This window comes from Tympanuchus pallidicinctus, unplaced genomic scaffold, assembly GCF_026119805.1.
Source record: "Tympanuchus pallidicinctus isolate F22 unplaced genomic scaffold, pur_lepc_1.0 scaffold3, whole genome shotgun sequence".
Lineage (NCBI taxonomy): Eukaryota > Metazoa > Chordata > Aves > Galliformes > Phasianidae > Tympanuchus > Tympanuchus pallidicinctus.
Genome location: NW_026294747.1, coordinates 45,457,854 through 45,529,942, shown reverse-complemented (window position 1 = coordinate 45,529,942; position 72,089 = coordinate 45,457,854). Strand labels below are relative to the sequence as shown.

General features: G+C 38.8%; 1 protein-coding gene and 1 long non-coding RNA gene across 3 annotated transcripts; one reads left to right on the top strand and one right to left on the bottom strand.

Annotated features, from left to right (window-relative positions):
- The first annotated feature begins 29,205 nt into the window (after positions 1-29,205).
- On the top strand, positions 29,206-32,419 carry LOC128086237 (uncharacterized). Its single transcript, XR_008209300.1, has 3 exons — positions 29,206-30,643; positions 30,868-30,969; positions 32,326-32,419. It is a non-coding gene; the product is annotated as an uncharacterized LOC128086237 (long non-coding RNA).
- Positions 32,420-34,470: 2,051 nt separating this feature from the next.
- On the bottom strand, positions 34,471-65,720 carry CUNH14orf132 (chromosome unknown C14orf132 homolog). Of its 2 annotated transcripts, none has more exons than XM_052694588.1 (3): positions 65,424-65,691; positions 43,970-44,069; positions 34,471-36,560 (listed from the first exon to the last, which is right to left on the bottom strand). In XM_052694588.1, the coding sequence occupies exons 2-3, from the start codon at positions 44,003-44,005 to the stop codon at positions 36,336-36,338; spliced, it is 261 nt and encodes an 86-aa protein (XP_052550548.1). In that variant the 5' UTR covers positions 44,006-44,069; positions 65,424-65,691; the 3' UTR covers positions 34,471-36,335. The 2 variants fall into 2 exon arrangements, with proteins under 2 accessions (XP_052550548.1, XP_052550547.1); XM_052694587.1 differs by having other exon boundaries at positions 36,453-36,560; positions 65,424-65,720.
- Between the last annotated feature and the right edge of the window lie 6,369 nt (positions 65,721-72,089).

The following is a 72,089-nucleotide window of genomic DNA, read 5'->3' as shown; positions in this document are numbered from 1 at the left end:
CTCTACAGTTTTACTTGATATCCAGTACCTTTCCAGGAGTGTATTCATACACTGCATCTTTCTGATATCTGATTAAAACAAGGGGTCATTATTTTGTTTTGGTTTCTGACAGATTTTAAGTCATTGCTGACCTTAGTAATCCTAGTAACTATCCACAGTCTAGCTTTCTGCTTCACCTCCTGGAGGCTGGTGGCTCACGTGGGCAAGTCCTGCTCTAGAAAGTAGGTGGGAGGATTTGATTCATTCTGTTTGTAAGTATCCACTGATGTGCTTTGAGGCTTGGAAAGACGACTTGCAACTCAGTCTGTCACTTTGTATCAGTTGTATGCTTGCATCAAAGCTATCAGGAATCACTTTTATCTGTTATGAAGCTCTACAGCAAAACTTCAACGTAGCCTTCAAGCACAAGATTTAGGAGAAAGTAAAGATTCAACTCATTGAGGTCAACTGGAATGGATCACTGATTGCCTTAAGCTCTGAACATGAAACTTGCTATGGACTGATAGGGCAAATGTATTTTACTTCCATTAACTTCCCTCTAAAAGCATGTATATTATGAACTCTTTTCAAGTGTATTCAAAATCTAAGCAAATGTTTATTTCTATTAGTGAAGCAACTTGTTTGCTGAAAGCAGAATGAAAATCCATTTGACACATAAATAAGAAGAAACATCACAAGCTTTTCACTTTGCCAGCATGAAAGAGAATGCATTGTCCCCGTGCTTTTTGCATATGGGTTTTGGCCAAAGGGGAAATACAGCAAAAAGGCAAACTGATTTGAAAATATTCTGAGAAAAGAAAACATGAGATTGTTAATGGGACTCACTCTTTCTTTCTTTCTTTTTTTTTTTTTTTTCTTCAAAGTTTTTTTTACTTATTTATACAAACCACTGTAATGGACACACTAATATCTCAAAAGAAAACACTGAGTTTGAAATGTATGACAGGAATAAAGGGAAAAAGATGCCTAGGGTATAACACAGAAGTTCCTGGGTTGTTTGGAACATTTTTGCTACAGGGAGAAGTGGCCGTTTCTATGATGCTGTTGGGACAAATTATTGTGCAGTTTGTTTTGCTGACAACAATGAAAACATGACTGAACATCATGTATAGAACAGCAAATAAATGAAATTTCTTGGTGGTGTGGGGGTGGTGAGATATAGTCTCTAATCTGTAGGGAGGAAGTGAGTAAGATAGCACTTTCCCTCCACAGCTGAACCCCACCCGTGGAATACAATGGTTATGGAAAACTTTGACCTTGTTGAAAGTCCTGTTTAGAAAAGTCTACAGTAAATAAATAAATAAATAAAACTACTGTGTAGCAATGGACACAACTTCATTTTTTTAAAAAAAGAAAAATAATAATGAATAAGAAATCTCTTTGAAAATATGCTGTGAAATTTCTTCAAGTTAAGGAGCTGTCTTCCCTCTTGAAGATATTGGCAACAGTGAGGAGAAAACAACTGTGCAAAGTCCCTGTGTTTGGAACAAGCTATGTGCCAGCTGTCTCTAGGATGAACAGCTAGGGTGTTATCTCAGTCAACTGATCAGTCCTCTGTGAAAAAATAAAAACTTTTTTTTTCTTTCCTTAGACCTGGATGTAAACACATTCCTGCAGTCAGCATAAGAAAGATTTGACAGTGATTCCACTGTGCATGCACTGCTTTTGAGTGCATGAGGATGTTTTCTGTTTGGGTTAAGTAGAAGTTCTGTTATGTTCACTCTTAGTGACCCCTTACTTGCTACTATCAAAATTTCATCTTATTTTAGAAAGAGCAGGTTAGCAGCCAGCCCTGCCTGAATTATGTAAATTTCTTGAAATTCCTTGCTTACATTTGAACAACCATGAGGTAGAGAAACAGTTGCTTCCATAGTGAGCAAGATAACTAAATGCTCTGAAAAATTAATGAGATTTCAGAATGAGTGATAAATTGATGCACTATTTCATCACCTATTTTAGTACTGTCAGAAGAAGACACATTAGTAAATAACAGATGACAATACTTGAACAAATCAAGTCTGTGATCTTCTGAGTTTCACATTATGCAACTTGGAAAGCTAATGGCAAGTAAAAATGATAATAAAGTCTAATTCCTCAGGAAGTATTTGGAGAGCCACCTATTCCTTGTTCCTGAGCTTCACACAGGCTGTTACATAGAATCCAGAGAATTGTTTGTCCAAATCATTGCCAGTCACTTCCCTACTTGCTGCTGTGCAAATCCGAGGTTGCCTGATATGATGGGTGGTTTTCTGTTCACATTAATGTATGTAGATATTAAAATATAAGTAATAAATATATTTTTTCCTAGTAGTCATATAATGACTTTTTGTCTCTACAGAAAAATAAGCCTTCTCTGACTCATTGGTTTCTATTCTTCCTTACTCCCATTTCTTTATTTTTACACATTGGCCTTGGCCGTCCCCAGATGATTCAAAGTGACATCTATGAGAGTCAATTAAATTTGTCTCTGGTACCAACCAGCTGCAGGATGATGGTTAGGTAAAGGTTGAAGCCTTCAAAGAGAAGAAAGGCTGATGTTAAACTAAATAGCAGAATTTGGCTTTATATCTTGTAATGAAGGCCTAAGAAAGTAAGGAGTATTATTGTAGTTATTTGTAAAGTTATTTATCATGTGTCTTTTGCCAAGATGGATCAACTACTAATCTTGCTCTGTAGTATCCAGAAGGGTAGCAGCCTGCTGAGGTTATTGTGGGTAAATCATTTTTTAGTGTTTCAGATATGGTTCCATAAATGGTTGCTTCTAGAAGGAGTTTATTTGTGTCTTGAAACCCTGTAATCAAAGCTGATGCTGTGACCTTTTCATAGTTATGTGCTGAGAAAGAGGAATAGCCTGGTGGTCTTCAGAGTTCTCTGGAGACTGATCAAAACAACCCAGTAAGGTTCTGCTTCAAGATACGTTTTCAAAACTTTTTCAGTGTTTCCTCTTTCTGTGTTCCCCTCTTAATGTTTTGAATGTGGTTGTTCTTAACTCCTTGGTAGGTTATAAACTTCTGATTTCTGGGCTGTTACTGATGGTCACTGTGTTATGCTAGCTTTCTTTCTGGGTGGCTGTGTCTGTCTAGCTGTTGTATGATGAGAAAAAGCATCATATGATGGATCTGCTTGCGACAGCAGAAGACTGAGCAAAAGGCCTCAGGAGGTACTTCAGTTTCTGTATTCATTTTGCTTTTCTTGTCCTTCCCTCTGTGTACTTATTCATGCAACAACTGTGCCTGTGTAGCACTCGAAGCACCATGGAAGGTCGGGAGCTGCTTTGCCATTCTGAAGGAAAATGTAATTTCTTTAGGCACAGGATTCCTCTAGAGAAACCTGCAAGTATATTTGATTGATTTAAGTTTTATTTTTCTGCTTTATAATTTTTTTTTTTTCTGTTGCCGATTTATTTTCTCTTGATTAAAATGAGTAATAGTAATCTGTCTGATTAACAAGAAGGTGATCTCAAGTCCATGGTCTAAATAAAAATATACCTGCCCTTCCGCATTAATTTCATCTGTGTTGTTAACTTCGGTGCTAATCTACTTGTTTTTTTTTCTGATTTACAATACATACCTATAGCTTCATTTTATTTATAGGTTTTTTTTTAGGATCCAAATCAGGCTTTTTTTTTTTTTTTTTTTTTTACTTATGTCTCTTATAGTATTTTTTTTTAATAGACTTTTACTGTGAAACATAATTTTGAGTGACCATACCAAACAACTGTGAGAGACAAGAAAGAAAGGATATGACCAAACAAGATCAGGGTGTATGCAGCACAGTCAGCAATTGAAGGGATTTGAGAATTGCCTTTATGCCAGTGCATACAAAGCTGCTTACCTGGGTGGGGGTATGGAGAACACAATGATAATAAGAAATTAAAAAACTAAGCTGGACAAGGGTCTGAAAAATACATTAGAATTGAATGTCTTTAGAGGTAACTTTAGATGTGATTTATTCTACAGTTCTACAATTTATGCCAGCCAGATGAACAGGATAAGTTTTATCAGAAACTGTTTGTTATCCAAAATGTTTACAGTAAATTCTGAGGTGGTAGAAATAGGTTCAAGGTTTTATTGGGTTTAAGCAAAGTGGGAGAGACTGGGTACAAACCTTTAACTGTCAAAAAGCAGATTTTGCTTGATGCAATGTAAATACACAAAATAAAGGGTTTTAAGGAAGAACCAGTGTGCTTAGAGCACTATTTTGGAAGGATTAAGAAAGATTCAGTGGGCCTAGGTGATAGCAGTCAGTGTCTTGCTCTAAAGAACATGAGCCTTTGGGAATTACCAACCATGAAAAACACTGAAAGTGTGGAGTTTCTGAATATCATAATGTTTCTTTAGAAACCCAAATGTAAATGTATCTTCCTGTCATTTCATGACTGACTTAGTTTACCATGTTTTATATATATATAAATATATATATGTGTGTGTGTGCGTATGCATGTGTATCACAAGTATTCTAAGTTATATTGCTAATGATTTAATGTGATACAATGTTGAACATGCCTTTGCTAAGTGTGGTTTTTTTATTTTATTTTTGTTGTTGTTCAGTCTGCATAAGAAAATGCACTGTAGAGATCTTATAACTTACAGTATTTGAAGGAGTTTTATTGGAAAGGTAGGGAGTGCACTGATAGGGCAGTGGGTACTAGCTTTAAAGTGAAAGAGAGTACGTTTAGATTAGATACAGGGAAGAAAACTCTATGAAGATGGTTAGGTACTGGAACAATTTGCCCAGGGAAGCTGTGGATGTCCCATCTCTGGAGGTGTTCAAGGTTGGATGGGGCCTTGGGCAACCAGATCTAATGGGTGGCAATCCTGCCCCATGACAGTGTTGGAACTGGATGGTCTTTAAAGTCCCTTTCAACCCAAGCCATTGTATGATTCTATTATTAAATCATCGGCAGATATATTTTACTGGTAAGATACCGAAGTGAGAAAGTAATGTCTAGCTGTGATAACAGTTTGCATGTCTCACCTTAAATCTGGGAAATGCTAACTATTCCACTGGTCTGCTTCAGCAGATTATTGATTGATAGGAGCTTGAAGTTTCCATTCTGACTTCTGATTCATAGTAAGTCATGCTTTATGAGGGGAAGCAAGCACTAGAACTGTGTGTTCCCTTGCATTCTGGGAATGCTTCAGTTTGTATCTGAATTCCTGTGTCCAGTTCTGATGTAAACAAATACCTTTACTAATTATAAAGGGAAGTCTGACAACCCTTGCTAATCATAATCTTATGCTGGTCATTTGGTTCCATCATTTTTGTCTTGGTGAAAGAACTGTAATATTTCTGAACAGTGGAAATCCCTTAATGTCTCAGTTGTATTACATAGGGTCAAAATTGATGAGTAAGGCTGCTCTTTAGGCAAAATCAGCTTTTGTTTCATCCATGAGGTATCTGCAAGTAGTTTAGTGTGCGCCTTCTTCCTAACCCCTGCCTTGACCTTGCTTATTCTGAAAATCCTGTAGCTGTTTCTGGAAGGCTTCAAGTCTTAATTAAAAACAAACAAAGAAAAAAGGAAAAACCCCACAAAGCCACAAACTTTGTACAGTTGGATTTCCAAAATGTCATATGACACCCTGGTGGTAGCTCAACTATGAGTTAAGTCTGTGAAAGCAGCAGGCCCTGTGCCATCACAGTCTGTTGCCTCTTAGTTCTGGCTCAGTGATGATGGTGTGGATGCTGTGTCTGGTGTCAAGAGCACAGACTCTCTTGAATCCCGTGCCTTCTTCCAGCTCAATAGCTGCTACTCCAATACATGTGCACACAAAAGCATACACCCCGACGGTCTGGCAGTCTATATGTGCACACTTAGCCTTGATTTCTAAGACCAGCTTGGTAGAGTTTATAAAGTGTTTACACAAGGCAGTTTTGTTCAAAACAATTTGAATTAGTAAATGTGCTGCTCCTATGCTGAACAACGTTGATGAGAATGGAATATCAGAGTACTTGAAAGATCAGGAATATGAAAACTATGAGAAATGGAAGGCAGTGCACAGAACGCAATTCATCCTCATTTGTGAAAGGTTATCTTAAATCATATGTCCGTTTGCTTTTATATGGAAGTGGCAGCTGTGCAGGCAGGATTTTTTTTTCAGGCAGGATGATGTTTAACTATGTGTTCCTTAGGGCTCAAACAGGAATACCTGAGAATTTAAACTACTAAGTTGCACCTGGTGGTGGAAAAGGCAGAATCTGTGTTCATCTCACAGACATCCTATACAACCTCATGGCAGGAGATATTTTTGCTGCTTTTGACTGTATTTAGGTTTAGATAGGTAAGCGCTCTGCTCCATGATGGCTTTCCAGCTGGTAGCTCTGATAATATCAGGTTATTCAATCTGAGATGCCTCTTTCTGACTGCAGGATTGGTATTTCAGGAGTGTAAACTAGGGTCTTCTTCCAATTTCTGTTCTTGGAAGCTGCCTGCCTTACTGTGATACGCCAGCTTAAAATCAACTACCTCTGTGCACTGGATTTGGATATGAGTAGAACTGGATAATTGGTCAGGCCTGGGTGTTCTGAACAGGGTGAGCTGTTGTGAGCTGCTCAGCAAGCACTTCAGTTACCAGTGGGAGTGTGCAGGACTAACTCCTATGATGGGTGTGTTCTACAGGCAGCTGCTGAATGCAAAGTGAATGACTCCAAGGACTTAGTTTCCAAAGAAATATGTGCCAAGCAATGGGATCAGGATGCTGCAAAACAAATCAGAGTCCCTCTGGTCTGCAGTATCTTTCTTATTGATTTCTTTTTTGTCCGTATGGAAGAATGAGAAGAGGTTCAGAAATTGACTGAGGAGCAGAGTATGGAAGTTTGTCTCTTTATTTACATGGTAAGATCTAGGCGCAGGCACTGACACCACTTGCTTGGCATGATAGTAAGAGGGGACTAAAGATTATTGCTCAGTGTTTAACTTAATGAATTTGTAGCCTGCTGCCTGTGCCCCATTTATGTCTGTCCTGATTAATGGTGTCTCAGCTGTAGAAAGCTCATCTGCTTTTTATTTATTTATTTATTTATTTTTTTAATGCTCACACTGTGCTTGTATTAAAACACGAGTGGTTTTTGTGGAAAAATAAAGGACTGCAGCAAGTAAGAAATAAGCAGCAGTCATGGATGAATGCTTTGTCTTGACTAAATGCAAATATCTAAGCAAATTCTCAGTAACAAGGAAGGGAAGAAGAGCTTCATAGCAACAAAAAGCAGAATCTAGAAACAACGAGTTAAGGTGAGGTGGCATTTCTTTTATTATCTTGGTGTGCTTCAAGGGAGAGTTTTTGAAAGGGGCATAGGGGAGAGATAATAGCAGTGGAAAAATAGTAACAAATAATTCATAACATCCAAATTTGTATGCAGTCTCTGACCTTCTGTTCCAGGGAGCTGTGTAAACACACTTTCATTTAACGTTCTCAATTATCCATGCAGCAGTTAAGTATTGTCTCTATCTCCCATGTGAAGAAATTATGGTATAGGGCCAAATTTGAAGAAAGCAGCTTCAGTAAACTTTCTGGGTTCTGTTTCTCTGCAAACTCAGGGCCCCTGGGTGCTGACTGCCCAGCTCAACAGTGTGATGCTCCAACACTGGGCAGGGGGTGCTGCTTCTCTGAATTGTGGAGGAACCAGAATGAAGGTGGTAAATGAGGCAAGTTGAAAGAGAGATGGATGAATTTACTGTTTCTGTTTGTTTCCTCTTCTTTAGGGAATATTATTAGTCTAAAGTAGACATCTCTAGTTACCGATGCTGAATTACCTCTCTGTTTACTGCGTTGTTTTTGTAGAGAATGAACCTATACTGCATCTTTGCAATTCTCAGGGATTTTCTTATGCTTCTTTAATAGTACTACTTTCTGCTCCAAAACAAATGCTGGTTTAGGTAGCAGGCGTAGCAGACCAGATCCTGCCATTGGATGCTTGGATGCAACTCTACCCAAGTTAGTAGACCAGAACTCAGAATTGGCTCAGTAGTGCATGTGAAGCTATGCTTCACTGTGCCAAGACTATGGTCAGGAGAGGGTGTGCACTGGCAGTTTAACAGGAGGAGATGTCTCCTCTGGAAGTATCCTTCTCTATATACTTCTGAAGCTTTCTTTTCAGCCTTTTCATAATTCAGCTGGAGGCAAATAAGCATCAGAGGCATGTCTGCTGCAGTGCCTTAAGCAGCAGCCTACTTTGCATGTCTGAAGTTGGCCTATCCAGTTGAAAAAGGAGGGATAGTTTCTATTTCCACTGCAATTGCTGTGAATATCTTTCACCTGAGCAATTCACAGGCTTGAAACTGTGTTAGCTGGAGCTGTGTTGTCTCTCCCTGGGAGGGGTGAACAAGCCTCCTGCTTGCTTTCAAATGTCACTTTTGTTATGTGGGTGCTGGGTTTGAGATTTTCACAGCAGATGTGAGGGTAAAGAGCAGATGGGGACTGGTCTTATGGTGATAAAGAGGGTGTGACTCTAGTCCTAAGATAAGGATCACAAACATGTGCAGCACCTGAGAAAAAAGTAAAGCAACTGGTGAACTCAATTTCTGCAATATGTTAGGTGCTACAGTCTCAGCAGCCTTTCCATGCCGGGTAGTAAAATAAACCAGGCAATGTACGTTGCACATGGGCCAAGTTTCAAACCCTAAGGTTTACTGAATTAAGGGCCAACCATATGTGCATAAATTTGGATGAAGGTTTTTCCACAGTATAGCTGGTAAGACACATCAATTCATCCCTTATAGGTGTTTTGTAATTATTCTGAAAGATTCTGTTTTTAAGCAAACTGCAAATCTGGGAGATAAAGGAGCAGACTGCATTGCAATACATTTGGCATCAATTCACTGTGTTCTGTACAGAATGTACTGTACTTGTTTCTCCTCTTTTACATGTTTCTACTATATGGAACTGATAAGGCATTAAATTCCCTTGTCTGATTTCCCACTTCTTCTTTTGTTTCTCTTTGCTTTAGTTTGTGGCTTTACATTAGGATGTTTTGCAACTATACTGCCCTATAAATCTCAGACCTGACTGTTCACTTGCCACTTTACATGGCTCTCTGCCTTCTTAGAAGTCACTGAAGCCCATTTATGCTTCAGAACTACAGTCCAGTGAGATCAAATGTGTGCCACATTTTACCATAATATCCAAACTACTCTGTGCTTCTCTAACTTTGAAAGTATATGAATGGAGTTGGAAAAAATATTATCCAACAATTTTACTGTAAGTTATCTTGTAGAACAGTGAGGCAGACTGGAAATGGGGATGAGAAATAGAAGGGAGTGTGCAAATGTGGAAGGGAACAGTTACAACATTTGCTCACTCAAACTTTGCCAGATTTTTCTTGGAAAGTCCCACTGCAGTGATGAATTTGTATAACAGTTTGTTGATCAATTCTGTCAAAGGAGAAGGGGCTGTGCAGGACATCACGTGGAAGATTCACTGATGATTCCACTGAGCTAGTGGTTTTTTTGGAAGCAGTTCATCACATTGTGTCATCTTGCTTGGAAAATGATTCATCACCAATAGAGACAGTTCAAACTTCTCAGATAACAGGAGGGAGAGATGGGTTTCATGTTTATGAAATGTAAAGCTTAAATACAAGTTATTATTTTAGGAACATGTGATCAGATAAAATAATAATTGAAAGAGCATCTAGAGTGCTCTGGAACAAAAGTGTCAGCTGGGATCTCTTCTGCATTTGCAAGCCGATTTAAAAACATTACAGTAAAAAAAATTATCTGTCTTAATGTAAAAATACACTCAGTAAATGAAATTAAAATTCTGAATTTTGCAATGAAGCTGTCCTCTGCTCTCTCACAAGAGATGGAAATCAATAATTTATGTAGCACATCTCAGTTATGACCTTGATTAAACCTCTGTTTCCATGCACTTCTGCACCTTCAATACAGCTGCAGAGATTGTCAATCTGAATTGCCTGTGTAAAAGACCAATTTGTAGAATTTGTTTTGTGCATGGCTTCTGGCTTGTCAATTTAAAAATTTCCTGCATTGATTTAATCCTTGCCCTTGGCTAATTCTGAGGAAGATGCAGTTAAATCTGTTGCAAATGGACAATTACTTCCCTGGTGGGCCTCCCTCAGAGTAGGAGGCAAGGTAGCAACAGCTCCGAAGTTAGACCCCCCTCTCTGTAGCAGGTTTATTCACTACTAGAGATCTGCTTGCACTGAGGAACATCAAACATTCCTTGCTTCAGAATGTGCAACTGTGTCAGTAGAAGGGAGACAAAAGGGGAAGGATAAGCTGCAGGTTTTCGATACTGTATCATAAGACTCACAAAACACATTGAAAGACATTTTTTTTAATAATAAGAAAGGTAGGAGACAAACAGTATTTTCTATACATCCATAGCAAAGCCACTATGAATAATTTTGATGCTATTATGGAAATATTTTGAGCTCTGAATGCGAGTGAGATCAAGGAGATAAAAAGAAGAACAAGAAATATTGTTAGTCTACTGTTGAGAGCATGACAGACAAGAATCATTTTCAAAGGAAAGTAACAAGTTGCTTTGAAACCCAATGTTACAGCTAATGTTAGACACTATACTGCTGTCCTTGTGGGACTGCATATTTGACCAGTGCTATCAGTACTATGCATTAGGTACTGTACTGGTGATATTGTTAATACAAATCTTTTACTGTGTGTTGTGACGCCTGGCTCCAAAGTGATGTTCCCCTCCTTGGGATAACATAGGTAAGACTATTGCATTAGTGGTAGTCTCAGCTGCTGATGAGGAACGAGTGTGGGAGAATATCCTTCAGACTAAACATTCGGTTCTTCTGATAGTGCTGAGGGCAGGACTGTGATACTAACTTATGTCATAATCAGATCTTGCTATGATATTGTTCAAGACAAATTTCTCTCTGCTGTTTCTACTCTGGTGGGTGGAAGCACGGGGTGCTAATGCAGCTAGAGGGAGACATAATTCTGTGTGGTCTTTGAAAGCCTTGTCATTTTTGTCACCTAGCAAAACATTCTTGTTTTTAGAACTACTTTACAAAGCATGTTATTGTAATGGTGCTTTTACATCTGTATCTATCTATCTATCTATCTATCAGACAGTTTTATTGGTAAATACAGCACCCCGAACTTAGAAATTTTGTTCTATCTGTCTACCACAATCTTGCTTTGTCATTTCATTCCTCCCTTCTCATCACTATCCAAAACTCTAGAGAAAAAAATATTCTGTATTCACTTGCAAAGGATAAACAAACCCAACCTGTTTTCTGTGTACTTCCGAAAGCTTGAAGCTCATCAAATGTTACAAATGTTAAGCAGCAGCAATGGCCATCAGCCACTGCAGCAAGGAAACCTCTATTAATGCAGTAGGATTTTTATTTTAATTTCTCACCAAGTAAGCATCAACTGTAACAGCTCAAAGGATTTTGACTGAATGTCAGCTGAGCAAAGGAAAGATGACACCTTGTGAACTTAAAGAGCTGGTGAGGTGACACTTAGAGGGATAAGAAAGCAATGAAGCAGAAGGCTGATGCAGTGATGAAGTTGGCCTTGGCAGGATTGTTTGTCAGCTTTTAACCACAAAACCCACTGGGGGAGGAAAGGAAAGAAAAAGGAAATAACAGCAGAGAGATTCTGTCAAAACAAGAACTTACTAACAAGATTACTTTTGTCTTCTCTTGTATCACGTGCTGTTCAGAGGAAAAACCCATGCATAAAGGTTTATGATACAAATATGGTACTTCCTTATTTTTTTTTCTGCCAGCCTCAATCTTTTCACCTGTGCTCCACCCTTTCTCTAATCTGTCCACATCCCATTTCTGTGCTTCCCTCTTCACACTATGTTCTGTAAGGCTTCTGCTTCTGTAACTCCATCCCTCCCTGCTCTCCCTTACTTTACCTTTTGTCTCTTCCATATCCAGCTCCTAAAGCACCGTTGCCTCCGTAGGCACCTGTCCTATTTTGGCAATTAAAATAGCTCAAATAGGGAACAGGGAGGGGACTGCTTTCAGTAAGGGCACAGAAAAAGGAAAATTAATGTTTAAAATCAAACATTTCAGACTGGTTCACGATTCTATGGGAGACCTCATTACTCTCTACAACTCTCCAAGAGTAGGTTGTAGCACGAGGTGAGGGTTGGCAGCTCTTCTCAGGTAACAGTGACAGGACAAGAGGTAATGGGTTCAATTGTGCCAGTAGAAGTTCAGCTTAGATATTGGGAAAAGTTTATTCTCAGAAAGAGTGGTGAGGTATTGGCACAAGCTGCCTAAGGAGGTGGTGGAGTCACTGGAGGTGTTCCAGAAGAGTGTAGATGTGGCACTGAGGGCATGATTAGTGGGCATGGCAGTGATGGACTGACGGAGCTACATGACCTTAGTGGTCTTTTCTAACAGTTATGATTCTATGATTCCCTTCACAAGGCCTCCCTGATTTCCTGTCTTCATCTGCCAGTATGCAGTTATGGGAGCTGGCTTTAAAAACTGTAGGAATAAAGATACTTGGGAGCAGTGAGAATTGCACAAAGGATGCCTCTGCCTTTCTGAACCTAGGCACCAATGCTTCCCATGGTCTCTTTTTGGACTGCTGGCTCTGTGGGCAGCCACAGTGGCTCTGTGCACCAGACCTTACCAGGCAGATTAGAAATTCACATTTTGAACATAGGGACATTGCTGCTTTGATGGCTAGCGAGACATCAAGACAGAATGTAACAGGTAAAACAATTTGTGTACATCCCCTTTACTATTGTACATGTTATACCAAGATGTTACAGCTGGAGAGAAATTAGTTCTCAGGGTACAGATTTTGGACTTTGTGTTTGTCAAGAGGAATGCACTGAAGAAGCTTTCAGAGCCACTGGTACATTTGGACCTCAGTGTATTCTCCTTTCAAATTTTGTGTATTTGCTTTTAAGTTTGTTTACTTCGGTGAGTAATGGAAAATATATAGCCATTCCCACTCTTTGAATAACGGTATAAAGAAAGTGTGACTTATGCTTGGAAACACAACTTTTAATAGGCAGACGTGTTTGGTGGTGAGTTTGTTAAACTTATTTGTTGAAGATATGCACAGATCTAAATATTTAAAGGCTGACTGCAGAACTTAGCACACATAGCACCGGTGAACTTACTCCAGAATTTTCTTTTGCATCACCATATATTTAATAATAAACATTCTCAAGGATTCTTATGACACTTGAGAATAATGGCTTCAAATTATAGTAACTTACCTCTTTATATGTCTTTTAAGAAGTATTTATTTAATATGAAAATGGTTTCTTGCTGTTATCTGAGGAGCTCCTATTCCAAGACAAGAGTTCCATTATTTGACTCTGTCTGTGCACACAATTTTTAGAGATAAGACAAAGTTACAAGAAATAAAACAAAATCTGAATATAATTTTTGAGAAATTTTTTGTTTTGAGTAAAAGATGTTTTTTTTCCAAAATGCTAAAACGTCTTGTTTCCAAATACTAATTTACTAATTAAAATTGTTTAGCATTTTTTAGGTAGCAATTTAAAAAAAAAAAAAAAAAAAAAAAGTATGTTATGTCAGTTTAGCTGGATTTTGAATTTTTTTTTTGTACTTGATAGCAAATTGCATGAACAGCTTTCATCTGTGCTCTGTGCACATTCCTTTTGTAACTTCCATATTGTTAAACATTATCTAATCTAACTCTTTAGAAATCTTTGTGATTGCCAAATGTTATATTGCATAGAACTGATAGTGCTCAGCAGTCCTGGTGCAGCTGGTAGGAATTGGTGTGATAGGAGTGCTTGCTATACAACAGGCAGATAGAAGTTCCCATCTCCCCTGAAGAGCCCATTTTTTTCACAGCATGTGCTCAACTCCACCTGAACAGTCCCATTTCAAAGCAGGGAAGGGTTTACATCTGCAGATAAGTTTGTGTTCAACTGTTTTTGTTTTGTTTTGGTTTGGTTTTTTTTTTGTGGTAGATTATCAGTAAAAAGCTTTATATGGGACACACATGTATCCCTGGCATTCAGTCTTATCTGTGTGCAATGCTCCTTTCAGTTGTTTATCTACTAAATGTAGTTACCCCCTGAAATTTCTTTTACTTAGGCTGTCCTGAGTTGTCATCTTCAGTGCAGACCTGTGCCTGTTTCACTTATGAATTTCCCAGAGAGTATTTTCAGTTAGGCACACCTGTGGAGCCTGCAGATACAGAGAGGCATCTTACTGTGAATCAGACTGGTGCAAAAGCTCAAACACTTCTATGTTTCAGGATGAATCACCAGCATGTGCAGCCACTTGGACTGCATAGTAGTTTGTTCAAAAGGATGTTATGCCACTTCTTTTTTGTCCTGAGAAAAGTGGGTGCTTACACTTTTCTAAAAATTAAACTTGAATTTATAAAAATGTTCTCTTTATATACATTCTCATAAGCATTGAGAAGACTTGGTTTCCAGGGAGCAATTTGCATTCCTGACTTGTATTCAAGCAAAATCAATTTGCATTTACTCAAGCTAATGTCTCACACAGAATCTTGTTGAAATAGATGTCATTCATATGTAGCACAATAAACTATGAAGTCATTAATCTTTTCCAATTTCAATGAGAAACGTGGGAAAGAACTTCAAAGTTGCTAACAGTTGTCAATATGCAAAAGCTGAGCTGAAAGGAAAGGAAATTCTCTCTGTACAGTCTATCTAGTTGTTGCCCTTTTATTTTCACTCTGTCCTTTGGTTTAAAATAGCGTTTTCAAGTGCATCAGTATCAGATAAATATGATACACTGATACCTGAGCCTGTAACAACCTTTTAAAAGGAATTTTCCTTTCTGATCATTTTATCTAATTCTGTACATCTGAGCTTCATCTCTATATAGGGTTCAAAAGGAAGGACCTTGGTGCGCAGGCCTCAGATTCCCTTCAGAGCCTGTTTATAAAGCTTACAACACCAAGTCTAACTACAGCATAAGGCTAGCTAAGGCAATGGTTCTCTGTGCTGTGCATTCAGTGCTCAGGGAGAGAGAATTCACCTTTTGAATAGGTGATAAGTAATTTTAGAATTGAAAAACTGAAGCATAGCTCTGTTTATCACAGCTGCTAGAGAACTATTTCTGCTTCCACAAATACTGCTTTGTGTGTAACCATGTGCTCAATGTATTTGTAATCATCAGTGCTAAGGCTTGACGCTCATCTGGCTCTGGTTTGTGTCAGTGCCATGGCTGTGTTCAATAGCACTGTATCATACATCTCACAAGATCTTGGTTTTAGATTTACACCACAGCCTTGAGTTCGTGAACTTTTTCTCTGATATTTATTTGAATGAAAAGATGATTAAGAGCAAAATGTAAGTGCTTTGCAGCTAAACAAAAATCTGTGTTATATCTGCAGCTGAGTGCTTATAATAATGACTGGCTAATGAATCTGTGCTAGCAATTGCTCTTACTGTAAACTTGCTTCACAGAAGAGAAAGAGCACGTTAGACTTTTTTACGATACCATTTTGTCTGAATAAATTAAATTAACGTAGCAGAAGCACATTTACCACTTCAGCTGCATCTCTACTTATGCCTATGCTGATTATAAAAAATCACCTTTCGTTAGCACTTTTGCTATTGTAGAATGATAGGAAAATAAGTACATCTTTCCTTCTTCCATGTCTGCCCACAAAATTGGGTTTTCTGATTTGATTTTCATGCTTTTTGAAAATATTATTTTGCTTTCCTCGACGTCTTTGTTTGCTTGCCCAATAAAGAGAGGTCTATGCTCATGTTAAGTGCACAGAATCCTTCCTTTTTATGAATATTTCCCATCTCCTTTTGATAGTGTAGAGATGTTGACAGAAATCATGAAGTCCCATATTTCCCTAACTTTGGGCCTCTAAATGTCCTGCATAAATTTAAAATATTGCCTGATTATTGCTGCTCAGTGAGAGATGATATGCATCAGCCTTTGTCTATTTCTTACTCCTAAAAAATGATAAATCTAGGGCAACTGCACTCATAAGCTTAGTGCCTGAAGGTAGAGGTGATTCTTCCTGGGAGACAAGGTAAAATAGCTAAAGTGCTGAAAATTCTGTGCAGTATTTCTTCCTATACCCTTTTCCAAGATTTTTCTTCTCCCTGCTCCTTATTTACCCAGTTGGTTTTGCTGATCCACGTTCCCATCCTTTGCTTTTTCTATCCAAGTTGAACATTTTTCCAGAGAATTATTGGTGTGTGCTCAGAATTAGTGTTAGCATAATCTTGTTCTGCATTTGGTATGTGGTCGTAAGGGCAGCTTAACCCAGCAGTGGAAAGGTACTCACTCCTCTCTCAAACTGTGGGATCTTGGCCACAGACTTGAGTTTTTTAAATACTTGGATGTACTTCAGTGCGAGCTATTCTGTGTTCAGAAAGAAGGAAAATGAAATTCAGCTAGCTTGGCTAATTTGCAAAAATTCTCAGAAAGCCTGTGTGATCTGCCCTTTACGGTCTGTCCATTCAGGCAAAACACTGGGAACTTGTGTGCAGAACATACACAAGTGGAAATATAATGCTTCCAAGTTAGCAATATCTGGCTGCCAGAATATGCTCCAGTGAGTCAGTCAGTAATCAGCTCAGTGTTAAAGTAAAGGAAAGCTGAGAATACTCTAAGAATAATTCATAGTATGGAGTTTAACAGTCCTGTTTTGCTAGAATAAATAAATGAGGCTATATCTTGAGAGATGAAAATAAGTGCATCCTCACTGAGGTAGTCTAAAAAGACTGACTGAGCTGCTAGACTGCATCTGCCTATAGTCAGGTTTCCTGGTGCTACAGTGAAATTCTTGCTGATACACAGGAAAGGTGTCAGCACCTGAATGTTGCTGATGTTTCCCAAGCAGCTGAGGTTAATGCTGTATGTCCACATTGCTGATGTAGCTCCTGAGTGACTAGGAATACCAGAGCAGGAGATGCACATGGGAGTATAAGTAGTACATAGCATCAAATCAAAAGTCCATCTAGATCCTTATTCTGTGCACAGCAGCAGATGATGATGTTGACTTAAAGAAGAAAATAAAAGCAGTAAATGTGTGGATAATTCTTCCTAACATCAGCTGCCTAGGGATTTCCTAAATTGGACTGTGTATCTGTATCATCTTACTAAATAGCTTCAAGCAGATCCATCTCCATAAATGATTCACTGGGGGAAAATAATCATAGATTGTAAGTGTTCTTGACTTGAGTTTGTTTCTGAGATTGTTTAGAGGGCTTTATGGTTGTTTTTTTCTTTTTAGTTACAATTCCTGCAGTAAACACATAAGTAGGAGTACTTTTATTTTGATAAATATTTTATTTGCTACGTGGGCAAATCTGAAATGATTCCTCTTAGTTTATGTTATTTTTTGTTGTCAAAGAAAGTGCATATTTTTGATGGACATTTGACATTAAGACATGCCTGACTGTTCTGGAAAGCACCCTGCAAATCCCGATTCAGGGATTTGACTCGAGGTTGCTGGTCAGATTGTTTGTCCTAAGCATGTCGTCTACTGCATTTTGGAAAGTAAGATGTAGTCAGATTAGAAGGCAAGGAATGGGAGGCTTAAGAGCAACAGCCCACATAGGGTGACTGAGGTTGTTTGGATGGGCAGAGCTGTAATGGATGGCATTTCTGAGTAATTCAAAGCCTCAAGCATGTTTCAATTTATAAAACGTTCTTGTGAAAGTGAGCAATAGTTAAGGCACAGCTAGAGGAGTGTATATCTAAACAGCTCATATTTAAATTTTCCATTAAAATGAGAACAGTAAGTCACATGGTAGGCATATCTGGGCCCAAGGCTTTTGTTTTTTTCCTCTGGTGCTTGCAGAACAACTAGCACATGGTTAGCCCTACAGAAATAAGGAGCATTTTATGAAGTAAAATATTGTTTACCCCAGAGTTTGATTGTTTCCCAATGGGAAACACTGTCACCACCTGAAGCTTTCCCTGTATCTTTGTGGTATAAATGCTGTAAATCTGGGTAAGTAGAGATGGCTCTGACAATGAGGGTAGACATGCTCCCAATTAGGCATTGATGTCTTGTAAGGTCCAGCCCTAGAAGCAACGTCATTTCCACCTTGTCTCCCCATTGGTTGATGAATTGGAAAACATGCTTTTGTGTAGTGCATGACCTTGCTGGTTCCTGTGGGGAAAAAAAAAAATCAGGTTTACTAAATACTGTACTGTTGTACTGGATCAATAGACGTTATAGGTCAAAGGGTGGGTTTTTATACGTATACAGTGACTTGAATGCTGAACTCTGTTTCTATTTGCAAAGTTCAAAATAAAGCTCAGAAGTATTGCAGTTTGAGTGTTTGCATTTGTGCATACATACAGATTCCTTCAGGCTTCTTATTATGAACGGTCTTTGTGTGCTTCTGCTAAGCACTCCAAATCAAGTGGCCAGGATTCTGCAATGGCTCAGTGAAGGTCTCTTGAATGTTAGATGAAAATATTTCTATTAGAACTGATGAAGGCTTTGAATACCTCACGTGAAGTGTGTTCTGAGCTCTCTTCGTTGTCCTACATGTTGCTAATGCCATGGGTAGACTTTCCTGCTGTGTTGGCCTTGCTGAATTCACAGAGCAATGATGCTATATCCTCTTAGTAGTCATGGCCATTTTACAACTGCATTCCAGTTATTAATGTGAAGACCACAACTCACTGTTTTTGGTGGCGTGTACTGATGCCAGTAAACAGAGCAGAGTGTATTAATTAACTTGGAAAGCAGCAGGGGAAGAAATCCAAATGGTCTAGTCAGCCATCTCTGCAGCTGTGTATAAACAACACTTAAGAGATGAGGGAGGCGAATGCAATGCCTTTGTTTACAGTCAAATTAAGTGTGGGATAAATTCCAACTAGTTATGCAAGCAGCTTGGCAGGAAGGGTGTTTTGCTTCACAGTGAACTAGGGTACATAAATTTGTGAGAAAGGTATGTGCTTTCCCTTGCCTTGTCCAGGCCCTAAGGAGCCTTGGGGTACTTAAGACAAGTACAAGGAAGTGCACAAAACCGGTTTCCCCCAATGTGGCTTTGTATTTTAATGAGTTTTAGTTTTTTCGTAAGCTCATATTTTTAAGTATCCTGAATGTTATTTATCATTGAAGCAAGTACTCAGGGTTTTCTCCTAGTGCAATGCAGGCCAGAGCTCATCTTGTTGACAGGAAATATCAGCGCTTGGTACAAGTGGTGCCAAACAGTGATTGGAGGAAATGCCCAACCCCACCTGTTGTCTCCCCAGGTTTTTACATGGCCCCGAGGCACTTCCTCTGGAAAAAGAGGTGTTGCAGCAGGCATAGGCATGAGACCTAAGGAAGGTGGTGGGGAAGGGGGGACTAGAGTGGTCAGTGTAATAGGACAAATACAGGAGTGTGATCATTAGCCAGTAAGCCTATGCAACAGTATATGGACACAGCAACAAAACACTAGAGACCAGAGAGAGGGTGACTTATCCTTCGTTTCCATTGGGAGGTCAGGTATAGGTCAGCATTAGCAGTGAGAAGAAGACAATCCTAACTAAGGAACCTCCTTTGTATAGTGTCTGGGATATGTTATGTTTTGCTGTGAATAGCTTTGCAGGTGATGTTCTTTTCCAACAATTGTGTAATTTATAATGGAGAAACAAAACAGTTATTTTTAATTAAAAAAAAAAAAAAAAAAAAAAAAAAAAGGATCTGAAACTTCCACAAATGTAGTGGGTGCTGTCAAGAAAGCATCCTCATGAGAAGTTTGGCTTGCACATTGTAAGACCTGAGCCCAACCCTATCTGCAGTGCAGGCCAGTACATCTGGTCCTGGTGGTGGCAGCAGTGTCATATGTTTCCCCTTTCCTGGCCAGGCTCTTGCTTCCTATTGTCAGTAGCAGACTATGGGGCCAAAGATGGCACTGATACCAGGATGATGTAAGTGGTGGTGTTGATGAGGGGAATATTCTTTCCTCTTGTTGCTAAAAAAACAATGGATTACAGCCATGTTATGAAGTTATATTGCTGTGCATCTTCTGACCCCTTGTTTATCTACCAAGGTTGGAGAAGAGCTGGGTTTGCAGAACTGAGGATTTCCCTGCTAGGCACAGAGGCCTTTTGGATGCAGTTGAAGTAACGCCTTGCTTGTCCCTTGCCTTTTGGATAATATGCAGTTGAAGTAACCCCTTGCTTGTCCCTTGTCCAGCTATGGTACAGATGATAAGATCAGGTCATGCCATGGCATATGGCTGCTTATGAGCTATTTACAGCGTAAGAATTTGTCTGAGGATGTGAGACACAGTTGGCCACTTTAGTGAACTGGTACTCTGGCCAAATTCTTTCTTCTGGCAAGCAATTTATTAAGGACATAGGAGACTGTTCAGAAAAGTCAAATAGATTTTATTAGCAGCAGCACTTTCATTGGAAACAATAGAGAAATAACAGCCTGAGTTTGGATATTGTAACAGGCTTTTAGCCTAGCTCCTCTTCTCATCAAAGTATTACAGATGCATCCAATTTAAGCTGTGTGTAGTAAGAAAATACATTTGTGTGTCAACTTTTGTAGATGAATTGATTTCTCACTGGAAAGGCCTACAAGCTTCTCCAAATTGGAGTGGGACCTAACAAATAATTTGAGCAGTCCCATCCATGTAATTAGTCATGCTCAGAATTGCTTGAGCTGGAGCCTTTCTCAGGACAGTGTTCTCATCTATGCCAAGAAAATGTTCTCTGAATTTGGGCAGCCCCTCACTGAACTTGGCAAAGGTCAACTATCCAAACATGAGGAACTTAAGCAGAGATTTCCTGAAAAACATCGGGGGGGGGGGGGGGGGGGAAGTGTCAAGACTTGAGTGAAAATTATACAGTTAATTTTTGTTTGGTGTATTTAAAAATTAAACTGACAGGTATACCATGTTTTCTGATTGCAAATGTCTGTACCATTCTGTAAAGCATCCTCTTGAAGCAGACTGCTGTATCACCATGTTGATGTATTTTGATAATATTTGGAAAAGTGTTTCATTAGCTCTGTTTTGGTTCAGGTGATGATTCCCTTGAATATATCTCCTTCCAGACAGACATATCACTTTGGAAGCACTGTATAAAAAGGCAGACAATGTCTAGTTTAGGGGAGCCAGTGGGGGGAGGCCAGGATGAGAACAGAGTTTTCCCAGTACCCAGATTACTGCCTCTGGCAGACAAAGTTTCCTCTCAGTCTGCTTTCGTCTCTGATTTGAAGAACAATTGTCATCACTGGTCCCTTTCCTAATATGGCTAAGGTTTTAAACAGTGCAATACACGATTGTATAATTTTCCTGGGTTTCCTCCATGCTATTCAATTCCATTTTCCATTACAAGGTCAGGACTAGACTGTGTTTACTTTCAGATATATGGCCTCAAAGGAAATAGTTATGGCTTTCCTCTTCTTGGCCGTCTGTCTTTCTGATAAATTGTTGTGCTGTGGACTCCGTTTATTTTTAGTTAATTCTGAGCTGCTGCATGTGGCTTTGTCGTCCTTACACTTTTTGTCTGTTTCACAATCATTTACTCAGACGTTTCCGCTTAGTCAAGTTCCTTACAGTCAATGTCTATCTGAAGGAGCTTGCCTTCCATTCCACTTGTGTCACAATTAAGAATGTGTGGCATGTGAGCATAGAAATCACAATCTTTTGTGGGATTTGGTTATTTATTTGTTGTTGTTTTTTTTATTAGTTTCATCTCATTGTTTAAAATTCTTAGGATCATGATGGGGAGATTGTAGTCACTTGTTTTAGAAGATGTTATATGTAAAGATTAAAAAATATATGTATAAATGTATTTTTTGCACTGTTTGGAATATTATTATTAACTGCTGTGTTCCTGACTTTAATACTTGGAAGAAATAAAATGATTAGTCTTCTACTAATACTGGATTGCATAAATACTTCAGATGCTGGGCATTTTGAGATATTCTCATTTTTAGAAAGAGAAGCAGCTGTAGCTCCATTAACCTTCACAGTTGTGTTATTTACTAATACTCCACTCCAAAAGTGAATGGATAACAGCCTCAGGGTGGTCTGCTGTCTTGCTCCTCGTAGTCAAATAAGCACACATGATTTTCTCTAATCTGAGAGATCTGGTCCATCCGTGGGCTAAGTTGTACCAATGTCTGATGTCTATAAGAATTGTTGATGTTCAACTTGATATCTAGCTTTGTCAAAGTGTACTTCAAACAGCCGGCTATATACTAGGAATTTGCACAGTTTATAAAGCTGACCACCTTCTTTGTGAAAAATAGTCTCTTTGTTTGAAACCTGTTTCCTGCTAGGTTCACTTTTTGCCACTAGTTTTTGTGTTAGAAGAAATGGTGACCACCTCATCCTTGCCAATTCACTCAATGTTGGTCCTAATTTTGTAGATCTCTATCAAATGTAAGTTGTCAGATTTTCTTAAGAGGCACATTTTCTTTATCCTCTGCTGTTGCCCGTTGCTGAACTTTTCCCAGTTTCAGCGTATTGTGTTCAGATAAGGGAACAAGATGTTTGTATGTAGAAGGGACAAATTGTGACAAATTATGTATGATTGGCAAACATCCATTATATATTTCTTCAAGTATAAATACATAAAACCAGCTGTATTTTTCTGTTTTGCTTGTTATAAGGAAAATGAATTGAAAATTAGCACTTTAAAGGAAGATAGAAAATGCACTGCATACAGTTAAGAGGCAAAATAAAAAGGGCAAGAAAAAAATAGGTTAGAGATTGAAAGAATAGAAGGTTATGAATTCATCTCTAATGAACAGCAATTGAATACTTAGGTACCATTTCTTTTGAAGTGAAACAGAAGAAAGTGAGAATATTTTATTGTTAATGCATAGAATCATAGAATTTGTTCAGGTTGTATCTAAGTAAGACAGAATAGCACTCATGAGAAAACTGACAAAGTAATGCCCAAGAGTGGTAACAGGAAATATAAAATCAGCAATTTCTTTCAAGGTCCTCTGCTGTGGTATGCATGGCTTTTAAAAATCCAGAGCATGAAGGGCAAATAAGCATTTGTATGTTAGCTAAGCAGCAGTTCTAATATCCTTGTGCAAGAACTTCTCCTCATTGACTTAAGGGATACAGGTTTACACAGCAAGGGAGGAAAAGTACTAGAAGAACTTGAGTAATGGATGCACTCTCTTAATGTGCTGATTCTAAAAGAGAAAATCTAGTCATCGTTCTGCATGTGGAAATATTGACAGTCTTGGCAATTCTAGGGATGAGGATTTTCAAACTCCTGTGAGTTCTTTAAAGCATGACAACTTGGGTGGCTAGATGAAGTTGCTTTGCTCTTTTCCCAGGCCTGCACTTAGTCATCACCCTGCTGGTCATTTTCTGGGTCCTATATTAAACAAATGCTCTGACTAAATTTACTGTTAAATCTTTACTGGAGCCAGTATTATATTAGGGGAGTCATTTAAAATGTGTATGAAATAGACAAGTTAGATTATCTGTTAGACATCAGCTGAAGATATTGCTCAATTTAGTCAAGTTGATATATTATGGCGTTTTGTTTTTTTTTTTTTCCAAGTAATGGAATTGGAATTTTAGTGTCTTTGCTTCCAAACATTCTCAGCAGCTTGTCTGAAAATATGTTGAAGGTCTTGTAAATACATTTTTACATATTTTTAAGCTGTAGAAAGATAGAAAAGTATGAAAGTTGTATAATGTTACAGATATTTACAAATATTTAATGGGAATTCTTAGAAGATTTCTAAAGAGAAAAGATGCTTTTGTTTTTTAACTTGAATTTGTGTATAAATAGACCACATATTTTCAAACAATGCTTTCTCACCACTTAGATTTCATGAATCTTTTCTGTAACTGAGTACCACATAGTGAGAAGGAATATATATATATTTTAAATCTACACTATGTGGTAAGTCGTATCTAGGACAAGAAATTAGGTATATTTTTGTTTCAATGTCTATTTTAAGTTTGTGATTCATCCCTATGCAACTAATGTGATTGTATCTTTTGTGACTTAGGAAAAAAACAAGCAGTAACAGGGTGATTGGTGGGGTGCCTACTTTGAATTTCTCATATACTACTGGACAAATGTAACATAAATCGTTTTGGTTTTGTATCCTATTAAGAAACAGATTCATCATTCACTGTAATTGTGATATAATATAATTAATAATTCATAGTAGACAAAATGGCATTCCAGTAGAGAGCTCTAATTCTATCTTAGGGCTATAAAGTTACATTAAATAGTATTCAGTACTGATGGAAAATGAAGGAAAATACTGCAGTTCTGATTATAGCAGAGCTACTTATTTCCAAAACAAGATGGGAGAAATATCACTTTAGGCTGTTGTGCAAGATTTGTAATATTATTCATGATGAAAACTATTCATAGTTTTTCTCCTGGCTAAACTTTACAGCAGCCCAAGGAAGCCTATGTATTTTTCCAGTATCAAATAGTCTGAAGAATGGAAGTTGCCTGTAGTGTGTACACTGGCATCATTTAAGGAATGTAGGAGAGAAAAGGAAAGGAAAAAAATCAGTATAGAATAAAAACAATTCTTAAGTATTGTATCACTTAATAGATCAAGCACAAAAAGAGCAAGAAGATTCTCATGGCTGGACTCTTAAGTTGTAGAGGCTTAGAGACTGTTGTACCATCCAAGCAGATGAGGTTTCTGCTACTGATTTCATATGAAGTAGAACACCTCATAATATGTATCAATGTCTTAAAATCCCAGTTAAATGTTTATCATAACACTTAAAGGAGCTCAACTGATGCACAGAGACTGTGCAGTATTTACATGGGCTGGAATTTTGTATAAGACTGTTAAATGAAGTCAGAAAGATTACTTATTTCTTATTAGAACAAAATTCTACTATTTGGAGCAGCTTTTGTTCGGAAACTTCTTTAGTTCCTTCAGAGGAAGTACTCAAACGAACAAACAAAAAAAGATCAACAAAAACCATGATGCTGTCTTCTGATAGCCCGTCAGATTGCGCTGAACCAATTAAAATTTGAATTTTGGGACATAGACAAAAACTAACAAACAAACGAAACAAAAAAAAAAGCAACCAAGAACAAAAGATTTTTATACCGATCCCAAGCAGGAAGAGCATGATGTATGAACAGTGAAGTTCATTTGTGAGATCCAGTGCACCACTGGACAGAACTAATTAATGACAAGACACTAAAGTCATTTTCTTTCTCCTCCTTCCCTTCAATGTTCAGTGTTTGTTGGTCAGAGCACTTACCTAAATGTGGTGGAGAGCAGCTCAGGATCCAGCTCTGCTGTAGGGACAAGAACTTTCATTTCTAAGGTGACAGATGCACTTACTGAACTGAGGAATGCTATTTGCCATACTCCCATTTTAGCATTCAGACTCTAATAAAACATTAAGTGCATGAGAGACATTGAATGTAAGTGGCTTAGCAGTTAGGACACTCAGCAGGGAAAAGAGAAGCCGAGGCAATCACTGCTTCTCCACTCAGCGATTTTCTACTTTACAAAGGCATGAGAAAAGCACAAATATCCAGGCGCAGGTTAACAAAGCCACTGAACTTGTTAAAAGCTTCTTAGTAAATACTATACAGATTTCTAGCGGACTAATATGCATCTAAAGAAATTCAGAGATATCATGACTTCTAGCCAATTTTTCCTCTAGCAGTAAGAGATGTGGATTTGATGCTAACTTGTGGATGCCTGCATTGAGCTGAAGTGAGATTCAAAACCAAGACAGAGTGAGATAATTCTTTTTGCATGAAAACAATTACTCACTTCAGGTATCTAGGGCAAAAGTGACTTTTTCTCAAGTTGATCAGGAAAAGAGAAACCTTAAAATGGTACTATAGAAACTGCTTTTGTTTTTAAATCTTGCTGTTGCACTACTTTTCTGTATGTGAGGCGTACATGAAATAGGCCGTTGAGATATACAGAAGGAAAAATAGAAGATGTTAGGGTTTTATTTATTTCCTGTTCTTGAATGCTTTTGCACTCAGGATTTTTACTAATCTAGCATGGTAGCATTTTCCCTAGCTTTTATTATGCTAGAGAGGAAGTACTGGAGTGTTTTAAGAAGGACACTATGCTCACCTCTATGCTAAACTTAGTCTGCCTTTTTTTTTTTTTTTTTTTTTTGTGTGGTGATGTACTACAGTACTTCACCTCTTGATTTAACATTTATTTTCTTCTGAAGATGCTTTCTGGTTGAAGTGGATGTGTTACAATGAAGTTATCCACACAGGTTTGAAGGAGATACTTCCTTTATCTCTGGGATGAGTCATAGGGCTCATTCACAAAGAAAAGCTGGGTTAACCCACAAGCAGTGGTTACTCTGCAGTAATTTCCAGGCCAGCTGTGTGCCTTGCTTTGAAGGATATTGCCCCATTTACCATCCTTGGTCCCAGCCCAGCGCTGTACTCAATCCCAGCAGTAGTTTCTCAATAGAACAATATGTGGTTTTTGACAGCATCTGTGATGCCTTCCTGTGGTGTTCAATTAATCAGTTGGTTTGAAGAAGAGCTTTTTAGGCTCTGAAGTCATCTGTTCTCAGCACAGCTCGGCTCTTACACATGCAGTGTGAACAAACACAGTATGATGCAACTGCTGAACGAAGCAGGGCTGTTTGTTGGGTGATAAAGTAAGGGTGGCTCCTGTCTGACAGAAATCAGCCTCAGTGGGGGAGGCATCCATAATGCCAGCACTTGAATGTGTTAAAATATCTGATGAACTAATTTTCTTGCAGAAGAGAGATTATGAAAAATTTCACTGTAATTTTTGTGCAGTGTGCTTTTTACTTCTTGATATATTTAAAGGTTGATTCAATCATAAAATCAGAGAATTTCATGTGTAGGAATGGACCTTAAAGCTCACTTAGTTCTAAGGCATTGCAGTGGCAGGTTGCCCCTCACCATCTCACCAAGCTGACTCTGGGTGCCTTGAAGGATGGCTGCCAAAATGCTGCAGCACTTGATACACTAGCTGACCTGCTGAGAAAACAGAACAGTTGCATTTAAAATCCTGTTGCTGTACTGGAGGCACAGGGACTAAAAAATTTCACCCATACTTTAATTGCTATGGAAGAACATACAGTTGCTTGTGTACTCAGATAGTATTTGCAAGAACAAAATCTTTGTAAGCTAAAACAAGAACTGTAAGACAAACTTTTCATAAAAGGAGCATCTTTCTTGCCTCTAGCATGCATGGATTATTTGAGTGTATAAAGGAATATGTTCCCATGCCAAATCCTGTGCTGTATATGGGCTGGCAACTTCATCGTGCTGTGCTCTCAGCCTGCTGCCTTTTGAAAATACTGTGACATCTCATAGGAATTCAAAGCAAAGCACAAACTCCTGTTTGCTACTTTTATCATGGCAGGTGATGAAATGGAAAGCAGGCTGTTTACAGTGCTTCTTCAACCCTAGTGGAGGTACGTATGCTGCAGTGAAATTGTACAGCCATTCCAGTTTAGAGTTTGAGTTATTCTTCAGCCTAAATAAGCTCTAATGTAGCACTAGACGATGAAAAACGTGGCGGTTGAAACCCTATTGTGGACAGGCTCTGTTGGGTTAAAAAAAGAAGATATTCTTTCTCAGTCTTTTTAAGGAAGAATTTACATAAACAAAGTGGTTACAAATGTATTTTAATGTAGATAATGCTATGTGAGAAGATATTTCCAAAAATTTGAAATGGTTTTATTAGTATGAACACATATAGTTATAGCTGTATGTGGCTGGTATTTTCCTCCTCAACTGTTCAAAAGAATATTCCTTTCTGCTTAGAAATAAGAATAATTTAGAATTATTTCGTAGAATTTGAAAACAATCTCTATTGAGATTTATGTGATTCTGATGCAGCCAGATATTCACAGTTGCAACAGAAAGTGACTTCTTATTGGATATCACTGTAGTGTAATAATTGCACTCTCATATTCTGATGGGTAATCTTTAATGTTATGTTGCTAGATTAGTATAAATTGGAAGTAGAAAAAAATGTCTTTCTGTGTTTTTGTCAGATTTGCCATCAGGATTGGCATTGCAGCTTTGTAATGTTCTGAGCTTGATTCATGGAAAGGTAAGTCTAATTTTTATTTAAAACTGTGCATGAGAGGATAATCAGTACATCTTTTTGTCATTTCCTTAGTAGTTCTGAACATACTTGGCTCATTGGTTCTGTTTTGGAGGAATTACAAGGCAGGTGGTGATCTTCATGTAGTTATTGCATTAGCACAGACAAACGTTTTCCTTCCTTCCTCTCGCCACCATTTACTTTTATGAAAATTGCTGAACATCCTACAGTGAGATCTGAAGCTCCTCCTTGAGTTCCTAAAAACAAAATCTTCCACATGGCTGTCCTAGCACAGCAGTTTTTGGGGCACAATAAAAAAAAAAAAAATAAAGCCTGTGCTGCACTATCTGAAAGTAGGCTTGTTCTAGATTGAGGAGTGAGCTGAGAGAGAGCACCAACTTCCGCAAGGGTTCAGGCTATAAGGACTGAGATTGAGGAAGCTGAGTCTTCTTTTTTTGGCTCTGAGGTAGGCTGAGATTCTTTGACAGAAGATTAACACATTTCTGTAGAGAAAGCGTAGTGTTTTGTTTGTACCATGCATGAAATGGAGACAGTTACCAAAGGCTAACAAATCATGCAGATTTGTAAATTTTAACAACTTGTTGGTGTCTGTATGTCACTGGAGAAAATAATAATTAAATAGCTACATTTACAGACTTCTAAAAACAGCCACATAAACAGACTAAAATGAAAAATTACACGTTGCCACCAATTTGAAGAACTTTATCCAAAAACACGGTTTCCACCTGATGTTAACAAAATTTGTCATTTTCATCATAGTAAAAGATTGAATCAGTACCAAGTACACACACAGTGAAAGCAGTCAATAACTGGATAAGAATATAACAGGAGCTGAAAAGAATGCAGTTCTGTTAGCTAAACTTGCTTATTACAGTAAACTTAGAGAAAACAGAGGGTATTCTTTAAGTTGTTTTTCTCTTTACAGATAGAGATCCACATTTCAAGAACGATTATTACAAGAGTAAATGTTATTGTTTAAACCAACCCATATACTACAAAAAACATACAAAGAAATCTAGCAAACCCGTTCGTGTGCAAAACAAGATAGCACAGACAAAGAACAAGAGATTAAACTGTCCACTATTATTAAGAAAAATGACAGTGCATTTTAAGTGGCTCCTGTAAACTTTTTTTATGTGAGCTGAAGGAGGATGTCATTTCCAAATGCTTCCATTTTATGTGAAGTACAGATGCTTTTTTGGAAGTGCTAATAAGTTTATTTTGAAAAACAAACTGTATCTCAAATATTGCCTATTTGTTTAACTGAAAAGTAAATGGTATAGGCTACGTCAAGTCTACCTCATAAAGCTAGCTACTGGATTTATTTACATTAGCTCAAAATTTCATTCAGGTTTTGCATTCCCTTCCTTCTAAACTTTTATAACTTCATAACTGAAAGAGAAGTTAGAGGATTAGAGAAATAACAAAACACTTTTCAGGTTCGGTGCTCAGACAATAGAAAAAATAGTGCAACAGTTTGCTATGTTATATACCTTTCCAGCAAATCTATCAAAATATTCAGATTTGTCTTTTATTCTCATTTAAAAAAATACAGTGCTCTTCTTGTTTTCTTGTGAGTATGGAAGTATGAGCATCTTTAGATGTCTTTAAAATTATTAAAAAAAAAGGAATGCCAGCAACCCAGAGCTAGTCATGTAAGTTGATCACTGAAGCAGATTTCAGAAGTGACGAAGTGTTATTAATCCAGTTGACTCCAGGTGGAGGCAAAGATCCCTTTGCAAAGAGCAGCTTGCATGCTTAAGACCATCAGCTTTCTTGTGAAGACAGCAACTGAAGTATATTTTAGATCTATAATTGTAAATAGTTTAATCTCCCTCATAAATGGAGCTGAACTCCTCAGGAAACGCAACATAGCTTGGTGACTGGAACTCAGGAAACTCCCAAATCAATACCAGAACAAGCATGGACTGAGGGAAGGTTGTTCAGTGCTTTTCAGTCCTAAGGACTACACTGTGTTTTAAAAATAAGATTTAGAAATGCTGAAGGTGATTATAGCAGCTTTACCACTTTACCACACATCTGAGTACAAGTGCCACTTAGATGTGAAATGGCTCAGCATCTCAGCACACTGTGCTTTTTTTTCTTTACTGAATCGCCTTTGGTTCAGGGCTTGGCCCTACAGTAAATCATACAGAGCTTTCCTCTTATTCTGTGTATTTTTTAGTGAGTGCTTTTAGTACCTTTCACTTTATCCTAAGTACTTTGCCAATTACACTGATTTGCAAAGAGAAACAAAGGACTTGGGGCTGGAGAAAACTCGGAAAATGCAGAATGATGCAGTAGTAATTGTGGGAGGAAAAAAAAAAAATCAAAAAGGTACCTTTGTGCTATAGAGATACCGGATGCTACAATTGGAAAGCTTAATGGTTGCATTCTCCTGTTCTGCTTTGGGGAAATACACTGCAGTTTGCTGAAGTAGATAATGACTAAGATCTATCTATTGGAAGGGACATTATTTTAATCTTTGTATAATGCTACTATGAAGGTCACCAGAGGTTGGTAAGAACGGCTGAAGAACGTTGCTGACATACAAACGCTCATGCTCTGATGCCAGAGAATGGAAGGAAGATAAGAAGGGAGAAATAAAATGAAGGCATGAAGATGCATGGTGATAAGTGATTTTGAAGTGATGGATGAGAGTTCACAGCAGGTTACTTTGGGAAGGTAAGAGGAATAAAGTGATGTCTGAGACATTCCTGAAAAATGATTTGTCTCTGTTTTCCACTTCTGTTAATTATCAGTAATAATGAGAATGCCTTTAAGATTTACTGGCATGAAGCTGTAGATTAAAGTAGTAAATTGAGATGCTGCTACTGTACAAATAATATTTGACTCGTGAACATTCCTTGTGTAACAAACCTGGATATTTTTGTTTGTTTGTTTTGCAGGAGACTAAGCAGCACTTTAGAAGATGATTCTTGCAAAATGGGAAGCTTTCTATGCATTTTCTGCAAATGAAAATTTCTTCACTGGCAGCTTGCACTGGAAAGGTAAGAGTGGATAGCATAATCATCCCAAATTGTATAAAAAGATGGAACCAGTGGCTGTGCTTGCATGAAAGAGCTTTTACCTTAGTACTAACAGGCCAGAATGACACAAAATTGCCATACCATGTGAGGACACACTTCCCTAGAGAGTTCTGGAGAGACTACTGGAATCTTTTCTTCAACTTTGTGCTAGAAGTGCCAAATCCACAATGGGACATGCTTGGTTCCAACCTGCTAAGATTTCCCTATATGTCCATATACAAGCAAAGAGTTTACTTCAATTTTACTATCTTGAGTTGAGAGGACAAGGTAAAAGGCAAAGAGGACCTGTATGAGGAAAGACAAAAATCAGATCGAAAACTTTAAGACCTCAAGATGTTTTGAGTTCTTTAGGGTGTTCCCAGATCAGCAGCAAAGGGCTTACTGCTTGTTAAACCATCCTGACCTTGATCTTATGATGACTGACCAATGTACCAGGTAACAACATTCCTAACAGAATATTGATCTCTGCTCTTCTGCAAAAAGAATAAATTATCTTGTTTCCCTGAGGATGAGCAAGCTGTAAGACAGGAAGGACATGCTGTATCTTATGGTTAGCTCACTGAAACTCAGCTCACACTGTGTGTGCAGAAAAGCAGCGGGACTCAGAGGGGCAGATGAGAAGTTAATGAAGCACTAAGCTTTGCTTGTCAGAACCCTGATGTCTGACATTATCATCAGAGACCTGATTGCCCTTTTTCTTTCTGAACATTAGCCAGTTGAAATCCAGTTACCAGAGCTCTGTGTGCTCCAAAAACACAGAAGCATTTTGATCTACAATTCTGATTTTCAGCCTATTTTTCTCTATAATGGAACACTGCCTTGGAATGAATAATGTTCTAGATTCTGCTCTGTGATTAGCAACAGGAAACCCAGTAAAATTACATTGTGTAAATGAACAGAGCTACATGAAATTAATAGCTCTCAGCAGCCTGCAGAGCAATGTGAAGAGGATATTAAGAACTGGAATAATTTTGAGAACTGCAAAAAGAAAGCTTCTAATAATAGACAAAATGCATAACAACCTACAGACCAAAGACTCGTATTTTAGTTTGGTCCCAGATAAAAGGATTTTCCCTTTTAACTCCAAAGAAATGTACAGGGCTGCAATAAAATGTCTGGCTGCTTCTATTTTGCCCGGGGAGGTGGTAGAGTCACTGTCTCTAAAGGTGTTCAAGAAATGTTTGCATTTTGTACTGAGGAATGTGTTTTAGGGGGAAACATTGGTGATAGGTGAACAGTTGGATTGAATGATTTTGGAGGTCTTTTCCAATCTTGCTGAATTTTATGATTCTATTCACTGGAGCTTTCTTATTACAGACTGCTCAGCAGTTTGATGGGATGCTGACAACCCTCAAGTCCATTTGCAAACAAGGATTTTGGAGAGGGAACCTCTTTACTTTCAAGGTAACTATCAGCTTCAAAGTCTGTTGCTCAATTTTGCAAATGCATTGACATGAAAATATATTTTGCTCTCTTATTTTATTTTGGGGGATATTAATGCTGTGGAAAATCACAGATAGCCAGCCCTGGCTGGCTGTAACAGGAATAACTGTAACTGTAACAGGAATAGCTGCATGCATTTCCTCACCCAATCCTCCTATCTAATGTCCCTTTTTACCTACCTCCGTGAGTGCTCAGCCTTCCATCTCCTTGCTGCAGTAGCTGCACAGCAGCTGCATCAATCTGCTGGATGCTTAGACCAAAACAAAATTTCTAAGTGACAGTTTGATTATTTGATATGTTGTCACAGATCCCTAGAGGCCATGACTAGAAAAAGCACAAAGGGTATCCAGTTTGTTTCCCTGCTTCCTGGGGATCATCAATAACACTGCAAATCAAAGTATTGCTTTTGTGCTTACAGCATAATTAGGAGTCTACTACTGCAGGTAGTTTTGCTTCATCTGCTACAAAACAAACTCTTATCAGGCTCTTCTAACTGTTATCTGTGCAAAATGCTTTAAATAAAAGCATAGATCTTCTACAAGTGGAATCCTGCTCTGAAGCTGATACACAAAACACTCAGCAAAGCACAGAAGCCTCCTCAACTTTTTTACAGTATGACTCTGGGGAGTGTCTTTGGGCTTACTCGTTGTCCCTCAGTGACAGATACCATTTCTCCAGCTGCTGGGCTCCAAGGAAAGGAGAAGCTATAGCATTCCAAGTCAAGCTTGCTGACAGTTCAGGGTATAACTTACACGTGCACATAAAGAGGCAGTAATAGCACATTTCAAAGGAACCATATCTATGAAACTGCCACCATTTCTTCCCCATTCCCTCTGTGGTTTAGCTGCACTTAATGCTGGATGACACTCCTTTTTTAATGCTTTAATTTTAACCTTCTTGATTCTTCTAGGAGATTGACTGTAATGGATCCAGCCAGAAAACAGAATCCAGAAACATTCACAGTATGTTACTGCTGTCAAAACTTACCAGAATCTGAACCAGCCTGCATTAATATAGGGATCTTTTTATATACCTGACAGTATTCTGTGTATACTCCTGTGTGCAATATCATTGCACCTGAATGTTAGAGATTCTTTGTTTTTTTTGCAGCAGGAAACTGACAGTACAATTAACATCTTTAACTACAAGATAGCAACTGCTTGTGCTTGCTGCCTGCACTCTGTTTTCCTATCACACTGTCAAGCCAATTACTTTAATTAAAGTTCTGTCTGGCCCTTTTTGACAACTCAGCCTGTAATGATGAAAGTATGTATGAGAATGATCTGGGTTAGAGAGTCAGAGTTCATTGTTTTCCAACACTCCTGCAATTACTATTAATTTCACATGAAAGTAGGGCACTTTCTTTGGGAAAAACAACACAGAAGTGTCACTTGGGTTCATTAGCAGAGTGGTGGTTCTCTGTTCTTCCCTCTTCAATACATTTCTTCATGGGTAAAGAATTTAGTACAGCGCTTTGAGAAAAAAAAAACTGCAAACATTGCTAATCCCACTTAGATTAATATTCTAGGAAATGTAAACAAAGTTACTTGGCAGTAGAATAACCTCACTAGGCTAGTACCTTATTGTCAAATTAGTTTTAATCATGGTGAAAAATGTTTTGCTGTTCATGTGCTTCCAGGTTTTCATGTAACTAAAGAGCCTACTGAAATTCTGAAAGAAAGCATGTAAGTAATTGATCTAAACTACAAAAGCAAGAGAATATCAGAAAATTGTACTTCACGTGATGGTTCCATGGGTCCTGTGTGTCTGTGAACATGATCCCATCATGCTCAGTTCCCTGTTCAAAACCCCTTTGCAGCCTTCCAGCCTCACTTAACAGTTTGTTTTTGGCTCAGAAAGGATAAAGAAGAATTGAAGAACAGGACAGGTACACAATTTATACAGCTTACCCATTTTTAAAACTTCATTATTTTTGACCTACAAAGGGGCAAACAGCTACTTTAGGACAGTGAATAGCACAGATTTTGCAGTTTTTTCTTAGGACTATAGGTGTTTTATTATATATATATATATATATATTTTTTTTTTTCTGTGTGGCTAAGCTTCCATAACACTAATTCTCAAGATTTTTCTTAGAACAGATCTCTTCTGTCCTCAACCATCTTTACAGAATTGCTCCAAATTGGAAAATAGTTAAACACACAGATGCTCAGTTTCTCAACTGAGTCGTCATTGGATTTTTCATCCTTAGGATAACTTTTTCTATTTTTCTCTCTTGCTAGTTGTTTGCATGTTTACATCTTTAAAAGCAAGTTCACAAAGACAGGAAAAAGTATACGCAGTGCTAATTCTAATCACCAATTTGGGGCATGCTGCTTTGATTCAAGTAACTCTCCACCAGCCCTGAAGGGAAATGAGTTTAAAGAGAAAAGAAGGAAAATTCAAACTTCTCAATGGATTTGCAATTTCTTAGTCCAGCCTCAGGCTCAGTAGCAGGAAAGTGTCAAAAATAGGCTCTGTGCCTTCAGACAAGGCTTTCTGGAATTAGCACAGTAGTTGCATGAGGCAGTACATATAGATTTGGAGCTAGAATTTGTCTTTCACTGTCTCAAAGTTCAAATATTTTGGGGGTTTTATTTTTTGTGGTTTATTCTTTTTGTAGGAAGAAGTGGGAGATTTTCAACAAAGGTGATTTTGTTTTTTTCCTCTCCCCTCAGGATTTTTGTAATCTCTGAAACAAGAACAGCTGCAACTTGTTTTGAAAAGGAAGTGCTTATGGAAATAATACAATGAAAATGTTCCCCAGTAGAAAAAAATTCAGCGATCAGAGCTGTTACTTACAGTAGGCTCTATAAAAGCCACTTCTAGGAGTCAGAACCCAGAGACTTACTAAGACTGAGGTACTTGTTCACTAGCCACCTCTTACCTCTCTGTGTTATTTCAGACTCCTGTACTCACTCCCTTGTGAGCACAGAAGTATTTCATTATTTCTTTCAATTCAACTTTGTTCGTAAGACATTACTCACTGTTAATTAGGCTTCACAGTTCCCCCACGTTCATTTGCTACAACTATATGCTTGTGAAAGAATGTGCTCTGTGGAAAACCTGGATTATGATGAAATAATGAAGCTTGAAAGCATGATATTTGTCCTTTGGCTCCTGGATGAAACATCTACAAACTGCTGTTGTCACTGCAATCCAGTATCTCTACATCAAAATAGGGGCTTGTGCTGCTCTATTCCACACACACTTTGTGCCTCCTGCAACCAGCAGACAGGTGGAGCATCAATTCCTAGATTATCATATCCAGTCATTGATACTGGAAGGCAAGTATAAGTAGCATGCATCTGCCTCTCTTAGTGTTAAGTCTCATGATTTTGAACACAGCTTAGCATATGCAAGTGCTAGAATGCACACACAATGAACATGTACTGTATCAGAACTGAGCCTATGCCACCTGGAAACCTAACATGTTTAGCTACTATGACGTAGAACAATTACATACAATGTTATGCCACAGTAAAAAAAATGCACAAAAATCTGACAAAACCCAGAAAAGCGTCTAGAAAATTCTCAACAGTAGAAAATAAGCACTTCCTGTATAAATCTCACTTCCTTTTTGTATCCACTATAAGTACAATGGTCTGCCTTTCATTACATTTCCATACAAATCTTGTGTTGGCGTTGTTCTCCCTTAGAGCTCTCACCTCCATATAGTTTGCCATAACATCCAAACTTTCAGCAATCAAGATTCATAATGATTAGCTTGCATTTCTTTTCTGTGATTGTGGCAGTACTTACTCAAAGTCCCTACCTATATGTATTTATATAGATATACATGTATATATACACACATACATACAAACACATGACAAATACTGCTGCAGTTATCCTCTCTTCCAGTGTTTGGAGTGACAAGCATCCTAGAAGGTGAAGGCATACACCACTCCCACAACCACAATATTTCCAATTGTTGCTATTATTGCAATCCATAACAATATGGCATCGTTTGAAGACCGGGATGTTTCTTCTGGTGGATTCTGCATGGAAGAAGCTGCATGGACGTTGGCTGATGAGTTAAACAAAGAGTACTCTGTACTGAAGTCCTCATTTGGTGAGTCCATAAAGGCTCCCCCCATAACAGGAAGCTGTGAAGAAGAACATGGCATAATTAGATTGAAAGCCAATGCATGCATTTGTTTGCTCTCTAAGTCAATCTCCCAAATCACTGAAGTTCTATGTTTGTGGTGCTAAGCAGTCAGGACTATCATATACACACTGTACACTATTTCTTCCATTTTTGTTAGGATTATTGTTACTGAAAGAAACCTATGTATATTGCATGTACCATCATACATCAGAGCTAGCCTACAGGCTCCAAGTAAAGCTACACAATAATATAAAATTGAGAAGAAATGACAAATGATAAAGAAAATGAAAATGATGATTTGAAATGATAAAGAAATAATAATCCACAAAGCACTCACGTACTAAAGCACAGCACCATATGTGTTCTAAGGCTACCAGCGGGGAACACAACAAATAAGCACAGTGTGCAAAGAATTTGCTCCACTTTTGTGTATAGCTTAGAAGTAAACAAAATTTATAAATGCAAACAAAAACATGAATTACAGAAGTTGTTACAGTAAAGAAGATGAAGCACACCAAGTGCACTAACTTCACCTGCAAAAACATATCTGCAATGTGTTATTTGTAAATCTATGAATTCTGATAATGCTGTAAATCCAAAGAATTATTAATCTACACAGTGGAAAACTTCAGTTATGATAGGCTTCATAGCAATTAAGTTAGTGACAGATTTCCAACATCACTATCACGTATTGGGTGTTGTTAGTGGCCCTGTCAGTGGTACCACAAAAGGTTCTCAGTTCTGCACTTAAAAAGGTTTTTGAGATTTTGACATCATCACTCTTCACCTATCCCAACAGGCTCTTCTCTACATCTGAAACTAGAGTCTCTGGCCCAGTAACAAAATAAGAATCCTCTCTTCTTCAGTACTAGTAATAGTACTATTATAGCTAACAGCAGCACAATATTGTTGAAGTCATCATGGCTTATGAATAATGGAGAAATCAGCCTTCCATTCCTTTAGACACATCACAGAAGGCTGGTATAACCATGAGTGCTAAATTACCATGCCCAGTACTCACTGTGCTGGAAAATTAGTGTCTTTCAACTTTATCCTTAAATCCTGCAACACACTGATTCTCCTGTTGATACTAAGCTACACCCCATCTGTCTGCCTGCAGCTGTGCTATGGAGGATGCGAAACAAGAGAGGACTCAAGGATAAGCCACCTCTCTCCACCCACAGTGGTGGCTGTAATCTAATATTAGAGCAAAGAATTTGCTAAGTAACTGTGACAGTACAGCAGTTGTTTTTTTTTTTTTCCCTTGATATTCAGAACATTCTACAAAACAGTCTCTTTCAAAAACTGGCTGCTGAACAGATTTTGTTTGTACTTGAAAATATCACGTCACACTGAAAATGAAATACAGATAGCAAGGGTTATGTCATATTTCCCAATCCACATTAAATAAAATTATCTTTGAGAGCAAATAAATGGTATGATTGGACGAAAACAGTTTGCAAAAAACCAAATCGGAAATTGCAGAAGTCAGGTCTGGAGCATTGCCCCTGCACCAAAGACTTTTTGCTCCTACTTTCAACACTGTGCTTTACAGAGAGCTTCAGTTTTGCAACAAGCCCAGCTTGAACCTCATAATCCAACAGCACCAGTATCTTTTACATCTTGGGATTCGATAGGGAAAATTGTTTAACCACAATTCCTTTTCATGCAGGGATTGAAGTCAGAATTGGCTTTTATAGCAGACACAACAAGAGCATTCATGCAGAAGCACTGCCATTCAGCAGCTGTGGAGATACTAGTTAAAGCAGCAAACAACAGACATATATTTACCACAGCAGCAGCAAAATACTCAGTCCAAGATAATTCTCTTTTTAACATTTACATTAATCAAATCTACAAAGCCTTTCAACCAGAGCAACCATTCTTGGTGATTGTTCATGGAAGACACAGGGTTTCCTGTAAATGTGTATGTGCCCAAGACTGTGGGAAGTTGTGAGCACTGTTCCAATAAGCAATATCTGTTTTTTGGGCCATATCTTCTCTACCTTCTTTGAATTATTTCAGCTGACAAGCTTGCACTGTGCTAGTCCACATGGTGCTGTCACAGGGGCAGGAAGCACGCATGTAACAGCACAGCTACACACCATGCTGCAAGTGATGTCAGATCTGAACTTGCTCATTCCGTGCAAACAAGCTGTTTTCACCATCTGAGGGGAACACATGGTGAAACAGCTCATCTGAGTTTCCAAAAGGCTTGCAGTGACCTGACATAAAAATCTGATGTTCAGCACCTGGCACAGGCTCTTTCTGTAAAATTGACTTTCAGTTTTTCTGTGTGTACGTCAGTGGCACTTTCATCATAGATCTGGAAATAAACCTCACTGCTGATGTCCCGTTTGAAAAAATTGATCCTTAATTTTCATTCTCCCTTCCCACTGATAAAAGAGATTCATGTAAGGACACAGGAATGGCCATAAAGTATCTGACAAAGTTGATTTTCAAGGCTGTGACTGTCTTCAAGCATCATCAATGGCCCTAAGCGCTCAGGAAAGAGTAAAAGCACAACTGGATGAGTATATCTGATCCTACTTCTTAACATCTGTTTGTAAACTCAATACTATTACTCTGGATGCAGTACTTCCTGTTCTTGCTCCACTTACCTATCTCTGCCTCTGCAAAAATACACCAATTAATTTTAGCCAAGAACTTAATCCACATCATTGATGTTACACAGGCATCATATATATGCATATATATATCCTATTAAAAAAACAGAGTTTTATAGTTGGAGCAAAGCAGTGCAGCACCTGTGTCACACTCCCCAGAATTCCTGTTTGAGAAGCCCAGGGCAAAGGCTTAGTTGGGAAATGTGGCAGTGAGGGACACAGCAGGAGGGAATGGTGAAGGAGTATGCCACAGCTCTGAAATGAAACTCTTTTCTGAGTCAACAATGCAAAGCACATCTCTTGCTAAATAGCTTCCCAGAGCAGCAAAGAAAGGATTTGAACCATTAAATAACAACAGGCAGAAAACCAAACAAAACATCAAGAGGTAATGAGAACCCCCACTGTGCTGAATGCCTTCTGCTGCCATCCAAGAGGATGGCAAAGGGTCAAGGAGAGAAGAACAAGCCTCTTGAACAGTTAAATGATATATTTGCCTGTTAGCAAAAAAAAAAAAATATATATATATATATCTTGTTTTATAACTTAAATGATTCACATGAAGGAAAGAAACATGGCAGGTCCCAGTCACCAACAGTCTAAAAATGATGGCTTTCTTAAGTAACATCACATAAAATCCATCATTTATCAGTAACATTGTTCCATTTCTCTGAGAATCAGGGAACATCTTTTACAGCAAGCTAGACAAGTACAACATTCAATTCCTGCTATGTTAGAGAGAACCTACGCTCAGCAGAGAGATTTGAAAGAGCAGCTAAATCTTCCAAGTAGCTGTTTCCAAGAGACTAGAAAACCTCAGCAACATCTTCAACAGACGTGCTGGACCTTGGCCTTGGATGCAGACTTCTCTGGAAATGAGATACTGATAGGTGAAATGTCACCCCAACTCTAATGCTGTCTTGTAAAATTGCTGTTGTTACTTCAGAATATCTAGAAGTTCTGTTTCTTTCAGGTTCCATGATAGATTCTGACCACTTAAAGTGAAATGAGTATTTCCTTCTAGCCTAGCAGCATGTGATTGCTGCAATGGGTCTGAAAACCTAGCTACAATCACAAATTCTTTATTTAAATTAAATAATTTTAATATGTTATATTATATTAATATAATATATGTAATGATATAATATATTAAATAATATTTAAATAAATTTAAATAAATGTTTTGCATTAAAAAGATATCCCACATAACCAATATTTTCCCCACACTCTCTTGCTTCTCACAGAATCATGCATATATGTAACTCACCTACTGTAGGGCATGTACTGTTATGGAAATAAAGAAGTTCTTTCTGTTACTTATTTACTGGTAACATCTGGAGAGCCAATTACTTCCAACCACCATTTACCAGAACATCATCCTATTATTTACCACACAAGGGCTGGCTACACAGTGACAACCAGGACTGTTAGTTGGTGTTCACTACAAGATTAGTTAAAATGCTTTAAATCCCCACACAACTGGAATTAAAGAGCACCTAAGCCAATCTTATTTAATGTAAGTAAATAGATCTAATTCTGAAGGGGGAATCCATGCAAATGCATTCTGCAGATCACTTCAAATTCTCACTTCATTTAATTCAGATCCTTGCTTCACCTTAAAATCATAGTCTCTTGTTGACAAGCTTAAGAATAACAGCTATTTATTTTTAAAATATAGTTGTCAAAATAATTCCCCTACCAGTGGCAATGGAAAATTTCCTCTCTAATTTGAAAGCATAAAGATTTCATGCTTTATTTTTAATCCCACTAGAAATTCTCTATCTTATTCCAATCAATCTCTGATTTTCTTTCATTTCATCATATTCCTAGGACCTGTGTATTATTTCCTTCACTGCTTTCCTATTTGTGATAGGCAATGTAAGTTTATGTCCTTTTAGATGAGACTGATGTTCACAGCTGTTCCTTATCAGCAGTATTGCAGATGCTAGAAGCGCAAGTTTCAGCCTTGCTGTTGACCACACTAAGAGATGTCATAGAATCATATAATTGCTCAGGTTGGAAAAGAACTTAAAGATCACCAAGTCCAACTGGAATCTAACCATACTACCATAATAATAACTCTCTGCTAAATCAAGTCATGCCCAACAGGTGACTAGATATTCAGGTAGGAACATTCAAAAATGACCAGAGCTGCGCAGACACTTCACTTCTGAGTTTGCTCTTAGTTGTAGAAACTCTTTGTCTTAACTAAGAAAATTCACTAGCGGATGGAGCTCAGCTAGATCTTTATCCCTCTAAACATGGCCATATTGCAAGTACCTTGTAAGAGAACATGCCCCGTGCAGACCAAAGCACCTCTCTGGGCAAAGTTATTCTGCTGAATCAATTAAAAGAAACAGTAATTGGTGAGAAGGTGTTTCCTAATTTTTTTTTTCCAACTCTTATATTTCTGCATTAGTGGCACACAAGTTACCTTAGTGATAAAGACATCAGGTTCCATTTCGCACAATCTAGATATCCCAAATTCTTTCTTGTAATAGCTCTTATTATTAAAAAAAAAAAAAAAAAAAAAAAAAGAAAAAAGAAAACCCTACTGCTTTCAAATTGACTACTATCAGTGTCAGTTAACTGCTCTTGGATCTCATCTTCTAAGTGTGAAAGACTAGGAGCAAGTAAAAGTCTCAAGAGTTCCTCCTCCCCTTCCAGCCAGTATAAGCAATACTGCATCAAGAAAAAGGGGAAGCTTTGCTCAAAGCTTCAGAAACAGAACAGAAAAAAAAAAAACAAACAACAACTGTACAAAGAACCTTCAAGTCTAAGTTTTATTAATTAATTTAAATTATGAGTATGTATATTCCGGAGGTGGTGGTGAATATCACAAAAGTGTGCAGGGTAGTCAAGCATGACATGCTTTGAGCTATCTGGATGAGTCAGGAAAATCATTCAAGCATCAATACTGTAATATAATAGCAGCTAGCATCCTACTGGGGACATTATGCTAGAGAAGCAGCTGCATCTAGGTTTCCTGCTTCCAGAAATGTATATACACATGTGGAAGAAAAAAATATGAACAGAGAGTACCAGGGAGGTAAACATCTATCAATATAGAAAAATGAAACCAACCATCAGTGTTATCATAAGAAGAGCAATTCAAATTTTTCACAGTTTTGAAGACCGGCAGAATGGAGGACCCTCTTACACCTTTTGTAGCCACACTGGAGACCACAGAGGAAATAAGAATTCCTTTAGAGATAAGAGCAACTTGCAGAAATGTGTCAGTTTAATCCTAAACATAATTCTAGAAGGATGTCAAGCACCAAGCTTCCAAGTTTAATTTTTCCTATATATTCCTACTGGATAAGAAAGAAGCGTTGAACACCCCACCTTTTGTAGGATTTCTTGCACCATCTGTTAGTTTTGGCATTGGCCACTTCAAAGCCAAACTAATAGATTTAACTGGACTTGTACAACCTCCTGCTTTGATAAAGCCTGGCAATTACTGTCTGGTTTCAAGTGTAACTTTCCCTATTGAGGGGAAAAAGGAAAAAAAAAAGAAAAAAGAACTAACAATAAGGAGGAAAAAAGAAAGAACACTGCATGCAGCATAATGGCTTACAGGATGGAGATATTGCTGGCTGGAAGCAAGTGCACAGCCACGTGCTATCCAGTGGTAGTTTCAGTTGTTCTTACAGAGAGTAAGTGGTTATTGAGTGCTGGAGAGAAAAGAAGTTAACACAAGCTGATTGTAATGATGTTCCATATCTTCAAGAATAAAAATAATCCCACCAAAAATAGCAAGTCAAATGATGAAGTTTAAACAGAAAACCAAAGAGCAGAACTCAAGAGCAGGCATGTAGGAATATCTAAATGAAGCCTAATCCCATTTCTCAATTTGGAAAAGATCTGCACAAGCCCATCCTCCATTGTGGTCTTTGAAGTCATCCTATTTGTGACAAAGTGCCAATGTCCCATAACCAATTCATTATTGTGGCCAAGATGTCTTAGCAAAGAAACCGGGCTGATAGGGAGCATCAGCTGTAGGGCTGATGACTGCAGTTTTTAGAATTTTCTTTCTCCTCCATCTCCTTTAGCCTAACACAATGCTTAGGCTGTTTCATGGAAGGAGGCAGTGACGTAGCCATGGGAAAAAGATGGAAATTAGTAACCATTCATGCAATAGAAGCAACAATACAAGTCCAAAACTAAAACTAGTTCCAGCTTTAGGATGAAAAATCATCAGACTTGAGAAATGGGCAAAAACAGCGAGTGTGTAAATTACTGTATCTTTCAGTATTCAATAATCAGGATGCTTCTCACAAAAATTAAAAGAATTTCAAGGGGCCGGTGTTCAGGGATATAGACCTAGAAAGATATTTTGGACACCTTATTCCTCTAGACAAAAATACAATTGCAAACAATTTCCTCTGTGGTGCATACACTGATTATGTTCAAACTTAAACCAAGTAGGAAGAAAAATCTTGTATGCTAGCTCCAGTCCCTGTTACACAGCCCATGAAAAATTAATTGGTTGAGATTTAGCTATTCCACAGCAACAGGCACGATATCACTTAGCTCTATTTCATCAGAGAAATTATTTACTATTCCATGAAGACTCAAAAGCTTTCAAACTATACATTTGATGTTTTACACAAAGATGGCTGCACTACAAAAGGCTAGGATACACCTGCCTATTAAAGGAAGTAATCACTACCACTGCAGCTCTGCTGTACCAAATGGTAGGGAATAAATGCCTCATTTTCAGCACCTTGGAAACAACCACCTGGAATCTATCCTCAAATGTGATAACAGAAGAGGCCAGTACCTTCATCATAATGCAAATCCACTGGGAAAGAATCATTCTGTGATGACTTCCAGAAAATCATTTACCCATGCAAAATACTTCTGGGCATCCAACAGAAAGCCTTAAAATGGAAATAAAAACAATTTAACAGTCTCAACTGAAACCATAATGATTATTTTCCTGAAGTTTACATAAGCTATCGGGCTCTCACAAAAAACCACAGGAAAGAGAAACCTGATAACAATGAAAGCAATTTCATTTGGGCTATGTGTCATTTTCATCCAACAATTCATACCAGTTTATTTTTTTTCTATCATTTTCATGTTGCACTGCATTTTCAAAAAAGAAAAAAGAGGAGGGCTGAGTTATGCTGATAAAGAATCTGAGATATATATCTCTCAAGTATTAAGCCTATTTTTATAAATACTTTTGCTTACCTACTTGGCATGTAGTTCAAGACACACAAGAGTCGGAAAAAAAAAAAAAAAAAAAGATGTATTCCACTTGAAATGGAAAAAAAAAAAAAAAAAAGGTAGAAAAAGCTGACACAGTGTTAACCCCCTTCTTGTTGACCATCTCTTGACCATATGAGCAGCAGCACGCATGAAGGTCAAGTAAAACATACAGTGCAGCTTCTAGGAAGATACGAGGACTGCCAAATGTTATTCCTATTGCATACACTTCACTTGATAGAATACCAACATCTGGCAGACTGTCATGCCTCTTGATTCCATCAGGCATACCAGGCATAACATATGGCTTGAACAACCTACAGACTGCACATCCCCCTCAACTTATTCTTTAATGCTTAAGAAGTGGTTTATACCTGAAGAAGAAACCATATTAATGTGTCTGAAAATTAATCATTTTATCTTGTATTTTGGCCACAGGAGTGAGCTAATCATACGATATACAAGAAAATGAAAATTAGAACGTGAAAAAATGTTGAAAGCTTCTTAACTTTTAGAATTTGAGAAGAAACTCATAGAAAGCTGCCTTCCAAAGGTTGAATATCAAGAGGAGGCTAAAAGCTTCGTCACCTCTACATCGTGAGTGCTTAAGAACCAGACAAGTGCCACCAGACAACTGTTCCAGCCTTCTTCTAGGATATGCTGTTCCCACAGCAGAGGTCAAGGAAAAGAATTAACATGTTTCTCATCCACTTTGGTGCAAAATCAACAGGCATTGCTTAAATATATTTCACAAAAGTCTTAAAATAAGCCTGGATCATTTAGTTTTGAAGTAGAAGAGAAGCACCCATATGGGACATTCACTAGCCCTTTTGAGGGCAGCAGGCCTCATCAAAGTGTGAGAACAGCCTTCCTCAGAGCCAAACATTCCATATGCTTTCACAAACCCAGATTTTCATATCCAGGTTTTGCTCATATATTAAGACAATAAAGGGATGATTAAGCATGGCTGAACTAGACAGCAGCTGATGACATCTTTATCACGCCAAACAAAACAGAACAGCCAAACCATCTGTGTTGTGTTTAAAACTGTTCAAACAGTTCAAAGAATATTAGAGAATAATATAATAAATTATACATTGATGTTATCTCTCTAGATAAGCGTGAGTCTATATATTTATGCACAAAGTAGCACTTCTTAGTGACTGTTTATATACATATACACAGGATGGGCTCAAATCAATGTATAATTTATTATACTTCTATTTGCAGTTCGATGTTTGTACTTTGAACTGTTACAGTTGGCAGGGCTGCACAGGATAATTAAAAGACATGAATATGTAACAATTTTTCTTGGGTCTGAGTATACACAAAAATGACTTCTATAAAACTTCTTCAGTTATTTCTGCATTATGGAAGGGAGGGCAGAAAACAGAGAAAAGGAGGCAAAATACATTGTCTGTGCATTCTTTTTCTTCATTTTATTTTGCGTAATCTGAGCTATAGAATCACGATTGGTCTGGAGGACTGAAACGGTTCTAGGAGCTAGTGCAGTGTGGTGGCCTCCCAAACTTTATAGAAGACACAAGTTTCCATTTAAAATAAACAGAAATGTTTTTGTCCTTGAGATTCATAGAATCATAAAATTGCTCAGGTTGGAAGAGACCTTAAAGATCATCAAGTCCAACCGTGTGCCTGAGTCTCACACAACTCAATTATAGAAAAAAAAAAAAAAAAATACGAACAGCACAATGCAACAGATGAAGTCTTTCCCATAAGGAGTGTCAAAAAATGATCGTAGGAAATGAGCTGGTTCCAAGTTCATTAAGAGTTTCTCCAAAGCCTGACAGTCAAAGTAAAAAACGCAGACTTTTCTTCAAACCTGAACTTCAGAATCCTTTGAACTTCAGATGGTAAAGCAACAGAACAACAAGATAGCTAAGGGATACCTTGGTGCTTTAGGGAGACAGGATTCACAGCAAGACAAGTGAATACACATATCCTTGTACTGATACTCACTTGCACATGCAATCAAGCATACAATAACGTGGTGGCATCTTGCATCTACACGTGCAAATTGAAAATAACCAATTTAGTCAAAAGCAGCCCAAGAGTGAGAATGAGCTTTTACAGCTGAATGCAAACAGCTGAAAACAAAGTAAGCAAACTGCACCAAAATCCAAAAGCCTGCTTTATTAAATCCTTCGTACAAATCCTATAAGAACAGCTGAAAAAAATGCCTGGCTGAAGTAAAGCACCTTCTTCTAAGAGACTTTAGCATGCGCAACACAGTGCAGATCCCAGCATAACTGGGTTCTTGAGTGATGGCACTCCAGGTGATCTGCTCCATGAAATCCCCTAGCACTAGGATCATACTGACAGATCTTTTCGTGAAATTACAAAGGAGATAAAAGATTGAAAGGTAGAAGAGAAGGATTTTTTTTTTTTTTCTTATTTTGAAAGTGCCTTGAAAGTCATAAATCCTACTGCAATATGAATGTTTGCACTCTGAATGCATACTCAAAGGGAAAAAGGTAAGTTAACCAATGTATGACCATAACAAATAGATGAGCATGTTCACCTGACTTAAAATGAGGTCAATTAGGTGGTTTAAAACATTCCCAAATAAAATTCAGTTTTCTACATATTTACTGATAGCCCTGTACACATGACAATCTTTTATATACTATGAGATCTCTTAGAACTCCATAAAAGCACAAATATACCCAGAGTGCTTTCCTCCTAGCACATTCATTACCTGTTCCAGTTCTTCCTTGAAGATAAATTGTAAATCATGATGCAATATCACATAATACACATCCTGATCAGAGAGACTGTACAAAATTGACCTCTGCAATGCATTCTTAAAAGAGGACATAATGCCTTTCATCCATAGTTTACCACTAATTGAATTTCCTCTAAGATAAGGAAAGGCATTATTTATCTATTGGCAAGTACACTGAAATAATTACAGAATAAAATCACATTTAATCCTGTTGCTAAAAAAAGTATGATGGAAATATCACTGTTAAAATGCAATACATTGTTGCAAGAGGACTGTCCACCTTAAAAATTTACAACCAGCTAAAAATAAGCTAATAAAAATAAGTTCCAGCTCAGTTCAGTGACCAGTGACCTAGAGATGTGGGAAATTAAAACAAACAAAAACAAGCAAAAATACACAGATTGGGATGTAAAACTCGCAAGTAATTCTAAACTCTTTTGTTTCTATATTGCTAATATGGATTCAAATTAAGTCAGCAAAACAAACACATCAAATTTAAAAGATGAATGTGATGTGGTTTAAGGCCAATTCCAAACCAGATTCTATTTAATACAACGTACAGGGCTTAAAGATGCCAGTCGAAAAGCTCTACAGGCTTCAAAGCAGAAACACTTCTGGCCGTAGGCAGCCACCCAATTGAAAAAGAATGGTTTGAGATACAGTGGGTGCCAAAGGCAAGCAGGACAGTGCTCACAAAGAAGTTTTATATGCATCCTTGCTATTACCATGCCAGTACCTTTGGAAACTGTCCTTCTTTTATCTATTTTTGATGTTCTAAATTCTTCATAAAAATTGAAGGTTATTTCTTGAGAAATGGTTGAGCTTCACTGCAGCTTTGTGTAGTTTTAGTTTACACGGATGTGTAAATACACTGATGTCCCAGTCTTCTCTGGACACTTTCACTACAGCAGTATTCATTTGCTACTATAACTAGTAATTGCAATTACCAGAGACTCTTTATGCCAAGTGTAAGCAACCATCTGCTGTTGAATACACTTTATCAGTGCATGGTATATCCATACCTGCTATATGTATCTGAAAATCAAGCCACTGGATTCACTGAACCCAGTTCTCTTTCTGTTAGACTTTTACTGGTATTTATTACACTCCATCATTTTGAAGGAATAACAAGCAGAAAATTCACCCATCCTTTTTTCCATCTCATTTATGCTACGAAACACTTGAGTGAGAAGCAACAGTAAAAAAAGTTTGCACCTTCAGAACTGCCCAAAACCAAGGAGGATTCCCCTTGGAAAAATCTTGAAGACCCTCAAAAAGGTAGAGTTTCAGTATCTTGAAGCAAGTCTCTAACGAAACCTGTGATATGAAACACACACAAAACACAAAAAGGCAGCAAGTCAAACCTCCTCAGGAGGGATCGTACGAAATGTGGCTGTCCCAATAAATAAAAGAGCAAATGCAGCATGGTTAAACTTTAATTCTATTTGGCTTTCTCAAAGCAGATGCTTGCAGACAGATTTCTGTTTCAACCACTAATGACTGTCATACACAATCATGTCACCGATTTCAAAGGGCTGCAGGGTTTATACACTTGCAGGCAAAACTGACAAGACACAGCTAAAGAATATTCACAGAATCCAATACCCTGCTTAGTTCAACAGGGACATTTAAACAGTGCAATCATGATAAGAGAACCAGACTGTGCCATGCAGTTTCAGTAATTCTAACAGGGACAGGAATAATCATCAAGTTGTACTGGTGCCTGTTACAGATTCTGTGAATAAAACAATGACCTTCCTTAGCGTGGCATGGAAAGTCATGGTGTTGTCCTCCTTGATGCTCCTAGGTCTAGTTTTCTGGATTATCACATAGAGATAACAGGAGGTAGTTACTAAGGCAGAGAAACAAAGATAGGCAAGGGGACATGAGGAAGAAGTATGTCAGAAATATGTGCAAGGGAAGACAATCTGTTGGAAAGCTATGTACACTGTACGTACTTAACTTTGGCCCAGAGTAATCTTCTCCAATTTAAGTTTTTCTAATTATAAGCTTCACATATAAGCTTCATAATATTTTATTACGGACCTTGGATAACTTCAGGGTTTTTTTCTGCAAGATCTAGAAAGAATGAGAATACTCATTCTCTATTCTGTGAGACCACGTTTCTAAAATTTGTATCTTACAAGCTCAGATAAGGTTGCATCAAGTGGAACTCAAGTCTGGAAACAGAAAAGGATTTTGAGTTATGTAGAACTGCTTTCATGAACCTTGTTTCACCCAATTTTACCAAGAACAACACTCAAGTATGGAAAGAAGAGGAAACAATGTTCTAAATCTTTTGTCTCCCTCCTTCACTTCTAAGGGCGGACAAAGCCTTAGCATGAAAAAAGGGACTAACAATATCCACATACATGTAAGGGCCATCACTGATTTTCTTCAGATATTAAGCAAGCTGTGTATCGCAGCTCTGGCAGTGGTGGCACTCTCCCTTCCACGAGGCAGTACATCACTGCAGTACTGTTAAAAACAGTGACATCATCTCTGAAGTGAATGCAGAGCCTGAATTTTACATGTTAGACCCAGACACAGTAGGGTTGTTCAGTAACCTGACCAAGCCATATTAGAAGGGTTAGCTTTCCTGATTCTCCTTCCATTAGGAGCCATTTTCCCCTGAAGTCCTGCTGTGCAGGCACCATTCAAGTTTCCACAGATTGAAAATGCCCTTTTTGGAAAATACCACAGTACCACTCTCCACAGACAACCACGTCCCCTGTGAATCTGATCACCACACATCTCTTCTGTTTCAAGCTACTTACAATTGTACCAAAAGGAAAAATAACGATGGGATATTAACAATTCATTCTAGTTCTGCTGGCCTCATAGAGAAAAATAAAAAGAGAGGAACAAAGAATTTCTAGAAAGCATTGAAGTGTATGACTCATTATTTAGGACATATAATTGGGTCATATCTGCCTTTGTACTGAAAGACGCCAGGTCATTCCATCTCGTGCCAAGAAAATTTTTACTTATTACTCAGCACAAAACCTTGGCTGCCAATTGATCAGGACCTACAAAGGCTCCAAATGAGATTGGTTTTCAGCAAGAATCTGCTCAGAGAACAGCAGTATGCCCAGTTTTCAGAAAACATCAAGCAGAGGAAAGGCCCTGATTACCAAAGGCAATTGCCTCATATCAGTTCTCTGTAGCATCATCTTTTATTGGGGTTAAGCTTGAGGGGTTAAACAAAAAAAAAAAAAAAAAAAAGGAAATGCCCATTCTGCCAAAGGACTTTTGCCAGAATAAACAACGTTGGAATTAAGAACGTCCCAGGGACATAGCTAAGTTATTCAGGTTGGGTGTGGTGAAAAAAAAAAAAAAATCAAACTGAGGAGTCAGAGCAAAGATTATTTACATTTCAGTCTCACATTGCATCCTTTCTCCCATCTCATACATCTCTCCTTCCCTGCTTCCATTACACTCCAATTATTCCCCCTGCTTCTACTTCTCTTATCACTCTGATTCCAGTACTTGCAACCTGGTCTTCTGCCTTTGATCTGTCTCAACAAAACCCATGCATGATTTTGATCAAAAACTCTCTATTCCAGAGATGAAAAGTGTGCAGCTGATTCCCTGTTGCTCTACAGTTTTGACAGTAGAAAAAGCAAGATAAGGCAGCAACATCTTCTAATAGTACTTGGGCATTTATAAAGAGAGCATGATGACCCCAGTATGTGTTAACAAACTTAAAAAAGTATTTTATAGAAATATAAATTTATCATTATACTTTATTAAAATATGTTGTTTTGATTTTAGGCCTCCATTAATATTTTAATCATTACTTAATATCATTTAGATTATGTGTCTTTTGTTCCCCTTTGCAGAAATGCAAATGAGATACTTTGTGCATGTGAATTGTGGAAATACTGACGTACTCAAAAGGTTATTGTGATGTTTTGTTGATTAAGAGATACGTTACTAAGATAAATGTTTCACTTCCTATTAACAATATATTTCAGTGAAAAAAAATAAAAAAAATTACACAAAGTACTCTAATAAGGGAAAGAATACTTGCTATGGTAGGAAGCCTGAACACCTAAGAATGAAAACCAAAATTTAAGAGTGTCTTCCAGGTAATACCCTTTGTATCTGTTGGCCATGTCATTCAATCAAATAAGAAGTATGTGAAAGAAGCTCCTAGCAAGGCTAAATATGATTTTAATTAAAAAAAAAAAAAAAAAAAAAAAAAAGAGCTAATAATTTGCATCATGATTTCAGAAGAATTAAATCTGCAGAGTGAAAATAAATGAATCAAAACCAGAACAATGTTACCTGGAGTCAAACTATTCCATGCATATTTGACATCCAACACAGAGGTACTGAATTAAATTCAAGGTAAAAGCCATCTCTTCTGAGACACTCTCAATCACATCCCACATTTATAGGAGTCAGCATAGACCCTGTCCCCAGGACTGACACATCTGTTGAAAATATGCTAGATAAACCCAGTTTTCACCAACCAACCAAAAATTCCACAGCTTATCTTGAACTCTCTGCTTGCTTGGAAGACTTGTTTTAAGACAGTAGAGTGAAGAGGTTCAGAGCAGCCACAAACAAGTATAACTTGAGCAGAGAAGTTCTGGAAAGAGTACAATATTTATCCCACCTTGACATACACGCATGAAGACAACTGCAATTACAGCGACAGGGTGAAAAAGATAAACAAAGACTCACAACCTGAAATGGACTATGCAAGTAGAATGATGAACTGATGCATAAAAACTGTATCTAAACACATGCTTTTGAAATCCAGATCTGAGAATAGATGCATAAACAGTAGCATGAGGTTTTTTTTTTTTTTTTTTTTTTTTTTTTTTTGTCTCAGTTAAAAATAAAAAAAATCCCTACTAACAGAAAAGAACAGGGAAGGTTCAGAGTGGGTGTGAGGAAAAGATTCTTCACCAGAGAGCTGTGAGCATGGAACAGGCTCCCCAAGGCAGTGGGCTTAACTCAGACAAGATGTATTTATTCCCATTGATGATTTACGGCTGACAGGAGCACTCAATGTGCTCACACAGAGATGCAGATCTGAGAAGTCCCTTGAGCAATATGAGACAGTGGGCGTAAGAGAAATACCCCTTCTCTTGGGCTCTCTTTCTGTTCCTTGGATAAAGGTACTTCCCTCTCTCTCTGAAAGATGAGGACAGTTGTGCTGGTGGCAGCAGCAGATGGAGAGCAGAAGAACAGTTGGACCCTCCACTCACTCAAGGGCCTCTGCTCTGCCTAGGATATATGAACCTGCAGCTGTCTGCTCCTGCATTTTGATGATGAAATCTGGGCTAGCCCTGTCCTTAAGCAACCATAAAGCCAAGAGGCTTATGGGCTTTCTCAGACAGCAAGGAGAGCATGCACAGACCCACAATGGTAGGCATCTAGTTTATGTGATGTAAGTGCACATATTCCCTTACCTCTACTTTGCTTCCAGCCTTTCAATGTCAATTGTTCCCATCAATCAGTTTCTTCGCAATGTTATCACATTTTCCAAAGAACTGATTTTGAGGCTATTTAGTGACTTCTGTGAAGCAGATTTAAAAAATAAAGTAAAAAATGATGGCTTTTCTGACAGTTCTCACCACAGAAATCCAGGGCTCAGTTTCAGCAGTGTAGTCCACAGTTGAATTTGGACCCACAAAAATAAACATAACCTACATAAAAATGAAATAAACGCTCCTATAGCAGCAACAGCAGAATGCTTGTAAGATGAATGGAAGTTGTGTTGCTTGAAGTGCAGGTTCCTGCAGTCCTGAACTCATGAAGGCAAGCTTGCTTTATGATTACTAAAAAAGGAGGAAAAAAAAGACAAAAGAAAAAAACATGCAGACTGGTACATTTTGGAAGATATAGTTTAGTGTCTCTAGAGAAATGCAGAGATTTCCTGACCGTGAACCAGCTTCTATATCAGGAGATATCAAATCTATGGAGGGTGATGCTTTGCAGTTACTGAATAAGTTTATCCCTTATTGGTTGTGAGAGACAAACATCTTTGGTACTAACTGATGAGGAAAGGAGGAGCAGCATCACACAGAGCCACAGCAAGGGCTGGGCACAAGAAGGTCAAATGGCAGCTGAAGTACTCAAGCACTGCCTCATGCTGTGTCATCACCAGGTGTTGGGTGCAAATCTGCATCAGCACATTAACAACAGGCAGCTGTAGCAGCAGGGATGCAACCTCCCAGAATAAGAGGAAACCAAGAAGCAAAAGATGTTCTTCTGCAGCTCTAAGGTCACATCCCCAAAAGCACTGTCTGTGTACTAGCACCCACCGGGTGCTGAGATTATAATCACATCATTTCCCACACACTTCAGAAATAGATAAATTGTAAGGGACCAGCAAGTCCCAGTATTGAACACTGACTACAGTCAGCCTGCATACAAAAACTCTTGTAGCAGCCACTGTTCTGGATTAGATAATATCTAGCAACTAAACATGCAATTATATTCTGCTTCATGCCAGCATTTATGGGGATGCAATGCTGAATGATATGAGTTTGAGTATTTGTTTCATGGTTATCCAATAGAAAACATTTATGTTTTCAAATGTTGTTTTTCCCCCCTTCCCCTCTCCCTCATTGTTTTCAAGCAAAAGAGGAAAGTAATCTCCAACTGTTATTTCTTTAGACATCCACTCAAATATGAATTCACTCAGCCCTTTTGCAGGAAATACCACTAGTCCATGTGTGAGGTAATCATCACTTCAGAACTGGTAATAAAACCAGGGAATAAAAAGGCAGCAGTGAACAAGAATTGCTATGTACCTGTATTTGGAAAGCCAAACCCTCACAGAGGAGAAACGTGCCTTCACTGCAAAGGGATGCAGCCTTTATGTCGACTCTCAAGTTAATAGAGAGAAAAGACAGGCCTTAGGTCAAGCACTAGGTTGTAAATTGCACAGGAAGTGCTGTCAGAGCTATTTTCCTTGTGTTTTTGTATTTTTCAAATGACCAACTTTCAAAACAAATTGCTAATCATGCAACTGCACAAACAAACCAAGTTTGTTTATCCTCATGTCAGTGAGCAAGGAGCTGTAAAAAGGTGTGACAGCTGCAGCATCTCCTCTGCTGTCACTGCTCTGCTCCTCCTGTGAGACAGGCAGGGAACGGGATGACTACCAGGGCTGACAGCAGTGTAGTACGATCCTCAGGCAAAGAGCTATACACAAGCTGTATTACTCTTAAACATCTGTCAAAATGAGCACTGAGAGATGCTGCTTGTTTAAATGGGGAAGAGAATACCCTATTCTGCAGCTGGACAGGCCTTTGCTGAAATAGTGCAGGCTGACAAGCTGAGGTTTCCAACCTTAAAATCACCTGCTAGATTCACTTTGAAGGACACAACACCATAATTAAAACACAAGAAAATCACAGTTTGGGAGTCAGAAGTCTAATTAGGCAAGGCTGCAAACTTCATCCAAACTGAGAACTTCAGGGATGTGCTGAGTTTTATTTGCAGGGCCACCTGACTGCAGATCTGGCTAAAGAAGAAATTGCTTCTTTTGCCTGTCACTCACAGAGAGTTTAAGCTTCCTTGTTGAGAAAGCCCCAGTTTGTGAATCTGCACTGATGAAGATTTTTATTTCTTTCATGGTATCACAGCAGTCTGTTTCCAGTCATGCCTCACCCAAACTAAAGTTGCTTACCAAATCATCACTTATATAATAGAGCTACAGAGATCTCTGGAATAATGCACCCATACCCTAGATGTTATATGTCTCTTTTAAAACAAACAGAAAAATCCAGCATCGTGGATGTGGTGGAGTCCAGTTGAATCCAACACAGTATATGTGGAAAACAAATTCCACATCTTTTGTAGCAATTTAAAAAAAAAAAAAAAAAAAAAAAACAACAAACAACTAATAAAAAAATGTATTTGTATAGATAAAATGATATTATTGCTTGAACAAAATGAACCCAAATGTAAAAACATGTAATTGGTTTTCTAATAGCAAACATCAAACAGCTGAGACAAAACAGCTTTCACTGACACCTATTTATTCTCTAGAGGTGAATTTAAGCTTTTTAATAATGTAGGTATCATTTCTTAAGCCAGAACTTTCAGAAATACAAACTAGCTCTCACAGACTGGCTAGTATTCTCTGCATCAATTCAAATAATACCATGCTGCACGCTCAAGATGAAGACCAGAATTAGGCCCAGGATACCTTTGCTGGCTATCTCCTATTTTCCTTTAGTTCAGTATTCTCTGTGCCATACAGTGGTACCTGAAGGTTTTGTGGAACAGCAACAGATTACTGGTACTGTGGCTTATATCAGCATGTTGCCTTCTGCCTTGCCTGTGCTCTCCTCTGCCTTTTCTGTACTGTGCAGACCAGAGGTCGTGAGACAAATATTTCTGAGGTAGGACTGTTTATTTTATCATCCAAATGCTAATTTTTAAAACAGTGTTAAGAGTATTACGTACTTTGAGCAAGAGATGCACTATGAAAACCAGCCATGCTGAAAATTATAGCTGCTTGGGTAAAGATTACCTGTGAAAGTACAAAGCACAGTTGCAAGAGAAGTCAGGAGTTTTCTCACACTTGATAAGATTACAGGAGAAATGAGTTGCAAAACAACATTGGAGAACAAGTGAAAGCAAGCACAGCAATTCAGTTTCTGCTGCTTCCATTTCATGCGTTCAAGAGTCATCAGGGAATAAAACATCTGCCACCTTGACAATGACTTGGTTCAGGACCTCCCTGCCTGGCCCATCTGCACAGTATGCTCAGTCAGATGTTTCAAAGACCAGCAACAAAGGAACCATTTCACAGCATGAATCCTGCTACAGAGCAGCACTGCACTTTGAAATGCTGGTGAAACTGGAGAGCAAGAATAAAATGCACTGGCAAGCAGAGACAAGTAACCTGAAGGGAGTGTAGGGGTGCTGCTACACTGTGTAGGGATGAGGTTGGGAAAGGCAGGGTCCAGGGTAAGGTCAAGAGGTGCAAAGAACAATAAATGTTTCTATAGGTACATCAACTGGAAAAGGAAGGTGTACCACTCTTGTGCACAATGTAGGCAGACTGGTTACCACAGATAAGGAGAAGACTGAAGCACTCAAAAACATTTTTGCCTCAGTCTTCACTAGTGACTGCTCTACACAGAACCCTTGAGTGGACGAAGGTGGGATCGGGGGGGGGTGAAACACCCCTCCTGCTGGTTCATGACTGCCTGTGGAACCTGAACATCCTTAAGTCTATGAGTTCCAATGAGATGCATCCCAGAGACCTGAGTGAATTGGTTGACATAGTTGTCAAGCCACCCTCAATGATATTTGAGAAATCATGGTGGCTGGCTGAAGTCTCTGATGAGTGGAATAAAGGCAGTGTCACACTCATTTCTACTTAAGAAGGGTAGAAAGGAACTGCACTTCAATGGAACTGCTGATCTGTCAGCCTCACCTCTGTGCCAGCTAAGATCATGGAGCAAATCCTCCTGGAAGCTATGTTAAGGCATACAAAAAAGAGGGAGGTGATAGGAGATAACCAGCATGGCAACACTGAGTGCAATTCCTTCCTGACCAACCTAAGTGGCCTTCCATGATGGCCCAACTCAGTTCCACTTTCACCTTTGATGAGCAATATATTATAAACATACATCTTTTCTATACCAATTTACTAGGCTGATCAATCTCCAGATCTGCAAGTACTTGCTAATACGGAGTACAGAAACAGGAGTATGAGGTTTATCCAGAATCACACGCTGAACAAATACTAATGTTAGGACAACAGATTTTGACATCTAGAGCTCATTACTCTACACATATAGTGGAATTAGTTCTGCTCAAATTTAAACTGTTTCCTCTATCGTTCTGTAGACAATTTTTTTTTGTTTGTTTGCTTGGTGGTTTTTTTTTCCTGTCAATTCAAAGAGCTCTAGAAACACAGGATGAAATTGGATATATCCAATCCTGTGTAAATGCTCGCTATCTTTTAGAGCCACACAAATCCTTGTTAAGGTATGATAACACGCCCCTACACAAGGGAAATTTTTTTTTGTGCTGATTTTTTTAAACAAACATTTATATCATTGAAGGATTTGGACTTCAGTTGGTGCTACTACAGCAGCCGAGATCATTTATAAAAGGCAGGCATAGGGGATAGGGGAGGTGCAGAAAGAAGATACTCAAGAAAGACAGAAGACAATTTGGATGGAAATTCTTATGAAAGAAAAGGTGTGAGAATATCCAAATACAAATAAATAAATAAAACTACATGGTGTGTCGAGCAGGGGAAGAAAGAGAGAATGGAAAGGAACAACCTGATCTATTTTCAGAGTCGCTCACCTTCAAAGAAAAGCTGTTATGATACCTCCAAATGCTCTGGCAGTTACTGCACATCATCGAAGCATTTAATTATATACTTCTTTTAATAAAAGTGTAGATCAGTTGATTTGACAGGAAAAAAAAAAAAAAAACCATAGTGGAAGCTGGTGATAGAATTTGTTTTTCCTATTTTAACTATGCACAGCTTATCCCTAGACTGTTCCCTGTCACCTAATGCTTGAAAGGTTTATAAGCAAAACGGCAGCAAACAGAACTAGTTGAGGTTAAAAGCTTAATTTTTTAAAATTTATTTTAAAAATCACTTCCATGCTAGAGATAATCTGTGAAACAAGAAGAATTGGCCTCATACCCAAGTCTGTCTCCCAAAGCCTTCTGCAAAGAGGTGTTGAGCATCTCAGAAGCGACTGTAACAATAATGGTTTCTAATTAGCTGCCACTTGGCAGGTTTTGGTTCTGGTAGCTTCCAGGTGTGTGGAATTGAGCTCTTAGAGTAGAAAGACTAAAGATTCAGCCTAAGAGTACAAGCTGCTGCAAACACCAAGTGCTGCAAGAACTTGAAAGTGCGATGTGAATGCGCAAGCCTGCAAGAGAAAGGGTGGCCAGTGACCACAGCTAGGACCAGCTCTGGCTGCCCCATACACACAGCCTGAATGTGTTTGTAGAGAGCTACCTTGGATCTGGTGATGTCTCGCTTAATTCTTTCAAAGCTGTAAGCATTTATTCAGTAAATGTTCATGGTTCTTGGCATCATGAAGTATTTTCCTGTTTAAACGCTCAGTGTAGAGACAAATAGTGCTCACTCCTGTACTAGAGAGTACAGGAGAGCACAGCCTGGACAGCACATTCCTCTCCGTCAAAATACATGGCAAGGAGGTCTGATACTTTGTTCTGACCCTTTTTTTATCCTAGCACTAACAGTTTATATGTGCAGTGTCAGCAGTGTGTTTGCCAGTGGCTTCCACCACGCTGAAACTGCTGCTGCTCCACTGTAACAGAGCAACTCCTGACTCATCCCCAGGCACAAGAAGCAGATGAAGCCACTGATGAGTGATAACTGCCTTCAGTTCACACCAGTTTTCACTGACCTTCCTTTTACATTTGAGTATTTGCTGGGGAAAAAAAAAAAAAAAAAAAAAAAAAGCTCAGAATAGCAGAGAGCCATCACTATTTCTAAACAAGCCTTTAAAAACCATCACCCCTGTGAAGAGTGGAAAAGGTTAAAACTCATCCAGGTTGGGATATGACACACTCATCAAGCCAAGGAGCCTACCAAAACAACAGACAGGACTCCAATAGACCTCACTAGCATAGGGAGATAATGCAATTCATGACAGAAAATACATAAAGGAAAGCAAGTCCCAGCAGATAGATGAGGCAAGCTAATGGAGCTGGTCACTGCTGAATTTATTTGGGTTATTGTTCAAATTTTCTGCTATCCACATCAATGCCTTTCATTTGAAAACACTAATATTTTCTCACCAAGAGCAGCATCAGGCTGCTCTACTAAATCCCATGCAACCCTTTGACTCATTTGGAGATTTTTGGACTTAGCTTCTGCCTGTTAGCAAAACAAGAGTAAAGTTAAATGGTGAAACTTAATGGCCACCATCCATGCCATTTCCAACAAAATGTAAAACAGAAGCTTCCCCTCATTTGCAGGTCATTAACAAATTCATAAATTCAATTTATAATATATATATTTATGTATCTCCAGTCTAGATTTTCCAGTCTGTGGGCCCAACACCACTGCACTACCCACTTTTCAGGTCTCACCAAGTCTGCCAAGAGCACTGCTGCTCAGTGTACCAGAGTTGCATCCTTTCTGCTAAAGAAATACCAGACACCTAAACAAGCAAGATGTCTGACATGAATGTAGCACTGCTTCAGCCCTAATTTCTCTTACCTGCCATCTGCAGCTATTTGTTGTGTACAATAGGACCCCAGCTGCTGCTGCAGTCAACTATGTTGTTGATGCTGGTTCAGCTTTGTAATGTATGCGAATGTGTTCATTTGCAGTCATCTTACAAGTCTGCTTTTTGCACTCAGCACAGATGGAAGTGTCTGAGACTTGCACCCTTTGTGAATTATTTAGCCCGTGTCCACTGAAAATCGAGTCAATTGATACAAACAAACAAAACTAAAATTAAAAACACTTTATAGAATTAGTCTCACAGTTAATCGGCACATGAAACACATTATTTTCAGTCTCTCCTCAACCCTCCTTATAAAGCATGTACATAGACTGTACAAACAAAAACACAAGCAGTTTCCTCCTTTCCCTTCCCTGCCATTTTTCCTGCAACATCTCCTAAGAGAAACTGGAAAATCAATGGAATTACAGTCAAACCAAAACATAACTGTTTCTGAATTAAAAAAAAAAAAGAAAAAAAACCACCCAAAGGTCTCCTCTTGCTCTTCAAAGAGCTGTTCCTATGAAATGCAAAGCATTCTCACCCTGTCAGTGCCAGGCTTTGGGATATGACCTTTTAAGTAAGTGGACATTTCTGCTGACATTACTGGAACAGGTACACGTGCTCCGAGTGCAATAAGTGCTTAAGTGTTTTGTTGGATTGGAATCACTGGTTTTAGCATCTCTGACAGCAATTACAGCCTGAAACAACGGCCTCTCCCAGAGCGCAGTATCCACGCTTGACCAAATCAGTTAGCCCAAATCTCTTCAGAACTTTCAAAAGCTTTGTTGGCACAGAATTTTCTGCTACAGAAGACTTGGAAGTGGAACGTGCACTGTCACTGGAATGATAAGAAATATGCAGGGATTCCTCATTCCCCAGTCCTCCCAAAAATGATCTAATGTGGGTGCACCAAGCAGTTTGCAGAAAGACTTCTCCAGAAAACGTTTCTCATCTCAACTGCTAATGACATCCTGGATGAGGACAGTATTGATTTTCATACATAGAATAACATTTTGCAACATCTGGATTATTCAGCTGGTCTCCATGTGGGTACCATACCACAGCAAGGCACTGAAGTTTAACTTCAAGCACCTAAGATACCTTCAGTTAAACTCTGATTTGCTCTTTCAGCTTTCTAATGTCTGATTTCTATTTACAATAAGGCAAGACAATCTGGAGGAATTAGAGTGACAAAGAAATTCCCCTTAACCTCTGGAAGGAAGCAGAGCTGGTAGAATAACAGTTAGTACCCTACTATTCAGTACATAAGCAACCACTGAATTGTAAAAGAATGCCCACATATTCCTAGCTAGCATAATTAGCGTTTGATTCTACAGGTCAAAGAGTTTTTGTCTCACAGACTTGATTATAATCTTAGTCCTGCTTTTGACAAGGAAAGGTTAAATCACAATTTGCCACATGATTTGCCTTAGAGTTTTGTGGGATTTTTTTTGGCAAGCACAATTTTTAAAGAAAAAAGTAAAATAAAACCAGTGTGTCTGCCTAAGCTTGCATCAGTGGTGTTAAAGCTTCCAAATCGGCACAGATTTTCAAAGCACAAACACAACCCAAAGGTCTGATGGTCTCTGCAGTTAGCTTTCACAGAAAATAAATGTGTACATAGGCATGCACACAGAGGCTTTTGTTGAGCAGCTAGCCTGGGATCTGTTTTAAGGCAGTGGAAATAACCTACCCACTACCAAACCCACAAATCTAAGTTCTTTTGGGTTTAATATCTTCAGAATACTTTCCTGAGAGCACACAGCTAATAAAGTCTTTGAATGCCTTGACCCTCGAGACAGAAAATACATTAAGAGAGAAGTTGGAAAACAGATGTGGAATTATTCTGGGCTCTAGATCCTTTATTCTGTACAGCAGACTACAGCAAGTCCTAATTGTGCCTCTTCTTGCATCCAGAAATCTCATTAGAAAGGAATTAAGGGGAGCAGCAGTTATGTCTCAGATGTCTGGAGATGCAGCAGCTCTGTTCACGCAGATGATTAGATTTCCCAAAATACCAAGCAAACCCTCCACACACATACACCAATTTTGCAGCATAGACATGAGCAGTCTGTATCTTTGGGAAAATATGAATAGTAAATCAAACTCATCTTAAACAAACTCAGTTTACTATGGGTATTCCAGTGCTTTCCAGAAGTTACACAGCTCATAACAACATACTTTTAATATACAGGCATGACAGCCTCAGACTTCTCATGCTGATAAGGGCATAGGCAGCTACAGTGCTTCTTCAAGGTACACCAAGACCCACTGCCCTGTTTTGGGGAAAACAGCAGACCTGAACTACTGCCAAAACAATGAAAGAGACACAGTGACTGGAATTGATCAGACCTGAAATAGCAGAAGTGTGATACAGAACACAAAACCAATGAAGTCTAAGTTCTCTTTATTACATGGCCTTGTTTTCTGTACTAAGTTTGTTCATGTTTCTCTAACTCCTTAAATAGACCAGAGTCATGCTTTCTAAAATTGTCTACGGTAAAAAAATCCTCAACAATAATAGGAATTATTATATATATTATATATAAAAATAATAGGAATTCAAGATAAAAAAAAAATAAATGTCACTTTTCTTCACTGAAATTAAACACAGAGTTCTATTTACCATATTTCAGATCCTCAGTTTTAAAAGAGCTCCTGAACACATACATAAATACACAAACTGCATGTAAGACAAAAACAATTTCACAGAATTGAGCATGTTCTCAAAGCTCTTGTTTTTCTCTGTTCTGTAAGTAAAAGAAAAAATCATTTATATGGTAACTACAGCAGTATTTTTACTACATGTACATATACCCAACTATAAAGATATTGCAAGTTGAAGTCTGTTTTGCATTCTCAGTATGAAACAAAAAACATAGAGGTCATTTAAGGGAAAGGTAAATTGCAAACACAAATCCTGAAGAACAGATAACTGCTATTATGACTGCAAGTGCTGTTCAGCTAATATCGATTTGTATCATACTGAGGACTATGACATCATTTTTTCCTCTGTAGCTTCCCACTGCATGCCTCTATTTTTCATGTTGAATAGATGTTCTAGCCCTGCTCACAATGTTATTAACTCTGATACAATTTTTACTATTAGCTTCCCCAGCGAAAATGCTTTAGCCTGTTCTTAGGCATAAGATGAGGGAGGGGAACAAGTTGCCACCAAACATCTGATAGCAAAACCCAGACCCCTGCTTTGCTGCTAAACATTTCAACAGCAGAAGCAATGTGCAGCCACCTCTGAAAAGCAATGACTGCTCTTAGCCTGGACACAGTGCTCAAGTCCCCCAAATCAGGCTTCTATGCTGGAAGCTGAAGGCCCTACCTATAAGAGGCTACTTCTCAGGTTGCCTAGACTACAAGAGCACTCTGAAATCACTTGAAACAAGCCACACACACACCATTCATACAGCTCAGCAGCAGCTGAACATCTTTGATGGTATTTTGAGGCACATAGGATTACTTTAATTAAAATCTGGATTCAAAATGAAAAAAAAAAATCGTAACTAATAGGCTTTCCCTATTAGCACAAGTGACCTGACAGAAATCAATTAGAGCACCTGCAGAGCAGGGAACACTGAAGCCTCCACAGCCCAGTGCTGCTGAGCACACAGATGTGAAAGGGCTTATTTTAACGAGGGATTTGTCAGAGTCAAAAGCTGTTCTTCATTACACACTAATAAATGTACAGCTGAGCTGTTGACATGAGTGCCTGCCTGAGCTGGGCAGCCTAACCTTTGTGCTGTACCTACAGTGCACACATTTGTTAGCATTGCTGCTCTGACAATCTCCAATATTCCACAGCAATTTTTAATAGCAAAATGTTATCCTTTCTATGGCATGTAATACATCATTCAGAGGGCACTACATTAATCTTTCTGCTAGCATAAGAAATAGTTTCAGGGCGACCAAGGCACAAAAGCAAATTACAGGAACGTAGCCTGAAGTGTCCTATAATTCACTTGGGAAGCAAGCAGTGCTTTCTTGTCATTAAGGATCTCACTTTAGGAAATGCCTATTTTGTCGCGAAGTATTAACCTAACATTCACCAGGTAAAATGCCAGCCCTGCTGAATACCACCAGGACCCTAATGAGTAACAGCAGAGAATCTTTAGGAATGATCAGCCTTCTCCTCTGCTCTCATACATCCTCCCCACCAAGGGTCATCTCAGTGGACCATTTCACCAGGAAAGCCACAAAAAGCACTCCAAAAAAGGAGGAAAAGATACTGCAGAGAAAAGAAAGTGGAAGAAGAGTGGTACATCACTTCAAGAAGTGACACTGTGGGTAAGTGCCTCTGTGATCACAGATGTGGAGCACTGCCTGGGTCAGAAAGAGGTGCAAAAGGCCTAACAGAGGGGAACAGCACAGGGGTAAGAGCAGCATCTACATCATGCAGCAACATAAAAGCATTTTCCTTAGTAGTGTCCCAGAAAACCTCTCCTATAATTCTAAGACAGCTACACAAAAACCCCTTGAGGGTATGCCTCTAGACCTCAGCCCAGGCACCAGCTGGGAGAGCCCACAGCTGTCCTGTCTGAGAAAGCCCCCATGTTCACCATAATAACTGTGAATGGATTATTCTTCGCCACTTGTTGATCAAACAACAACCAACCAGCTTCACAGAATCGGGAAGACATGGACACAATTGGATAGATACTGTTGCAGTAGCAGTCTCTGTAAGGGCAAGGTGTATTTATACAGGGAACTCACCCTGTGAGAATGAAGCACAGACCAGTGGAACGTACAGAACTGGGGTAAAAGATGCATGAAACATGACAACAAGAGTAAAGCAGAGGCTCCAAAGGGTGGTACCAGTCCCAGTTTTGGCACAGTGCGCTCCCATCACTGGAACAAGCTGCTGCATACTTCACCTCCACTTACAGAATGGGGACACAGGGTCTTGAGGACCAGAAGTCAGATACAGGGAGCTCAGCTAGCAGCAGTACCAACAAGCCTAGTGGGCTTCTGTCTCACCTCTTAACAATGGAGAACATCTTTTGGCAAAAAATTCAAACTTAGATCCAAATAATCCTTGAAAACAATTTCATCCATACACAGAGTTATTTATACGCACAATTTTGTATTTATAGTCACACACTTATAATCAACAACAGAATGGGAACAGCAACAAAACTACACCAGGAGAGGTTCCAACCTGACATTAAGAAAATGCATATTTGCTATGAGTGGTCTAACTCTGGCACACGCTTCTTAGACAAGTGGCTGATGGCCCATGGCTGCCAGTGCTCTTGCTTCTGGGCAGTACCCTCAATAATATGCCCTAACTTTTGGTTAACCCTAAAGAGGTCCGGTTAACCCTAAAGAGTTGAACTTGATGATAGTTAAAAGTCTCTTCCAGTGGAACTATTCTACTGTAGATAGAAGAAATCATTATGATAAAACATGAAATGGATGCTCAATGTGCATGATGCTGTCTGTACTGTTTGTCTGTTTAAAAATCTAATTCATTTGGATTCACAAGATGCTCTTTGTCTTTGGGTGCTCTATAGAGCTGAGGCACTTCTCTTACATTGACCGCCAATATTCACAAACAACCCTTGAGCTGAAGCCCAAACTTAGTCATGGCTTGAAACAACTTGGCCACACAGACAGGAGCATCTCTGCATACACCAGGCCAGAATCCGTGCGGCAAAGACAACTCGTACAAACACAGATGTGTGCATAAACGTGGAAGAGAGGAAAAGAACCGAAAAATCAGATCTCCGCTTTCTATTTATAGCCCACAGCAGGAGGCAGGGACGACGCTGCGTTCGCCAGCCTCCCCAGCGTGATGGCAGCGGAGCGGCCCAGGTGATGCGCTCCAGGGCCGGGCGAGGAGCGGTCCTACCGCTGGGCGCTGACACCTGCTGCACCCAGCAACTTCAGAGCCTCCTCTCCCCGATTTCCCCCTCCTTTCTTCTTCGTTTTGTTTTTTTTCCCCCTCTGCCACTTTTCCCCTTCCCGACGCGGCGCAGCGACTCATCCCTCGCCTCCCTACGCTCTCGCTACGCCGACACCCCTGGCAAAGGGAGCGGGAGCGGGACTGCACCTACCTGCGCGGCCATGAAGGAGAGGTCCATACTGCTGCTGCCGCTGGAGCTGCTGCCCGAGCTGCCAGAGGTGCTGAGGCTGCTGCCGCCGCTGCTGCCGGGGGCGGGCGGGGCGCGGGGGCGCGGAGCGGGCGCCGCCTCCCCCAGCAGCGGCGGGCGCGGCCGCGGGACCGACACCGGGACCAGTTCCAGCTCCGGTGGTTCCCGGTTCGACACAGCACGATGCGGCAAGGCACGCTGCTCCGGCTCCAAGAGGCGGCCCGACCCTGCGTGGGCTGGGCTGTCCCGCCCACATAGGGCGGGGGGCGGCTGCGGGCAGCGCCCGCGTGGAGCACCCGCGTGGACCACTGCTGTTCTCGGGTCAGGGTGAGTGGGGAACACCCCTGCTCTGTAGCGTCTTGTTCTTTTCTCAGGAGCTTAGGTGGAATTGCCCTGCAGCTTGTGCACCCCAGTGGATGCAGAGATAGAGAGGACGGATCGGAGGCACGGCCGGTGCTGGGCAATGCCGGAGAAACGCGCTAGGGAGCAGGTGCAGGCTCTCTCCTCATCTGCTGATCCTTTGCATGACACAAACCCCATGAGATACACTGACTACTATATGCTTGGCTTTTCTTGCCTAGCTAGCAAATCCATCTTTTTTTTTTTTTAATATATTTTTTTCTTTTTTTTTAATATATTCAACACCACTGCTGAAAAGAACTTGTGACACTTTATAGAATCATAGAATCTCCAAAGTTGGAAAAGACCCACAAGATCATCCAGTCCAACTACCACCCATCATCAGTAGCTCTCACTACACCATGTCCCTCAACACAGCATCCAAATATTCCTTGAACACCTCCAGGTCGGTTACTCTACCACCCCCCTCGGCAGCCCATTCCACTGCCTGACCACTCTTTCAGAGACATATTATCATTCTCAGATGTTTTCATGACTTAGCTGCTACAACTTCATCTGTTAACTTCTCTACTCCTCAGTCCAAAATTTACCATTCAACAATTCATCACAAATAATTTTTATGCCTTTTTTTGTATTTTCTCCTGTATTTCAGATACTGCCATTTTGAGTAAAAATTCAGTGAACTCATACATTGGGTGGCGTTGAAAAACCTTTGACGCTAACTAGAACAGAAGAATAAAAAAAATGGAAATTCTTATGTGCTGAATTTTTTTTTGTTCTGAGATTTTTTTATTATCTTTCTGTTTTGTGCTGGTTTCATCTCCAAGACTAAACCATTTTGAGTTATCTTTACTACAGCTGAATGCAGGGACCTGAGGGGAGTATGAGTATAACGTCAATAAAGAAGCTAATTGGAGGCTCAGCTTTGCTGTGGGACTTTAAAATATAGAGGAATAAAATAGCACATGCATCTGTACTGTGAACTGTGTGCTCTTGGGTTGGTGTAACGTTGGGCTGTTGCAGCAGGTGGTGGTGAAAGGAAGCTCAGCTGCTTTACATCAGTGCTTTACTTGATTGACTGCTAGAGCACCTGCCAAGAATGCTTTTATGTCAAGAGGCCCATTAACTCTAACGAGTAAAATCCAAAAGAGACAGTGCCACTTTATGAATTTTTAAACTCAGTTCTGTAAATAATGAAATCATCTATTTGTGGATTTTCTCCAAAATTTTGAAAGAATGTTGGTATATGCATCAGAAGCCATAAAGTAAATTCAAAATCATTTTAGTCCTTATCATCCACATAAATTTTACATGTGATGTGTCTCTGCATGATGAAAGCAGCCAAGGCTGCCTGCATTTGCAGCACCAGTTTTAGTATCATTCCATTAGAAAAACAAAATAATTGAGGCTTTAAAGTTCCAAATACTTCTACATTTGGTTATTTTTTGGGGGAATAAAACAGACAAATCTGGGAAGGAGCTTAGTCTAGTCCATGCACTTGCTTAAAATATAGCCAGTTATATCTGTGGTCCTCCAAACAAGGAAATCTCTTCTTGAAAGCATCCTGTGAAGAAAACTTCATTCTCTGCCAGGCAACACATAGCCTTACTCCACTGGCCATTTCCTAAGGCTGTGTCTACCTGTGACACAGAGAGGAGTATTTTCTCTGGGACAACTGCTTGCCTTCTGAGGCTATTGATGGGCACTGTATTTGTCTTTGATATTATGATGTCTTGTCCATCTCCTAAAAACACTTAATGAGGATTGCTGGTGGCAAGAAGATTGTTCAGTCAGATTTTCAAGTATTTTACTGTGATGTTCAACAGGTTCAGACAACTAAGTCATCCCCAAGAGGTTCCTAAGTACGTAACAACAAAAGATTCTTGCCCGTAGCTGGCCTTTTAGCGGGTGATGGCTCATCATTGCTTTAGATTTCTTGGCATCAGTTTTTCAATAATTTTGCCTTTCTGTTGGGAAAACGACCCACGCTTACAGTAATCTATTAATATACTTCTGTACAATTATCTTTTTAGTCTTGGTATTTCAAATATTGATTTCCTCTTCCTTGTCTCATGTAGTTGCTTACTTCAGGAACACATTACAGAGAGATCAGTGGAGGAAAATAAATGTGAATTTTTCATGTTTTAAGTTTTAATTTCCATGCTGACCTCTCTGGGGAAAAAATTCTGTAAAAAAATGGAGTTAGCGAAAGCAAGGATCAAACAGAGGAGAGTAAACAGCTGATTTCAGTTTCTATGGCACAAGCTTACAAAGTAATATGGAAAATCTCTGGTTGTTGTGGATACAGAGAAATTCCTATTAGGTTAGAGAAAGAGGCATTTATTATACAGCAACACTGGAAAGTGGTACCCATCATCATGTCTTTATACTTTTATTGATAATATATATAGAAGGTGATGATATCTGTTAAGCACCCAAAGACTTCAGTTAAAGTGACAGAGAATAAAGTCATGCTAAGGCTTACTGTATACATCAGCTGCTCTGCTTGTGATCTAACCATGAGCATCCATAAAGTCCAATGCTGGATTCATCTAGATGCCACTAGTAAGTTCTTCTATAAAGCAAGTATTTTAGACCATCTCTCTTCCAGTAGTGCTGATGGAGAATTTAAATTGAGATCTGGCAGCTGTGTTGTCAACCTTTTGTTACAGCTTTCCCGTCAAAACTATCTAGATCAATTAAATAGATTATGTCATGATTTGCTGTTGTTGTGGACAAACACAGTAGCTGACAGCTAAAACTGCAAATACAGTTGTATAACATTACTCTTAAAAACAAGCTAAGGTTGCCTAATATCCTATTTAATTAGCTTTAAAGCTGTTTTCTAAAAAGACCACATTTTCATTACAGCAGAACATGACTCCATTAGAGAATAGCTTGGTTTTTCAGTTTTCCTGGGGCATAGTAGGAAATCCTCTGTTGCTCTGAATGTGTGCATAAGCTCTGCCTTTGCTTCGCAAAACAAACTTAACAAAACATGACAATTGAATCTTGCAGCTGAAGAGGGTTTTAAAGATTTGTATCTGTACAGCCCTATTTACCATATGTTGTATTTCGCTACCTAAGACAACACAATACAAATTTTTAGGTTTATATTATTTAAATCTGAAATGTATATAGAGAGGATTAACTTCCACTATGGGAAAGATATTATGTTGGCTTCTTGGTGAATTTTCAGTGTATGTAAATGCTATTTTTACTGAACTACAATATTAACCTACTGCTGCCTTATTGCAGCAGGTTACAGTCACACAAGGCAATTAATTCTCTTAATGAAGAGTCAGCCAGTGACACGTGGTATCCCATCTGGAGACAGCGCACATTATCTCTGGCAGACCCCAGCTGTTCAAGTTAACATAAAGGAGGCCAAGGATGCTGAATTTTTCATACATAGTCTGCTTGAAATCCCTCCAGAACCATTTGACTTATTTCTCTCTATTCTTCAGAAATCAAATGATTAATCAGAAAATAGATTAATTTTTCTAACAGTGTTATGTCCTTCAACAACAACCACCACCACCAACAGCATTAACTGTAAGTTAACACCATGCAGCCCTTGTCTTTCAAGCTGCTACTTTCCCTGAGTGGAATCCAAGCACCTTCCCAGGTCTATAGAGAACTGCTGGAAGACAGTAATACTCTTCAAAGTGTCAAACTAGGCATAAAGCTGGTTACAACTGGCCATTAATAAAGAGTAAGCACAGATTATGTGCTTAAAGAAACACTTCTTTCTAAAACACAAGGCCATGAATCCATGTTGCAGATCCCCTGTCTCCACATCCAGTTGCCTGTCATTACAGAGGATAACCACAACTTTTCTTTCATGAAGATAATGTGTGAGTGCTGGTCCATTTTATAATCTGCTGGAAGAGGTTCCCTATTTAAAATAATAGGATGAAGGATAAAGACAGGAGAGGGAAACTAACTATCAAGTGACCTTACCAAGACCAAGACGGACCAAACAGGCCATGTTTGCTAGAGTAATGTATTCTAACCTGTGAGCAGGGAGAAGACCTGCTCTTCAAACCAGTCTAAAGGCAGTTATCTCTGCAGAAGGACGTGTAAATCAATGAGTGAGGAAGAAAGAACTTAGAATCTTCTTGTAGATCAATGTTTAAGTCAATCCTATGTGAGAAAAGCAGACAGAGTCCCAGATCCTACTGGCAAGATGTCTGACCTGACAAATAAAAAACCCACATATTTATTTTTAATATCTTTATTTTTTTAAGGCTGAAGCAACCCCTGTAATTTCTCAAAGTATCTCAGTAATCATAAGAGAACAGGCAACATTGCCCATTATATTTGGTGTAGGATACGCCCCTTTTTGTGCATCTGAACTTCCACTTTAGCTGTTATATACTGAAGGCCTTACTCATACTTAATTGTCTGATGAAATAAACTGTTAGCTGTTATATACTGAAGGCCTTACTCATACTTAATTGTCTGATGAAATAAATTACAGTCAAATAATTTAACAAAAAAATTGTTTGTAACTTTGTGTGTGAGCCCCAAATCCCAAAAGTTGCCCACTCAAGAATAATAATAGTCAGCTCTTACTCTCAAATTACTTGTGGGCACAATATTCCTCCCAAAAGAGTTTTAGATTTAAAACACTCCTGAAAACAGTATCATTAACAGAGATACGAGCTGTAATAGTGCTCAAATTCTCAACAATTCAAGCTTCATGTAAAATTTAGCTCTAATGGGCAAGAATACTCCTAAGATCCAAGAGATTTGCTCTTGTACTGCTGGTGTTGCAGCATTACAAGCTAACAGTCCACATCATGATGGCACAGGGGAGCAATGCAGAGGAAACTGAATGTAGAGAGAGAAAACAAAAAAGAAAGCCTTCAATTATATTCTAGCTCCTGGTCTCCACTGTGGGACAAACAGGCTCTCAGCCCTGCAGGAATCAGCACTCCCAAGGAATCCCTGCTATACCCTTGGCTAATGTAAGTCTTAAAGGTATTGACAGTTCTCTTGTCTCATTTATGTGATCTGAAAATGCAACTGAAGCAGCTAAGAAATCTAACTAAGAAACTAAGAAATCCAACTGGTCATACTATCTTTATCCACCTATTCTCTCCCCTGAGTCTTATGTGTGACCTCCCATAAGAAGGATGGAGCAGCATCGTTGGCAGAAGGCACTCTCAACCTTGAAAGAAATAGATAGAAGAGCTGGGAGGAAGAAGTGGGAAATGTATTGGTAGGTGGAGGGGGAGTTACTTAGCCTCAGTGGAGATACACATATTTCTAGGGATTCAAATCTCTCTCTTACAGCCCCAGCTCTGACTATTTGTTGTACTAATGGGTAGGTTAGAACACAGGAGAGATAATGTACCCTCTCTTCCTAATTACAGTATTTTGGCGTGGAATCATTTTTCTTAGAGATTTTCTGTTCAGGTAATGGCTAAAAATTAATTTATTTCATGTTAGAGAGCAAAGTCATTTGTTACGGATCTGGCAGTAATTTAAGAAGAAGGAAAAACAAGAAAATGATACATACTTGTGCATTAATAAAAGCTTACAAAGAGAATTATCATAACGTGAATTCTGTTCTGAGCATGAAAAGTAAGCACATATAGAGAACCATAATCACCTTCCTGAAAAACCTACTGACTGCAAATTTGTTGACATAATACTAGGATACTGGTAAAAGTGTTGGAAGGGGGCATATGGCCTTGAGAACAAGAATTTCTTGGTTGTAGCCAGACTCTGTAGGGAATAGCTTGTAAAAGAGATACTCCTCTGAACCTGTTAACCTATCAGCTTTCATTTTAGATGATAATTCAAGATCCAGAAGAAGACAAAGTGGCAAAAATCCCTCAGTGCCACATCTACTCTATTCTTGAACACTTCCAGGAAGGGTAATTCCACCATCTCCCTGGGCAACCTGTTTGAATGCCTCACTGCTCTTTCTAAGACAAAATTTTTCCTAATATCCAACCTGAACCTCCCGTGGTGCAAATTGAGGCCACCTCTCATCTTACCATTGTTATCAGGGAGAAGGAGGTGATCTCACTTTGCCACAGTCTCTTCTCAGGCAGTGGTAGAAAGTGGTAAGATACATAAAAAAACTGAAGAAGGCAATCAAAGTTTAAACACATAGCAACAGAAGTTAGAATCAGCTTTCTAACTGCCCAGTAAGGCAATACTGACAAATTAAACAGAGAGGATGTACGATTGGCCTCTTGAAAGGCTTTTATATATGGGTTAGACAAGCATCTTTTGGGGTGGTCTATGTAAACT

What these genes read in the sequence shown, in the direction of transcription:
- CUNH14orf132 (XM_052694587.1), bottom strand. Translation starts at nt 65,715, where the DNA reads ATGTGGGCGGGACAGCCCAGCCCACGCAGGGTCGGGCCGCCTCTTGGA. An exon ending in TCTCCTTCATGGCCGCGCAG is followed by an intron (nt 44,070 to 65,423) that starts GTAGGTGCAGTC and finishes TTCCATTTTAAG; the next exon opens with GCTTTCTGTTGGATGCCCAG.